Consider the following 72,089-nt stretch of genomic DNA (forward strand, 5'->3'; position numbering starts at 1 on the left):
GCTCCTTAATACTTCTTCCACTGGATCAAAGCTTCAGCTAAGAAGGATACATGATAGTGGCAACACATGGAGCTGGGTTGGATATAGTCATGGTAGGATACATGATAGTGGCAACACATGGAGTTGGGTTGGATATAGTCATGGTAGGATACATGATGGTGGCAACACATGGAGTGGGTTGGATATAGTCATGGTAGGATACATGATAGTGGAAACACATGGAGTCCCCCAAAAGGTCTGAGCCCTGGCCAAGAGATACACACATATTACTGTTGTCTATACCCATACATATGAATGTTGTCTATACCCACATATTAATGTTGTCTATACACACATATTAATGTTGTCTATACCCACATATTAATGTTGTCTATACCCACATATTACTGTTGTCTATACCCACATATTAATGTTGTCTATACCCACATATTAATGTTGTCTATACCCACAAATTAATGTTGTCTATACCCACATATATTAATGTTGACTATACCCACATATTAATGTTGTCTATACCCACATATTAATGTTGTCTATACCCACACATATTAATGTTGTCTATACACACATTTTAATGTTGTCTATACACACATATTAATGTTGTCTATACCCACACATATTAATGTTGTCTATACCCACACATATTAATGTTGTCTATATCCACATATTAATGTTGCCTATACCCACATATTAATGTTGCCTATACCCACACATATTAATGTTGTCTATACCCACACATATTAATGTTGTCTATACCCACATATTAATGTTGCCTATACCCACATATTAATGTTGTCTATACCCACATATTAATGTTGCCTATACCCACATATTAATGTTGTCTATACCCACATATTAATGTTGTCTATACCCACATATTAATGTTGTCTATACCCACACATATTAATGTTGTCTATACCCACATATTAATGTTGTCTATACCCACATATTAATGTTGTCTATACCCACATATTAATGTTGTCTATACCCACACATATTAATGTTGTCTATACCCACATATTAATGTTGTCTATACCCACATATTAATGTTGCCTATACCCACACATATTAATGTTGTCTATACCCACATATTAATGTTGTCTATACCCACATATTAATGTTGTCTATACCCACATATTACTGTTGTCTATATCCACATATTACTGTTGTCTATACCCACACATATTAATGTTGTCTATACACACATATTAATGTTGTCTATACCCACATATTAATGTTGTCTATACCCACATATTACTGTTGTCTATACCCACATATTACTGTTGTCTATATCCACATATTACTGTTGTCTATACCCACACATATTAATGTTGTCTATACACACATATTAATGTTGTCTATATCCACATATTAATGCGGTCTATACACACATATTAATGTTGTCTATACCCACACATACTAATGTTGTCTATACCCACATATTAATGTTGTCTATACCCACACATATTAATGTTGTCTATACCCACATATTAATGTTGTCTATACCCACACATATTAATGTTGTCTATACCCACATATTAATGTTGTCTATACCCACATATTAATGTTGTCTATACCCACACATATAATGTTGTCTATACCCACATATTAATGTTGTCTATACCCACATATTAATGTTGTCTATACCCACATATTAATGTTGTCTATACCCACATATTAATGTTGTCTATACCCACATATTAATGTTGTCTATACCCACATATTAATGTTGCCTATACCCACACATATAATGTTGTCTATACCCACATATTAATGTTGTCTATACCCACACATATAATGTTGTCTATACCCACATATTAATGTTGTCTATACCCACATATTAATGTTGTCTATACCCACATATTAATGCTGCTATACCCACATATTAATGTTGTCTATACCCACATATTAATGTTGTCTATACCCACATATTAATGTTGTCTATACCCACACATATTAATGTTGTCTATAGCCACATATTAATGTTGTCTATACCCACATATTAATGTTGTCTATACCCACACATATTAATGTTGTCTATACCCACATATTAATGTTGTCTATACCCACATATTAATGTTGTCTATATTAAGGGTGTCTATATTAAGGGTGTCTATATTAAGGGTGTCTATATTAATGTTGTCTATATTAAGGGTGTCTATATTAAGGGTGTCTATATTAAGGGTGTCTATATTAAGTATGTCTATATTAATGTTGTCTATACCCACATATATTAATGTTGTCTATACCCACATATTAATGTTGTCTATACCCACATATATTAATGTTGTCTATACCCACATATTAATGTTGTCTATACCCACATATTAATGTTGTCTATACCCACATATTAATGTTGTCTATATTAAGGGTGTCTATATTATGGGTGTCTAAGTTAAGGGTGTCTATACCCCGGGCGCCTCTCCAGGGAACTGTTGGATGTCATCTTCCATAAATCATGCATTCTATTAAGTAGAAAGACTTGTAGTCAGTAGATGAAGGATCTGATCAGGTGAACATCGTTGAGACTTTATTGGTTAGATGTATTGCGGTAATTAAAATGAATGTACTCCCCGCGGCTGTTATATCCTTTGCAGATGATTTCCAATCATATCACTGAGAAGTTCTTTAAAACAGTTCACAGAGCAATGTCAATATTTATTTGGTACAACAAGCAACCTGAAAAAATTAAAAGTAGAAAAACTCCAATTGCCAATCAAAAAGGGGGTCCTAGCTGTACCTAGCTGTCAGTATTATCACCGATCTACACAATTCATCTCTGACTGGATTGAGCAACACCCAAACTCATACACACATACACACAAAAACACAAATACCCTTAAATTGATTACTTTTTGTGACATATAGATAGTTTGGGTTGAAATGACATGGAAACAACGTTGAGTCAACCGGTTTTGTTTGTGAGAGAGAATATAGTAGACAGTTGCTGTCTAAAAGTTATTGATGTGTTTTTCTGTGTCCTTTGGTTGTCCTCTCGTTGACCTGTTAAAGGGGGTGCTGTTTGCACTTTGTAATAATTTCGTTCCCAAATTAAACTGCCTCGTACTCAATTCTTGCTCGTACAATATGCATATTATTATTACTATTGGATAGAAAACACTCTCTAGTTTCTAAAACCGTTTGAATTATATCTGTGAGTAAAACAGAACTCGAGTTAGAGCATTTTTCCTATGAGGATGTGAGAATGCAGAATTCTGCAAGCTGTTCCCAGGTCAGTTTATTAATTTGCCTGTCTTCTATTGGTTGAGATGCACTGCATACGCCTTCCCCTGGATGTCAGCGAATAGTGAGATTTGAAATGGAGTCTCTAGGCAGATCTGAGAGGTTATAAATAGCTTGGGAACGAAGGGTCCGGTCTTTGTTCACTTCGCTCTGACGCAGGAAGGACCTTGGCATGTCGTATTAGAAAGCTCCGGTTATAGCTCTTAGATATATCCGGCTCTGTTTTTATTCGATATAGCTGTTAAAGACATCATAATGTTGTTATTTTAAACCGAGTTATATCAGTTTATGTCAGTATATTGCGATTTTCGGATATTTATTAATGTTGCGTTCTAGGGAGTTGGTGATGTCTGGCCCACATGGCTAATGTTTACTGCTAATTGCAACGTTGAAGACTACATTCTACAACCGAGCAACGATTCTTTTGGACAAAGGACAACTTTACCAAGATTCTGATGGAAGCACATCAAAAAGTAAGAACTATTTATGCTGTTAATTCGTTGTTCTGTTGAAAAATGTAAAATGCATACTCCGCCATTAATTTCCGTGCGGTCTCGCTTTAACGCACGCTGTATGTCGTAGTAACGTTAATTTTAAAAATGTGACACAGCGATTGCATTAAGAACTAATGTATCTTTAATTTGCTGTCCAACCTGTATTTTTTAGTCAAGTTTATGATTAGTTATCGATTAGAATAGGTGCCTCTCCCAAGATTTCTCCCGACATTTTGTTGGCAGCTTGGCTACTTTTCTCATTGTATAACCACGATTTGTGCCGCTAAATATGCACATTTTCGAACAAACTCTATATGTATTGTGTAATATGATGTTATAGGACTGTCATCTGAAGAATTCTGAGCAGGTCAGTGAAAAAATGTATATATTTTGCTGGGTTATACGTTATCGCTATTTTTGGCTTGAATCAATGCTGTTGTGTGGTTTGCTATTGTGGTAAGCTAATATAATGCTATATTGTGTTTTCGCTGTAAAACACTTAAAAAATCTGAAATATTGGCTGGATTCACAAGATCTTTGTCTTTCATTTGCTGTACGCTGTGCATTTTTCAGAAATGTTTTATGATGAGTATTTAGGTAATTCACGTTGCTCTCTGTAGTTATTCTAGTCGCTTTGGTGAGAGTTGTGATGGTGGCTGCAATGGTAAACTATGATTTATACCTGAAATATGCACATTTTTCTAACAAAACATATGCTATACAATAAATATGTTATCAGACTGTCATCTGATGAAGTTGTTTCTTGGTTAGTGGCTATTTATATCTTTATTTGGTCGAATTTGTGATAGCTACCTATGCAGGAAAAAAATGGTGGAGTAAAAAAAGTGGTGTCTTTTGCTAACGTGGTTAGCTAATAGATTTACATATTGTGTCTTCCCTGTAAAACATTTTAAAAATCAGAAATTATGGCTGGATTCACAAGATGTGTATCTTTCATTTGGTGTCTTGGACTTGTGATTTAATGATATTTAGATGCTAGTATTTACTTGTGACGCTATGCTAGGCTATGCTAGTCAGCTTTTTTACTGATGGGGGTGCTCCCGGATCCGGGATTGGGAGGAATTAGAGGTTAATGACATCCTCGCCGGATGTTCTCACCATATTTAGTGTGTTATTATGTAACTTTATAGCGCAGCTGTTTCTTTGTAGAAAAACACACGTTTGAAGTAAAAAAGTAATGTCCTGGTGATTGATGTGGCGTGTAGTAACCTGGTTGAGCTTAAATAAATGTGTTTGATGTAAAGAGTGTCCAAGGGGATGTCTCAGTCTTTGAAAGGGTCATTGTAATCTTTAAGATGTCCCATTTACTGAAACCCTAAACAGATAGATTTTTACCCCTTTAAAAAGAGTTCTCAGCTATCCAGATGTTATGGTATGGTGGAAACGGCAAGATTATGATATAATGCTGCATCAAATGGTTGATTTACGCAACAGAATAAGGGGTTGTTAGAACGCTCATCTGTGTGTGTTCTACTGAGGATGGACCTCTAGAAGATCTACGATGTCTTTGGGGATACCGCATTCCAGAGCATGAGTTAATGTTTCTATACTGGGGTACCAGGGGGAGATGGCTCCAGTATGGAGTTGGGGTACGAGGGGGAGATGGCTCCAGTATGGAGTTGGGGTACGAGGGGGAGATGGCTCCAGTATGGAGTTGGGGTACCAGGGGGAGAAGGCTCCAGTATGGAGTTGGGGTACCAGGGGGAGATGGCTCCAGTATGGAGTTGGGGTACCAGGGGGAGATGGCTCCAGTATACAGTTGGGGGGGCCAGGGGAGATGGCTCCAGTATGGAGTTGGGGTACCAGGGGGAGATGGCTCCAGTATGGAGTTGGGGTACCAGGGGGAGATTGCTCCAGAATGGAGTTGGGGTACGAGGGGCAGCTGGCTCCAGTATGGAGTTGGGGTACCAGGGGAGATGGCTCCAGTATGGAGTTGGGGTACCAGGGGGAGATGGCTCCAGTATGGAGTTGGGGAACCAGGGGGAGATGGCTCCAGTATGGAGTTGGGGTACCAGGGGAGATGGCTCCAGTATGGAGTTGGGGTACCAGGGGGAGATGGCTCCAGTATGGATTTGGGGTACCAGGGGGAGATGGCTCCAGTATGGAGTTGGGGTACGAGGGGGAGATGGCTCCAGTATGGAGTTGGGGAACCAGGGGGAGATGGCTCCAGTATGGAGTTGGGGTACCAGGGGAGATGGCTCCAGTATGGAGTTGGGGTACCAGGGGGAGATGGCTCCAGTATGGAGTTGGGGTACCAGGGGGAGATGGCTCCAGTATGGAGTTGGGGTACAAGGGGGAGATGGCTCCAATATGGAGTTGGGGTACCAGGGGGAGATGGCTCCAATATGGAGTTGGGGTACCAGGGGAGATGGCTCCAGTATGGAGTTGGGGTACCAGGGGGAGATGGCTGCAGTATGGATTTGGGGTACCAGGGGGAGATGGCTCCAGAATGGAGTTGGGGTACCAGGGGGAGATGGCTCCAGTATGGAGTTGGGGTACCAGGGGGAGATGGCTCCAGTATGGAGTTGGGGGGGCAGGGGGAGATGGCTCCAGTATGGAGTTGGGGTACCAGGGGGAGATGGCTCCAGTATGGAGTTGGGGTACCAGGGGGAGATGGCTCCAGTATGGAGTTGGGGTACCAGGGGGAGATGGCTCCAGTATGGAGTTGGGGTACTAGGGGGAGATGGCTCCAGTATGGAGTTGGGGTACGAGGGGGAGATGGCTCCAGTATGGAGTTGGGGTACCAGGGGGAGATGGCTCCAGTATGGAGTTGGGGTACCAGGGGGAGATGGTTCCAGTATGGAGGGGGGCAGACACTGGTCTTTACACAATGAGAACAGTTGTTACAATAGATACTGTCTGCTGTGAATTATAAATATCTTTCATACTAGTCTTAACCTTGTGACCCATTCCATACATCTGGTGTTTGTCATGTAGACTGAAGGAGGATGGACTTTGAAATAAAATGCTGTGGCTCAAACCAGCTGGTTGAGTTCTCAGTGATCACCTCCAGGGGTGATATAAAATGCTGTGGCTCAAACCAGCTGGTTGTTCTCAGTGATCACCTCCAGGGGTGATATAAAATGCTGTGGCTCAAACCAGCTGGTTGTTCTCAGCGATCACCTCCAGGGGTGATATAAAATGCTGTGGCTCAAACCAGCTGGTTGTTCTCAGTGATCACCTCCAGGGGTGATATAAAATGCTGTGGCTCTGACCAGCTGGTTGAGTTCTCAGTGATCACCTCCAGGGGTGATGACCGACCAGATCCATTACTGCAGTAATTAAATAATAAAGTTTACTTGTTATGAAGAAATGTAAAGGTCTCTCCTTTTGATCACAATAATTCCACCACAATGGTCAAGAGGTTGTGAACCTAGATGGGCCCTTGCACACGTGTTTAGGTATTGTGTTTAGGTACACATGTTTTCTTTTTATGAAGGAATAAATGATTGACAGGATATAGAACACAAAAAAAGAGATAATTCTGGTCTTTAACGATGTGCCCTTTACTAATGACTATCACAGATAATTTTACCCAGGGGAGGGACAACATTCCACAGGCCACAATCAACTATAGGCAAATTGTTGTCACATCAGATACTGATTGGTTTTCTGATCATGTCCCTACCTTTTCATGGTGTCATTGACCAACATATGCATATCTGTATTCCCAGTCATGTGAAATCCATAGATTAGGGTCCAATGAATTTATTTACATTGACTTTTTTCCTTATATGAACTGTGACTCAGTCAAATCTTCGAAATTGTTGCATTTTGTGTTTATATTTTTGTTCAGTATTTACATACATATAGACACACATATTATATATATATATATATACACAAAAACAAATATGGGGGATTGGAAATGATGCAGAAAATTACATTGATGGAAGCTACAATCTACGTTCAATATTAAAGCTGATCTTCCCTCTAGGACAGGGGTGTCAAACTCATTCCACGGAGGGCCTAGTGTCTGCAGGTTTTTGGTTTTTCCTTTCAATAAAGCCCTAGACAACCAGGTGTGGGGAGTTCCTAACTAATTAGTGATGTTAATTCATCAATCAAGTACAAGGGAGGAGCGAAAACCCGCAGACACTCGGCCCCCCGTGGAATGAGTTTGACACCTGTGCTCTAGGACCAAGGACTTTTCTCTCTCAAAATGAGAGCATGTATGGTATGATATAATATATATTGTCAAACAAATCCTACATCTGTCCTAGGTCCTTCTGTTCAGCCTACATCTGTCCCATGTTCTACTGTTCAGACTACATATATCCTATGTTCTACTGTTTAGACTATGTGTGTAATCTTTCATGTCTTTTCAGGTTACATAAGTGGGTAAAACTCCTTCCACACTGGGAGCAGTGGTAAGGCTTCTCGCCTGTGTGTATTCTCTGATGTGTTTTCAGTTTACATAAGTGGGCAAAACTCTTTCCACACTGGGAGCAGGGGTAAGGCTTCTCCCCTGTGTGTAATATCTCATGTGTTTTCAGGTTACATGAGTGGGCAAAACGCTTTCCACACTGGGAGCAAGGGTAAGGCTTCTCACCTGTGTGTAATCTCTCATGTGTTTTCAGGTTACATAAGTGGGCAAAACTCTTTCCACAATGGGAGCAATGGTAAGGCTTCTCCCCTGTGTGTATTCTCTGGTGTGTTTTCAGTTTACATAAGTGAGCAGAACTCTTTCCACACTGGGAGCATTGGAAAGGCTTCTCCCCTGTGTGTATGCTCTCATGTTTTTTCAGGTTGCTTTTCTGGCTAAAACTCTTTCCACACTGGGAGCAGTGGTAAGGCTTCTCCCCTGTGTGTATTCTCTCATGTTTTTTCAGGTGCTCTTTCTGGTTAAAACTCTTTCCACACTGGGAGCAGAGGTGTTGTCTTGCTGGTTTGGACTTCACTGGCTCTGGTTCCTCTGAGTCTGGTCTTTCTCCTGCCAAAGACAGAGTGTTCATTTAAAGAGAGACCTGAACGAAACCTCCACATGACAAAACGGCCTTGCTACGAGGGTAAATCCCAATCAGATCCCTCAATATTCTGAGGCCAATTTGAACAATCTTGGTGTCATTTAAAAAAAAATGTTGTAGAGCTTCCTGGTAATTACTACTAATATTTTATAAGTTTTTTACAAAAAACTAAACAGTTCTAGGACACTAAAAGCACAGACATCGCTGGATTCATATCGAGCAGGTGGTTCTAAATATATAACTTTCATAGCTGTATGATACAGAATGTGACCTACGCACTTCCATAAACATAAAATAACTAAAGAAGTAATTTTGTGTGGAAGTCCAAAACTGTTTTTTACGTCGAAGACACAAAGCACATCAGTAACATCTCCCCGTTGTTGAAAGGGTTCGACACCTGCTGTTTAAATGGACCAATTTCTTATTTAGACGTTCACAGATTTTCAACATTTTGACTATCGCTGATGTTATATTTTGGGTAAAGTAAAAAAATAAGGTGAAATATTTTGGGTAGATGTTCCTAAAATTGATAGTAACTATATATATATATATCTATCTATATAGCCATATTATAGTCAGAAAAGGCTTGTTCATTCACATGTCATGAATTCCATATGACATCATCATGTTTCTAAAACTGATAGTAACTATACTAAACAAAAATTTAAACGCAACATGTAAAGTGTTGGTCCCATGTTTCATGAGCTAAAATAAAAGATTGCAGAATTTTTCCATGAGCACAAAAAGCTTATTTCTCTCAAAATTGGGCACACATTTTACATCCCTGTTACTGAACATGTATTCTTTGCCAAGATAATCCATCCACCTGACAGGTGTGGCATATCAAGAAGCTGATTAAACAGCATTATCATTACACAAGTGCACCTTGTGCAGGGGACAATAAAAGTGAAAAATGAAAAACCCTTGAGTAGGTGAGTCCAACATTTTGACTGGTGTTGTACATTAAATTTCATGGCAACAGCTCCAGTGGACATTCCTGCAGTCAGCATACCAATTGCCCGCTCCCTCTGAGACATCTGTGGCATTTTTGTGGGACAGTGCAGTTTTGTCCCACACAAATGTCCACTGGAGCTGTTGCCATGGAATTTAATGTACAGAACCAGTCAAAATGTTGGACTCACCTACTCAAGGGTTATTCATTACTTTTACACATTTTTACATTGTAGAATAACAGTAAAGACATCATAACTATGAATAAACATAAGGAATCATGTAGTAACCAAAAGTGTTTAACAAATCAAAATATATATTAGATTCGTCCCCCCTTCGCATTGATGACAGCTTTGCACACTCTTGGCATTCTCTCAACCAGCTTCACATGGAATGCTTTTCCAACCAGTCTTGAAGGAGTTCACACATATGCTGAGAACTTGTTGGCTACTTTTCCTTCACTCTGCGGTCAAACTCATCCCAAACCATCTCAATTTGGTTGAGGTCGGGGGATTGGGGAGGCCAGGTTATCTGATGTAGCACTCCATCACTCTCCTTCTTGGTCAAATAGCCCTTACACAGCCTGGATTTGTTTTGTGTCATTGTCCTGTTGAAAAACAAATGAAAGACCCACTAAGCCCAAACCAGATGGAATGGCGTATCGCTGCAGAATGCTGTGGTAGCCAACCTGGTTAAGTGTGCCTTCTAAATCAATCACTGACAGAGTCAACAGCAAAGCACCCGCACACCATCACACATCCGGAGATCATCCATTCACCTACTCCGCGTTTGAAACCAAAGATTGCAAATTTGGACTCATCAGACCAAAGGACAGATATCCACCGGTCTAATGTCCATTGTTCTTGTTTCTTGGTCCAAGCAAGTCTGTTCTTATTTATGTCCTTTAGCAGTGGTTTTCTTTGCAGCAATTCAACGGTGAAGGCCTGATTCATGCAGTCTCCGCTGAACAGTTGATGTTGAGATGTGTCTCTTAATTGAACTCTGTGAAGCATTTATTTGGGCTGCAATTTCTGAGGCAGGTAACTCTAATGAACGTATCCTCTGCAGCAGAAGTAACTCTGGGTCTTCCATTCCTGTGGTGGTCCTCATGAGAGCCAGTTTCATCATAGCACTTGATGTTTTAATGCGACTGCACTTGAAGAAACTTTCAAAGTTCTTGAAATTTTCTGTATTGACTGACCTTCATGTCTTCAAGTAATGATGGACTGTCGTTTCTCTTTGCTTATTTGAGCTGTTCTTGCCATAATATGGACTAGATCTTTTACCAAATAGGACCATCTTCTGTATACCCCCCCTACCTTGTCACAACACAACTGATTGCCTCAAACGCACGAAGGAAAGAAATTCCACAAACTTTTAACAAGGCACACCTGTCAATTTAAATGCATTCCAGGTGACTACCTCATGAAGCTGGTTGAGAGAATGCCAAGAGTGTGCAAAGCTGTCGTCAGGGCAAAGGGTGGCTAATTTGAAGAATCTCAAATATAAAATATATTTTGATTTGTTTAACACTCTTTTGGTCACTACATGATTCCTTATGTGTTATTTCATAGTTGATGTCTTCACTATTATTCTACAGTATAGAACATGTAGAACATAGTAAAAATAAAGAAAAACACCTGGAATGAGTAGGTGTGTCCAAACTTTTGACTGGTACTGTAAATTCCTCTACCATAAGCTTCCTCTAACGTCGTTTTAGAACATTTGCCAGTACTTCCAACGCAGATCACAGATCACGTATATTCGCGCCCGCCCAGGACCTCCACATCAGGCTTCTTCACTTGAGGGAAACTGAGAACAGCAACCTAGACAGCTGATGAAACCGAGTAGTATGTCTCTCTGTAATAAAGTCCTTTTGTCGGGAAAAATTCATTCTGATTGGCTGGGCCTGGCTCCCCACCGGGTGGAGCCCACCCATAGCTGCCCCCTGCCCAGACATGTGAAGTCCATAAATTAAGGTCTAATGAATTCATTGACATTGATTGATTTCCTTATATGAACTGTAAATCGTTGAAATTGTTGCGTTAATATTTTGTTCAGTCTATATATAGCCATATTATAAAGTATGAAAAGGCTTGTTCATTCACATGTCATGAATTCACTATGACATATTTGTATACGTTTCATTAGACTTTTATGATGTAATAGATCATATGGGTTGAGTAGTGTTTTATGATGTAATAGATCACATGGGTTGAATAGTGTTTTATGATGTAATAGATCATACGGGTTGAGTAGTGTTTTATGATGTAATAGATCATACGGGATGAGTAGTGTTTTATGATGTAATAGATCATACGGGTTGAGTAGTGTTTTATGATGTAATAGATCATATGGGTTGAAAAGTGCTTTATGGTGTAATAGATCATATGGAGAATGGTGCTGAAGGAAATGGCTGACGTTTTACGATCCCGTAACCAATTGCGCTATTGTGTATGTTTTTTGTAATTTATTTTGTATATAATGTTTCTGCCACCGTGTCTTATGACCGAAAAGAGCTTCTAGATATCAGGACAGCGATTACACACTGGAGTTACTGGAGGAATACTTTTTCTTCAATGAGTCGGATGGGAAGGATTTATTTCAGACGCCTGACAAGGCCCTCATTCTCGTCCATCGCAGGAGAAAGAGACGGAGGTATTGACGACGAAGGTCCGGGTGCCTTATAAGGATCTGTCGCCGAGAGGGCAATCTACCTTTACAATCGGTCCTATTAGCCAACGTACAATCAATCGATAATTAAATAGACGAACTACGATCGTTTTACCAACGGGACATTAAAAACTGTAATATCTTATGTTTCACAGAGTCGTGGCTGAACGACGACATGAATAACATACAGCTGGCGGGTTTTAAGCTTTTTCGGCATGATAGATACTCCACACACAGAGACGCATACAAAGCTTTCCTTCGACCACCATAAGGCAAATCTGACCATAATTATATCCTCCTGATTCCTGCTTACAAGCAAAAACTAAAGCAGGAAGCACCAGTGACTCGGTTAATAAGAAAGTGGTCAGATGAAGCAGATGCTAAACTACAGGACTGTTTTGCAGCACAGACTGGAATATATTACGGGATTCTTCCGATGGCATTGAGGAGTATACCCCATCAGTCACTGGCTTCATCAATAAGTGCATCGATGACATCGTCCCCCACAGTCATGGTACGTACATACTCCAACCAGAAGCCATGGATTACAGGCAACATCCGCACTGAGCTAAATGGTATAGCTGCTGCATTCACGGAGCAATATTCTAACCCGGAAGCTTATAAGAGATCCTGCTATGCCCTCCGACAAACCATCAAACAGGCAAAGCTTCAATACAGGACTAAGATCTAATCGTACTACACCGGCTCCGACGCTTGCAAACTATTACAGACTACAAAGGGAAGCACAGCCGCGAGCTGCCCAGCGACACGAGCCTACCAGACGAGCTAGATTACTTCTATGCTCGCTTCAAGGCAAGTAACACTGAAGCATGCATGAGAGCATCAGCTGTTCCGGACGACTGTGATCACGCTCGCCGCAGCTGATGTGAGTAAGACCTTTAAACAGGTCAACATTCTCAAGGACGCAGGGCAAGACGGATAACCAGGACGTGTAATCCGAGCATGCACTGACCAACTGGCAAGTGTCTTCACTGACATTTTCAACCTGTCCCTGACCGAGTCGGTAATATCAACATGTTTCAAGCAGACTACCATAGTCCCTGTGTCCAAGAACACTAAGGTAACCTGCCTAAATGACAACCGACCCGTAGCACTCACGTCTGTAGCCATAAAGTGCTTTGAAAGGCTGGTCATGGATCACAACACCATTATCCCAGAAACCCTAGACCCACTCCAATTTGCATACCGCCCAAACAGATCCACAGAAGATGCTATCTCTATTGTACTCCACACACCCCTTTCCCACCTGGACAAAAATAACACCTATGTGAGAATGCTATTCATTGACTACAGCTCCCCGTTCAACACCATAGTGCCCTCAAAGCTCATCACTAAGCTAAGGACCCTGGGACTAAACATCTCCCTCTGCAACTGGATCCTGGACTTCCTGACGGGCCGCACCCAGGTGGTAAGGGTAGGTAACAACATCAGCCACGCTGATCCTCAACACGGGGGCCCCTCAGGGGTAAGTGCTCAGTCCCCTCCTGTACTCCCTTTTCACTCATGACTGCATGGCCAGCAACGACTCCAACAACATCATCAAGTGTTCCGATGACAACAGTGGTAGGCCTGATCACCGACAACGACGAGACAGCCTATAGGGAGGAGGTCAGAGAACTGGCCCTGTGAGCCAGGACAACAACCTCTCAACGTGATCAGGACAAAGGAGATGATTGTAGACTACAGGAAAAGGAGGACCTTTCACACCCCCATTCTCACTGACGGGGGCTGCAGTGGAGCAGGTTGAGAGCTTCAAGTTCCTTGGTGTCCACAATCACCAACAACCTATCGTGTTCCAGACACTCTAAAACAGTCGTGAAAAGGGCACGACAAAACCTATTCCCCCGTCAGAAGACTGAAAAGACTTGGCATCGGTCCTCAGATCCTAAAAAGGTTCACCAGCTGCACTATCGAGAGCATCCTGATGGGTTGCATCACCGCCTGGTTTGGCAACTTCTCGGCCTCCAACCGCATGGCATTACAGAGGGTAGTGCGTATGTAACGGATGTGAAATGGCTAGCTAGTTAGCGGGTACGCGCTAGTAGCGTTTCAATCAGTTACGTCACTTGCTCCGAAACCTAGATGTAGTGTTGCCCCTTGCTCTGCAAGGGCCGCGGCTTTTGTGGAGCGATGGGTAACGACGCTTCGTGGGTGACTGTTGTTGATGTGTGCAGAGGGTCCCTGGTTCGCGCCCGTGTCGGGGCGAGGGGACGTACTAAAGTTATACTGTTACATTGATGCTGTTGACCCGGATCACTGGTTGCTGCGGAAAAGGAGGTTGAAAGGGGGGTGAGTGTAACGGATGTGAAATGGCTAGCTAGTTAGCGGGTACGCGCTAGTAGCGTTTCAATCAGTTACGTCACTTGCTCCGAAACCTAGATGTAGTGTTGCCCCTTGCTCTGCAAGGGCCGTGGCTTTTGTGGAGCGATGGGTAACGACGCTTCGTGGGTGACTGTTGTTGATGTGTGCAGAGGGTCCCTGGTTCGCGCCCGTGTCGGGGCGAGGGGACGTACTAAAGTTTTACTGTTACACGTACGGCCCCCAGTACATCACTGACTGGTATGGCAACTTCTCGGCCTCCAACCGCATGGCATTACAGAGGATAGTGCGTACGGCCCAGTACATCACTGGGGCCAAGCTTCCTGGCACCCAGGACCTCTATACCAGGCGGTGTCAGAGGAATGCCCTAAAAATTGTCTCCAGCCACCCTAGTCATGGATAGAACAGCAGCTAGAACAGCAAGCGGTACCGGAGCGCCAAGTCTAGTTCCAAAAGGCTTCTTAACAGCTTAACAGGAAGGTCTTGAAAAAAAAAGAGAGACTCCAGCCACCCTGGACTGTTCTCTCTGCTACCGCACGGCAAGCGTACCGGAGCGCCAAGCCTAGGACCAAAAGGGTTTTATTTTTTGGGTTGCGTAAACAACAATAGTAATTGTGTGATAAATAAAAATCCTCAGCAAACTACCAATATAATGACAAAGTGAAATGTTCGCAAAAATAATTATTCCCACTTGATCCAGATCCAGATTTGTAATTGACCGTTTTTGGGTTGTGTAAACAACAACTGTAATTGTGTGATGGTGGGGCAGCGTTCATTTATGGTCGACTCCGTGGGAAAGTCAACCTGAACATGTGTAACGGAGGTGAGAACGTGCCGTAAACTCACTCCACAGCGAGCTTGAAACGTCACAGATGGAGCTATCCAACTGGTACCTTTTGTATATCTTCAATCGGTTCATCGTCAAGGAGAGCGGTCACATGTGTTGAGAAGCAGAGGATCACTAGTTTGAGCCAAGTATGGGGACAGTGGAAGAAGCTAAACTGTTAGCAGCACACTGACGTCAGTCACATATGAACAAATAAAGTTAGTCTTTTCCAAACTAAACCTGTTTTGTAAGGTCTATAAATTGGAGTTCAGGCTTTATTTGACCTGTTAAAGTAGGAGATGGAATTAATTTTGTCCATTACAGAGAGTCTCACAAAAAAGCTTTTCATTCAATCATATTTCGTGGCTTTTAGAAAAGGAGTACGGAGCTTGTTTAAAAATATATTGTTTAATATGCCATTTTTAACAAGTTGTGTAGATCAGATGTTAATGAAGCATTACAGACCACATTGAAGTGTCTGGAGTTTAGTTTGTGTGTTCTAGAGTCGTGTAAAGAAAGGGGCGGTTGACTGGGACAGACAATGTAACATCCATAATGTTTTGAGAAAATGTTTATGTAAAACATGCACCTTACATCGGATCATCTTGAAACTTTCTCTCTAAAGCTAACTTTCACCAAGGTTTTATATGGTCTATTGGTTTCTCTCTTTTCATTGGCAGAATCCTTTTTCAGTGTTATGATATTCATAACATCCATATCCACCAGTCTATCTTCATGTCAACTATTTTCAATGTTACTTTTTATTTAACCTTTATTTAACTAGGCGAGTCAGTTAAGAACAAATTCTTATTTTCAATGACGGCCTAGGAAAAGTGGGTTAACTGCCTTGTTCAGGGGCAGAATGACAGATTTTTACCTTGTCAGCTCGGGGATTCGATCTAGCAACCTTTCGGTTACTGGCATAACGCTCTAACCACCAGGCTACCTGCCGCCCCAAAACTAACAGAACTCTGCTGGTTGTCCTGGTAACAGATACCAGTGGACAGATCTATTGTATTTGTTCAAACTAAACTACAAAACTTACTTTGATGAGTCAAATCTGATCCTTTCTTCTCTTCTCCTCCTCTCACAGTTCCACTCAGCCCCGTTGTTTTCCTGCAGTCCACCAGCAGCACAGACAACCTCTTCATACCCAGCAGTAAGGAGCAACCGGGAGAGGGATGATACAGGGACTCCGGGAGGGAGGAAGGGCTAGCGTTGTCCTGGTAACCATAAAGAGGGGACACAAACACATATCATTATGGATGCTGATGTCACTGTTGTCATAAAGTGCTTTACAGAAACCCAGCCCAGACCCCGATAGAGCAAGCTGTATGCTAGACCAGACCAAGCTGTACCATCTGGTGTTCTGTTCTGGAGAGACTCTTCTCTGACTCGTCAGCATCAGGATGTTGTTGAGGCTCCCCAGAGGATCCAGGATAGTCATGTCTCTCTCCTGTGTGAACGAGAACATCAAACAGATGGTAAACTTACGACTGTCTATTAAAATCATAGGGTCTTACAAGAGTCATTAATATCTCTAAACTGGGCCTAAAACGCAAACGTTAAAGGGTTGTTCCATGAAATGAGTGCATTTTGTGTCCCTTTGATATTTTAAGTAGAAATTCTGTTGTATTAGATGAGGTGCACTTTAATGAAGACCACATGGAGAATTCAATAAATCTCATTTAAAAGACCCCAAAATATATGTACCAATGGCAGATTGACCCTTTAACAATTCCTACAGTACTGAACAACATATTCAAGTGTAGAACTTCAGTAGAATGCCCCTTAAAAACCCCACATTAGTTCAACAACTGCATAGTTTGTGCCCCTGTTTAAGACAGTACTCACTGGTGTTTATCAGATATTCTGTCTCCTCCTCTTTCACTCCCAAAACGTCTTCCTCCTTCACCTTTATTGAGATAGCCTCTTCTTCCTCTCTAAAAGGTGCTTTCTCTTCTTTTCCTATAACAGCCTCTTCTTCCTCCTTTTTCATTCTGAAAGGTTCTTTCTCTCCTTTCACTGTAATATCCTCCTCCTCTTCTTCTTCTTTCACGACAATGTTCAGTCCCAAAGCTTCTTTCTCCGTACAGCAGGCATCCTCTTCTTTAACAGTGGATGAGTAGTTTAGTGAACTCATGATCGGGGATGTTAGCTAGCTAGCTAGCATTAGCGACTAGCCTAGTGCTAGACTCAATATCAATATTTAACAAGTATGCAAATTGAACAAGCAAATTAAGTTCAAGTTAACCAGTTGATACGTCAACTGAAATGTGTTTTAAACACTTAGATTAGCAAATTTACATTAACATGGTCTAAAGCGTCAATCTTTCAGTTTTATGTTGGCTAGCAAGCTACCGAGGTGGTTGAAAGAGTAGCCGTGTTGTTGTTCCTGAAGAAGCGTCCCGTCCAGTAAATTATACGTCACGCAAGAATCATCACCTGAAAGACGTACATCCGCCATCTGCTGACTTAAGTGGGTAACGCAGTTTGGAAACAATAGTTTTTACACTTTTTGTATTGGAAAGAACGTCATAATAATTTAACAATAATTTAACAATAAACTGATATATTTTCTCTTACAAGTAATTATTTTCTGTACACAGACGTAGAAGCTTACTATGAATATACAGATGATGATTAAATACTTATATGAATAGGTAGTGTGTTAATACACATTTACTCTGTTTATTTTTTACATTTGTTTTAATCTAGATGTGATCATGCTATCCACTTCAATCAGTGTAAGATACAAACCATCCTGTAAACAACAGAGCAAATGCATCACATGCAAATAGCACTTGATTATCTGTAGTGCTATACACTGAGTAGACAAAACATTAAGAACACCTGTTCCTTCCATGACTTAGACTGACCAGGTGAATCCAGGCTAAAGCTATGATCCCTTATTGATGTCACTAGTTAAATCCACTTCAATCAGTGTGGATGAAAGGGGGGGAGACAGGTTAAATAAGGATTTTTAAGCCTTGAGACAAATGAGACACGGATTGTGTATGCGTGCCATTCAGAGAGTGAATGGGGAAGACAACATTTTATAAGGGTCTTTGAACGAGTATGGTATTAGGATGGTAGTTGGGTTTGGGTCAAGAACTGCAACGCTGCTGGGGTTTTCAGCTCAACAGTTTCCCATGTGTACCAAGAATGGTCCACCACCCAAACAGTGCCGTTTAAGATGAGGCAGGACGATTTGTTTATTCATTGCCTTATTTCTATTACAGCATATTAGATGACTGTCATTCATATTCCATTCACCCTGTTCAATGTAACAGCGATAGGTTTAGGCTACTACATGATACTTACATTTTCACTATAACCATCATGAGGTTGCTACAACCTGCCTATGAATGAAAGTTTACAACATAGGTCGAGAGAAAAATCGGAAAAATATATTGACACATTCAATACTGCCTTGCACACTATTGCCTACATCTAGCTGATATGGGTTTAATCAGTAGTCCAACAGTTTCAAACAAAAGATTCTATTGGACAAATTCAGGTATGTTTATCTTGGTTTTGTTCCGTTTATGAAACGTTTGTCAACAGAATCGGCGGAATGAATACACCCCTGATCAGGCATAAACACAGTTCACTTTCATAACAGCCACGTTGTATTCCTTCTCTCCTCCTCTCACCTTTTCCCTTTGCTTCTGGACTTCAATACACAACACATCAGCTGTATGTGACCAGGCGAAAAAACCTTTCCAAGTCAAACCATACCATAACTGCTACACACAGCCTACATCCTTGTCACCATATTAGCTAAAGTAACATCATAGTCAACATAGCTAATATAACTAACATGTTAGTAAACCTGCTACAATCATGCAGTAACGTTACAGTGTAGAGTCAGTAAGCAGTTTAGCACTTACATTGGTGGACCCCGGTGGCAATACATTTGTAAAACCAAAAGCTTACCTTGACTTGGAAGAGTTCCCGTGTTGTTTTGGAAAGTCATAGCCAGCTAGCTGTTTGAGCAGGGTGTTTAAGTAACCTAAACTTGCTCGCTGCATTTGCTAGCTAAGTAAGTGAAATTGAAAGTGGAAAATAAATGACGAAGTCTCTCTTTCTCTCGCTTCTCCTAATTTGTTCAAAACTGTTCAACTATTGTCTTTCTCTCTCTTTGAGTCAACTACTCACCACATGTTATGCACTGCAGTGCTAGCTAGCTGTAGCTTATGCTTTCAGTACTAGATTCATTCTCTGATCCTTTCATTGGTTGGACATCATGTCAGTTCATGTTGCAAGAGCTCTGATAGGTTGGAGGACGTCCTCCGGAAGTTGTCATAATTACTGTGTAAGTCTATGGAAGGGCTTGAGAACCATGAGCCTCCTGGGTTTTGTATTGAAGTCAATGTACCCAGAGGAAGATGCAAAGTAGTATGTTTTAATCAATTATCTGGTGATTACATTATATTTAGTAGAGTTATATCTAAAAAGGATAACTTTCTAAATGTTTTACCATTTTTATTTTTCTGAAAATCACTCAGGAGGATTGTGCTCCCCTTCCTCCTCTGAGGAGCCTCCACTGCACCCAAAGGACATCCAGACAACTTGACACAATTGTGGGAAGCATTGGAGTCAACATGGGCCAGCATCCCTGTGGAACGCTTTCGACACCTTGAAGAGTCCATAACTCAATGAATTGAGTCTGTTCTGAGGGAAAAAGGGGAAGGTGTACTCCACATTAGGAAGGTGTATATCTGCCATTTAGCAGACACTTTTATCCAAAGCGATTTGCAGTCATGTGTGCAAACACTTTACATATGGGTGGTCCCAGGAATCAAACCCACTACCCTGGTTTTAATAACAAGCACTATACTTTACCAACTGAGCTACAGGACCACAAGGAATGATCAAGGAAGGATGGAGATAAAAAAAACACACACACACACACACACACACACACACACACACACACACACACACACACACACACACACACACACACACACACACACACACACACACACACACACACAGCGCCTGAGTTTGAAACATCTAATTTAATCAAAGACAGTAACATTGAAACTGACATACTCCATATTTAGTTCAAATCAAATGTTATTTGTCACATGAATACAACAAGTGCAGTAGACCGTGAAATGTTGAATACAACAGGTGTAGTAGAACTTACTTATGTTCCACCATAATTTGCAAATAAATTCATTAAAAATCAATGTGATTTTCTGGATTTTTTTCCCCTCATTTTGTCTGTCATAGTTGAAGTGTACCTATGATGAAAATTACATGCCTCTCTCATCTTTTTAAGTGGGAGAACTTGCACAATTGGTGGCTGACTAAATACCTTTTTGCCCCACTGTATATACACTGCTCAAAATAATAAAGGGAACACTTAAACAACACAATGTAACTCCAAGTCAATCACACTTCTGTGAAATCAAACTGTCCACTTAGGAAGCAACACTGATTGACAATAAATTTCACATGCTGTTGTGCAAATGGAATAGACACAAGGTGGAAATTATAGGCAATTAGCAAGACACCCCCCAAAACAGGAGTGATTCTGCAGGTGGTGACCACAGACCACTTCTCAGTTCCTATGCTTCCTGGCTGATGTTTTGGTCACTTTTGAATGCTGGCGGTGCTCTCACTCTAGTGGTAGCATGAGACGGAGTCTACAACCCACACAAGTGGCTCAGGTAGTGCAGTTCATCCAGGATGGCACATCAATGCGAACTGTGGCAAAAAGGTTTGCTGTGTCTGTCAGCGTAGTGTCCAGAGCATGCAGGCGCTACCAGGAGACAGGCCAGTACATCAGGAGACGTGGAGGAGGCCGTAGGAGGGCAACAACCCAGCAGCAGGACCGGTACCTCCGCCTTAGTGCAAGGAGGTGCACTGCCAGAGCCCTGCAAAATGACCTCCAGCAGGCCACAAATGTGCATGTCAGCATATGGTCTCACAAGGGGTCTGAGGATCTCATCTCGGTACCTAATGGCAGTCAGGCTACCTCTGGCGAGCACATGGAGGGCTGTGCGGCCCCACAAAGAAATGCCACCCCACACCATGACTGACCCATCGCCAAACCGGTCATGCTGGAGGATGTTGCAGGCAGCAGAACGTTCTCCACGGCGTCTCCAGACTCTGTCACGTCTGTCACATGTGCTCATGTGCTCAGTGTGAACCTGCTTTCATCTGTGAAGAGCACAGGGCGCCAGTGGCGAATTTGCCAATCTTGGTGTTCTCTGGCAAATGCCAAACGTCCTGCACGGTGTTGGCCTGTAAGCACAACCCCCACCTGTGGACGTCGGGCCCTCATACCACCCTCATGGAGTCTGTTTCTGACCGTTTGAGCAGACACATGCACATTTGTGGCCTGCTGGAGGTCATTTTGCAGGGCTCTGGCAGTGCACCTCCTTGCACTAAGGCGGAGGTACCGGTCCTGCTGCTGGGTTGTTGCCCTCCTACGGCCTCCTCCACGTCTCCTGATGTACTGGCCTGTCTCCTGGTAGCGCCTGCATGCTCTGGACACTACGCTGACAGACACAGCAAACCTTTTTGCCACAGTTCGCATTGATGTGCCATCCTGGATGAACTGCACTACCTGAGCCACTTGTGTGGGTTGTAGACTCCGTCTCATGCTACCACTAGAGTGAGAGCACCGCCAGCATTCAAAAGTGACCAAAACATCAGCCGGGAAGCATAGGAACTGAGAAGTGGTCTGTGGTCACCACCTGCAGAATCACTCCTGTTTTGGGGGGTGTCTTGCTAATTGCCTATAATTTCCACCTTTTGTCTATTCCATTTGCACAACAGCATGTGAAATTTATTGTCAATCAGTGTTGCTTCCTAAGTGGACAGTTTGATTTCACAGAAGTGTGATTGACTTGGAGTTACATTGTGTTGTTTAAGTGTTCCCTTTATTTTTTTGAGCAGTGTATATTGGTTCCTGACTTTCCTGAAAAGTTGCATATCGCGGGGGCTATTTGATGCTAATGCAGAACGCCACAGGATGTTTTTGTGCTGGTCAAGGGCAGTCAAGTCTGGGGTGAACCAAGGGCTATATCTGTTCTTAGTTCAATTTTTTTTGAAGTGGCATGCTTATTTAAGATGGTGAGGAAATTACTTTAAAAAAGCAACCAGTTATCCTCTACTGACGGGATGAGGTCATTATCCTTCCAGGATACCCGGGCCAGGTCGATTAGAAAGGCCTGCTCACTGATGTGTTTTAGGGAGAGTTTGACAGTGATGAGGGGTGGTCATTTGACCACACGTAGGCAATGAGGCAGTGATGGCTGAGATCCTGGTTGAAGACAGCAGAGGCGTATTTAGAGGGCAAGTTGGTGAGGATGATATCTACGAGGGTGCCCATTGCTACGGATTTAGAGTTGTACCTGGTGGTTTCCTTGATGATTTGTGTGAGATTGAGGGCATCAAGCTTAGATTGTAGGACGGCTGGGGTGTTAAGCTGGTCCCAGTTTAGGTCACCTAACAGTGCTAACTCTGAATATAGATGGGGGGGAAATCAATTCCATATGGTGTCCAGGGCACGGCTGAAGGGGGTCTATAGCAAGCGGAAACGGTGAGAGACTTGTTTCTGGAAAGGTGGATTTTTAAAAGTAGAAGCTCGAACTGTTTGGGCACAGACCTGGATAGTTCGACAGAACTCTGTAGGCTATCTCTGCAGTAGATTGCAACTCCGCCCCCTTTGGCAGTTCTATCTTGTCGGAAAATGTTATAGTTAGGGATGGAAATTTCAGGATTATCAGAGGGGTATACTACGAAGCAAGATAGAACTATTCAGACATTCCAAATCAGACTTCATCCATATCATGAAGGTGGATATTAATCCAACCATTTCAATAGTAATGACCAGGCTGAAGGAAACAGGATATGCCTGTACAATTTGATAAATGCCAACAGACAATTTGTTAGTCTCTTTGACATGGTGGGGTCTTTTTGTGTCAGTAAAAATGTCTAAGCGAGAAATGGCTGTGGAAACTCCTTTATGAGCAAATATTTATATAATAACCATCACATCTTAGTTAACTTGGAGTCAAGTGATGATATGTTGTGTGGTCCTCCCACTACGACTTGGGAAACCATGCAGTTTATTAGGCTACAGACTAAATAAGTTATGAACTTCACAGGGTGGTGAAACTGCATGTGATGAGCTTGATGCTCCTTTTCAATACATTTTGATGGTCTTATTCTTGTGACATGATGATCGATGCTTGGTTGCTATTTGATGAATAAAATATGGCTCTTATCCATATTAGTCTCATCATGTATGTTGTCTACCCGCACTGTATATGTGAGCTGCTAGCTACAGTGCACGTGCCATGTTCACGTTGTCTATAAAACCCAACAGCTTTTAAAAACCATCAGTAGAGTTGAAAATGTGATGGAAACATTTAACTTGTATTTTTTATTCGGTATATGGGAATTTAAAAGCAACAGTTAATTATTTGTGCACCACGTCATCACCCAAAGCCTTTTATCCGCAATAAGTCTGTCTGAAAATCTGTGGCAAATTGCACGGAAACTTAGATACTAAGGTGGATATTGATCCAACACCTGCTACTTATTCAAACCACTGGGCACAGACGTAAGTCATTGGATTTAGGTTGCCAGATCGAGGAACTCTTCATTGAGACAATAATAAACAGCAATCCGTGGGAGAGTTGAGGTGGATATTATAAAATAAGTATCTGCTGGAGTCCAAGTCAAACCAAGATTCTTTATTTCTGAGCTCAGAGAGAATAAAAATGTAGAAGTAATACATTACAGAGTTACACAGTTATTCATACAAGGACGCAGGTGCAGCTGGTTTGCAACACATAATGATGGTCCCAAGAACAGGAGATTATAATAGGACAGTATCACAAGGTTAGTCACATACTCAGTTATGTGGACACATACAATTAACATTTTCCATTACAGTCTGAATATTTTCATTTCATTAAATCATCAGTGGGCCAACAATGCAAATGTAAACAATGGAACAAATGCATCACATCCAAATATCACTGTATTATCTGTAGTGCTGGAGGAAAGACACCCAGACAAACACAGAGTCAGAGTTTAAAAAAAGGACCATTTAAACACATGGAATCTGATCTACTCTATATGCAAACTGACATACTCCATATTCAATTCATGTTTTCTAATAAAAACATACAGATATGATTAAGTATACTTTGTACAATTCAATTTCATATGGTAAAACAGGTAAACACATTATCAGTCAACAATATAAGACATGGGAGCACTGTGACTGTTTTCTAATTAATTTTAAGTCAATGTGATGTGAAATATGAGTTCACACAGTAGGATAAGTATTCTCTCCTGTGTGGATTCTCACATGACGTTTAAGTGACTGTGATGAGTAATATGTTTTCCCACAGTCTGAACATTTTTAAGGCTTCTCCTCTGTGCGCAGTCTCATGTGTTCTTACAGGCTTCCTAAATGGGTAAAACACTTTGAACACTGGGAGCAGCGGTAAGGCTTCTCCCCTGTGTGTATTCGCTCATGAACTCTCAGGCTTTCTAAAAGGCCAAAACTATTTCCACACTGGGCGCAATGGTATGGTGTCTCCCGTGTGTATGCGCTGATGAGCTTTGAAGGTGTCTAAGCGCTTAAAACTCTTCCCACACTGAGAGCAAGGGTGTGGCTTCGCTCCTGTGTGTATCCTCTCATGTCTTTTCATGCTAACTAAATGGTTAAAACTCTTTCCACAATGTGAGCAGTAGTAAGGCTTCTCCCCCGTGTGCAGTCTCATGTGTTCCTTCAGGCTTCCTGACCGGATAAAACGCTTTCCACACTGGGCGCAATGGTATGGCTTCTCCCCTGTGTGTATTTTCTTGTGAGTTTTGAGGGTGTCTAACCGCTTAAAACTCTTTCCACACTGGGAGCAATGGAAAGGCCTCGCCCTTGTGTGTGTTCGCTCATGAGCTTTCAAATTTCCTAAGTGGCTAAAACTCTTTCCACACTGGGCGCAATTTTGTGGCTTCGGTTCTTTGTGTGTCCTCTCATGTCTTTTCAGGCTTCCTAACTTGGTAAAACTCTTTCCAATCTGGGAGCAGAGGCGTCGTCTTGCTGGTTTAGACATCTTTGATTCCTCCATGTTTGGTTTTCCTCCTGACAAAGACAGTGTTATTTTAAGAGAGACCAGCATGAAATCTCCATATCATAAAACTGCCTTGCTATGAGGTTTAATCCAAATCAGATCCCTCAATAGCCTGAGGCCAGTTTTCAAACATTTCATAATATAAAACAAATGATATTGTAGTGTCTCCTGACCCCTCCTGTCTCTCTCCAGTATTTATGCTGCAGTAGTTTATGTGTTGGGGGGCTAGGGTCGGTCTGTTATATCTGGAGTATTTCTCCTGTCTTATCCGGTGTCCTGTGTGATTTTAAGTATGCTTGCTCTAATTCTCTCTTTCTTTCTCTCTTTCTTTCTTTCTTTCTTTCTCTCTCTCGGAGAACCTGAGCCCTAGGACCATGCCTCAGGACTACCTGGCTTGATGACTCCTTGCTGTCCCCAGTCCACCTGGCCGTGCTGCTGCTCCAGTTTTGAACTGATCTGCCTGCGGCTATGGAACCCTGACCTGTTCACCGGACGTGCTACCTAAGCCGATTATAGATTTCATTTTGGATTGGAGATGTTTGATATGAGTCTGGAAGGAGAGTTTACAGTCTAGCCAGACACCTAGGTATTTGTAGTTGTCCACGTATTCTAGGTCAGAATCGTCCAGAGTAGTGATGCTAGTCAGGCGGGCGGGTGCGGGCAGCAATCAGTTGAAGAGCATGCATTTGGTTTTGCTAGCGTTTAAGAGCAGTTGGAGGCCACAGAAGAAGTGTTGTATGGCATTGAAGCTCGTTTGGAGGTATGTTAGCACAGTCTCCAAAGAAGGGCTAGATGTATACAGAATGGTGTCGTCTGCGTAGAGGTGGATCAGGGAATCACCCGCAGCAAGAGCGACATCGTTGATATATACAGAGAAAAGAGTCGGCCCGAGAATTGAACCCTGTGGTACCCCCATAGAGACTGCCAGAGGTCCAGACAACAGGCCCTCCGATTTTACACACTGAACTCTATCTGCGAAGTAGTTGGTGAACCAGGCGAGGCAGTCATTTGAGAAACCAAGGCTATTGAGTCTGCCAATAAGAATACGGTGATTGACAGAGTCGAAAGCCTTGGCCAGGTCAATGAAGACGGCTGCACAGTACTGTCTTTTATCGATGGCGGTTATGATATCGTTTAGTACCTTGAGCGTGGCTGAGGTGCACCCGTGACCAGCTCGGAAACTGGATTGCACAGCGGAGAAGGTACGGTGGGATTCGAAATGGTCAGTGATCTGTTTATTAACTTGGCTTTCAAAGACTTTAGAATGGCAGGGCAGGATGGATATAGGTCTGTAACAGTTTGGGTCTAGAGTGTCACCCCCTTTGAAGAGGGGGATGACCGCGGCAGCTTTCCAATCTTTAGGGATCTCGGACGAAATGAAAGAGAGGTTGAACAGACTGGTAATAGGGGTTGCAACAATGGCAGCGGATAATTTTAGAAAGAGAGGGTCCAGATTGTCTAGCCCAGCTGATTTGTACAGGTCCAGGTTTTGCAGCTCTTTCAGAACATCTGCGATCTGGATTTGGGTGAAGGAGAAGGTGGCGAGGCTCGGGCAAGTAGCTGCGAGGGGTGCGGAGCTGTTGGCCGGGGTTGGGGTAGCCAGGAGGAAAGCATGGCCAGCAGTAGAGAAATGCTTATTGAAATTTTCGATTATCATGGATTTATCGGTGGTGACCTTGTCGCCTAGCCTCAGTGCAGTGGGCAGCTGGGAGGAGGTGCTCTTGTTCTCCATGGACTTTACAGTGTCCCAGAACGTTTTGGAGTTAGAGCTACAGGATGCAAATTTCTGTTTGAAAAAGCTAGCCTTTGCTTTCCTGACTGACTGTGTGTATTGGTTCCTGACTTCCCTGAACAGTTGCATATCGCAGAGACTAGTCGATGCTATTGCAGTCCGCCACAGGATGTTTTTGTGCTGGTCGGCAGTCAGGTCTGGAGTGAACCAAGGGCTATATCTGTTCTAAGTTCTACATTTTTTGAAAGGGGCATGCTTATTTAATATGGTGAGGAAATTACTTTTAAAGAACGACCAGGCATCCTCGACTGACGGGATGAGGTCAATATCCTTCCAGGATACCTGGGCCAGGTCGATTAGAAAGGCCTGCTCGCAGAAGTGTTTTAGGGAGCGTTTGACAGTGATGAGGGAATGGTCGTTTGACCGTGGACCCATTACTGACGCAGGCAGTGATCGCTGAGATGCTGATTGAAAACAGCGGAGGTGTATTTGGAGGGCAAGTTGGTCAGGATAATGTCTATGAGGGTGCCCATGTTTACAGATTTAGGGTTGTACCTGGTGGGTTCCTTGATGATTTGTGTGAGATTGAGGGCATCTAGCTTAGATTGTAGGACTGCCGGGGTGTTAAGCATATCCCAGTTTAGGTAACCTAACAGAACGAACTCTGAATCTAGATAGGGGGCGATCAATTCACAAATGGTGTCCAGGGCACAGCTGGGAGCTGAGGGGGGTCGATAGCTGGCGGAAACAGTGAGAGACTTATTTCTGGAGAGGTTCATTTTTAAAATTAGAAGTTCGAACTGTTTGGGCATAGACCTGGAAAGTATGACAGAACTTTGCAGGATATCTCTGCAGTAGATTGCAACTCCTCCCCCTTTGGCAGTTCTATCTTGACGGAAAATGTTGTAGCTGGGTATGGAAATCTCAGAATTGTTGGTGACCTTCCTAAGTCAGGATTCAGACACTGCAAGGACATCAGGGTTGGCGGAGTGTGCTAAAGCAGTGAGTAAAACAAACTTAGGGAGGAGGCTTCTGATGTTGACATGCGTGAAACAAAGGTTTTTTCTATCACAGAAGTCAACAAATGAGGGTGACTGGGGACACGCAGGGCCTGGGTTTACCTCCACATCACCTGAGGAACAGAGGAGGAGGGTACGGCTAAAGGCTATCAAAACTGGTCGCCTAGAGAGTTGGGAACAAAGAATAAAAGGAGCCTATTTATGGGCGTGGTGGAATAGATTCAGGCATAATGTGCAGACAAGGGTATGGTGGGGTGCGGGTACAGCGGAGGTAAGCCCAGGCACTGAGTGATGATTTGAGAGGTTGTATCTCTGGATAAACTGGTTATAATGGGTGAGGTCATCGCATGAGTGGGAGGTGGGACAAAGGAGGTATCAGAGGTACAGTGGGGCAAAAAAGTATTTAGTCAGCCACCAATTGTGCAAGTTCTCCCAGTTAAAAAGATGAGAGGTCAGTAATTTTCATCATAGGCACACTTCAACTATGACAGACAAAATGAGAAGAAAAAAAATCCAGAAAATCACATTGTAGGATTTTTAATGATTTTCTTTTTGAAAATTACAGGCCTCTCTCATCTTGTTAAGTGGGAGAACTTGCACAATTGGTGGCTGACTAAATACTTTTTTGCCCCACTGTATAATGAGTGGAACTAGGGGCTCCATTGTAAACTAAAACAATGATAACTAACCTAAACAACAGTATACAAGGCATATTGACATATGAGAGAGACATACAGCGAGGCATAAAGTAATCACAGGTGTTGATTGGGAGAGCTAGCTAAGACAACAACGGGTGAGACAACAACAGCTAATCAGCTAAAACAACAGGTAAAATGGCGATGAATGGGCAGAGAGGTTCGGTTAACTACACACAGAGCCTGAGTTCGCGGCTGGGGCCGACAGATAAACTAAATAAATAAACAGAACTGAGTACCATGATTAATGGACAGTCAAGCCGGCATCAGCTATGTAGCCAAATGATCATAGGGTCCAGGGGGCAGCAATAGAAGGAACAGGGAAGCCGTGGAGTAGTCGCTGCTACGCTAGCACGCGGGCGACACAGCGTTTAAAGTTAGTAGCCCGGGGCTAGTAGAAGCGTCTGCTCCGACATCCGACGGAGGCCAGTTGAAGGCACAGCTGATGGAGTATTCGTCGGCAGACCTGTCGTGGTGGTGCGGCGGGGTGCCATGTCGACTAAGTATTCAAGCCAGACGGCGAAAGAGGGAGAGTTTTCCGTGCTAAAGGTTAGCTGATGACCGCTAGCAGTGGTTAGCTGACTGATAATTGGTAGCTAGTTAGCTAGCTAGCTTCAGTTGAGGTATTCCAGATCGAAGGTAAATAGAAATACTTTAGGAAAAAAAAAAAAAAGATCCACACCACATTGGGTGAGGCGGGTTGCAGGAGAGTATTTAGAAGTTGAGGTTTAGGAAAAATATTTAAAAGAACACGAAGAAAAAGATATATACACATGGGACGAGACAAGACAAAGACGTCTGACTGCTATGCCATCTTGGAATTTTTGGTCTCCACTGGCTATCTGGCCAACAGGCTCCACTCTAGTCTCCACTGGCTATCTGGCCAACAGGCTCCACTCTAGTCTCCACTGGCTATCTGGCCAACAGGCTCCACTCTAGTCTCCACTGGCTATCTGGCCAACAGGCTCCACTCTAGTCTCCACTGGCTATCTGGCCAACAGGCTCCACTCTAGTCTCCACTGGCTATCTGGCCAACAGGCTCCACTCTAGTCTCCACTGGCTATCTGGCCAACAGGCTCCACTCTAGTCTCCACTGGCTATCTGGTCAACAGGCTCCACTCTAGTCTCCACTGGCTATCTGGCCAACAGGCTCCACTCTAGTCTCCACTGGCTATCTGGCCAACAGGCTCCACTCTAGTCTCCACTGGCTATCTGGCCAACAGGCTCCACTCTAGTCTCCACTGGCTATCTGGCCAACAGGCTCCACTCTAGTCTCCACTGGCTATCTGGCCAACAGGCACCACTGGCTATCTGGCCAACAGGCTCCACTCTAGTCTCCACTGGCTATCTGGCCAACAGGCTCCACTCTAGTCTCCACTGGCAATCTGGCCAACAGTCTCCACTGGCTATCTGGCCAACAGGCTCCACTCTAGTCTCCACTGGCTATCTGGCCAACAGGCTCCACTCTATTCAGTATCTTCTGCTGATGTGTGCCTGGTAGCACTACTCTACTCTTTTCCTTTCAGCAGGTTAATACCTGCCTGGCGCCCCAACAAAATCTTTATCTTTACCCCCCTTTAATAACTAGGGTTAATACCTGCCTGGCGCCTGATAAAGGAAGGAATATCTTTAAGGTAATGACTAAATGATTCCACCCTGAAACTCTATGACGGTGTGAAATGTATTAGAGTTATAAGGCTATAATAATGTGTGTGTATAGGACAAGACTCCCGGGTGGCGCAGTGGTCTAGGGCACTGCATCGCAGTGCTAGCTGCGCCACCAGAGTCTCTGGGTTCACGCCCAGGCTCTGTCGCAGCCGGCCGCAACCGGGAGGTCCGTGGGGCGACGCACAATTGGAATAGCGTCGGCCGGGTTAGGGGTTAGGGAGGGATTGGCCGGTAGGGATATCCTTGTCTCAGTATGTAAAAAATGTAATAAAATGTATGCACTTTACTGTAAGTCGCTCTGGATAAGAGCGTCTGCTAAATGACTAAAATGTAAATGTAAGACGAGGACAGAATGTTACTATTTAGCAATGTAAGCAGAAGTATAGTTGAGACATTCAAAGAAAAGAGGTCGACAGACATCTTGTGACTGTGAAACTGATAGCAGGAAGGAAGTCTCCCCACAGAGGGAGGGGAGAAACCGTTAGGCAGAAGATTATTGAACATGTGGCAGAATAAGATAAGCAATATATGGGTAGAACATTGGGATTGAGTTAGAGAAGAGGGGCATTCATAAAGTGTATGTTATAACCAAATGTGAGGTATAAAAGGCTATGTGCAATGTATGATTTTCAGAACGTTCTCTGAATAAAGGATTGACCTATTGCATACTGAGACTTTGTCTAATTCTTCTATTAAACCCGGGCCTTACAACCTCGGGGGAATTGGTCAAAGCTTACGTGATTGTTGAGTTAACATCATTGGGATTAATAATTCTCGTGACAGCGCCCCAACAAAATCTTTATCGTTACCCTCCTCTAAAAATACAGCTACAGAATTAGCATAGTAGGCCAATGTAACTTAATATTACCTGAAATATTTGGGACTAACTTATTTCTTGCCACCCATTCTGAAACTAACTTCAGCTCTTTGTCAAGTGTTGCTGTCATTTCAGTTGCTGTGGTAGCTGATGTGTGGAGTCATCTGCATACATAGACACACTGCCTTTATTCAAAGGCAGTGGCATGTCGTTAATAAAGATTGAAAAAAGTAAGGTGCCTAGACAGCTGCCCTGGGGAATCCCTGATTCTGTTGTACTGGCTTCCATTCTGGAACACCCTCTGTGTTCTGTTAGACAGGTAGCTCTTTATCCACAATATAGCAGGGGGTGTAAAGCCATAACACAAGTTTTTCCAGCAGCAGACTATGATCGCATTGTATCTGGTCAAACACAATTATTACAAAAAAATGTAAGGGTTGGTAACAGGCTGATAAGTCAGCAATTTAAGCCAGTAAAGGGGGCTTTACTATTCTGAGGTAGCGGAAGGACTTTTGGCTCCCTCCAGGCCTGAGGGACACACACACTTTCTAGTAGGCTGTAAATGAAGATAAGGGAATTTATGGGTGGCAATATCAATATCGTCCGCTATTATCCTCAATCCTTTTCCATCCACGTTGTCAGACCCCGGTGACTTGTCATTGTTGATAGACAATTGTTTCACCTCTTCCACACTTACTTTACAGATTCAAAATTACAATGCTTGTCTTTCATAATTTGGTCCACTATACTTGGATGTGTAGTATCAGCGTTTGTTGCTGGCATGTCATGTCTAAGTTCGCTAATCTTGCCAATGAACAAATTCATTCAAGTAGTTGGCAATATCAGTGGGGTTTGTGATGAACGAGCCATCTGATTCAATGAATGATGGAGCTGCTTTTTACTATCATTCTTTGTCATTTATCTTTGTTTCATAGTGTAGTTCGTTCTTCTTTTTATTCAGTTTAGTCACATGATTTCTCAATTTGCAACACGTTTGCCAATCAGTTGTACAGCCAGACCTATTTGCCATCTCTTTTGCCTCCCTCTTCATCATACCATTTTAAAATCCTCATCAATCCACGTGGATTTAACAGTTTATAGTCATTTTCTTAATGGGTACATGCTTATTAGTAACTGGGATAAGCATTTTCAAATGTGTCAAGGGCAGCGTCTGGTTGCTCATCATTACACACCACGGACCAACAAATATTATTTACATCGACAACATAGGAATCACTACAAAACTTATTGTATGAACTCTTTTACACAATATTAGGCCCAGCCTTTGGAACTGTGATTTTCCTAGACATGGCTACTATATTGTGATCACTACATCTGATGGATTTGGAAACTGCTTTAAAACCAATTTCTGCAGCATGAGTAAAGATATGATCAAAATATGTTGTTGATTTCATTCCTGTACTGTTTGTAACTACCTTGGTAGGTTGATTGATAACCTGAACCAGCTTGCTGGCACTGGTTACAGTTTGAAGCTTTCTCTTGAGTGGGCAGCCTGATCACAGCTTTCCTCCAGTATTAGTTAATTAATTAACAGTGTCTGGAGTTTAGTTTGCCTGTTCTACAGTCTGGTAAAAATAGGGGGTTGACTGGGACAGACAATGTAACATCCATAATGTTTTAAGGGAAAGTTTTAGTAAAAAAGCACCTCATATCGGACAATCTTTAAACTTTCTCTCCAAAGCTAACTTTCATCAAGGTTTTATATGGTCTATTGGTTTCTCTCTTTTCAGTGTTATGATATTCAAACATCCATATCCACCAGTCTATCTTCCTGTCAACTAACAGAACTCTGCTGGTTGTCCTGGTAACAGATACCAGTCTATCTTCCTGTCAACTAACAGAACTCTGCTGGTTGTCCTGGTAACAGATACCAGTCTATCTTCATGTCAACTAACAGAACTCTGCTGGTTGTCCTGGTAACAGATACCAGTCTATCTTCCTGTCAACAGAACTCTGCTGGTTGTCCTGGTAACATATACCAGTCTATCTTCCTGTCAACAGAACTCTGCTGGTTGTCCTGGTAACAGATACCAGTCTATCTTCCTGTCAACAGAACTCTGCTGGTTGTCCTGGTAACAGATACCAGTCTATCTTCCTGTCAACTAACAGAACTCTGCTGGTTGTCCTGGTAACAGATACCAGTGGGCAGATCTATTGTATTTGTTCTAACTAAACTACAGCACTTACTTTGATGTGTCAAATCTGATCCTTTCTTCTCTTCTCGTCCTCTCACAGTTCCACTCAGCCCCGTTGTTTTCCTGCAGTCCACCAGCAGCACAGACAACCTCTTCATACCCAGCAGTAAGGTGCTACCGGGAGAGAAACGACACGGGGACTCCAGGAGGGCGGAAGGGGGCGGGCTAGCGTTGTCCTGGTAACCATAAAGAGGGGACACAGACACATCATTACGGATGCTGATGTCACTGTAGTCATAAAGGGCATTACAGAAACCCAGCCCCAGATAAAGCAAGCTGTATGCTAGACCAGACCAAGTTGTACCATCTGGTGTTCTGATCTGGAGAGACTCTTCTCTGACTCGTCAGCATCAGGATGTTGTTGAGGCTCCCCAGAGGATCCACAATAGTCATGTCTCTCTCCTGTGTGAACGAGAACATCAAACAGACGGTAAACTTATGGCCGTCTATTAAAATCACATAGGGTCTTACAAGAAGCATTATTATCTCTAAACAGGGGATAAAATGCAAATGTTAAAGGGTTGTTCGAACAAAATGGTTGCCAAATTTAAAAGTCCCCTAAATATATGTACCAATGGCAGATTGACCCTTTAACAATTCCTACAGTACTGCACAACATATTAAAGTGCAGGTATTCAGTATAATGCCCCGTAAAACCCCCACATTAGTTCAACAACTGCATAGTTTGTGCCCCTGTTTTTAAGACAGTACTCACTGATGGTAATCGGATATTCTGTCTCCTCCTCCTCCTTTTTCACTCCCAAAACATCTTCCTCTTCTTTAATTGAGATAGCCTCCTCTTCCTCTTTTACTCCAAACAGTTCTTCCACTTCTTTCAATGTTATGGCATCTTCCTCCTTTTTGATTCTGAAAGCTTCTACCTCCTCTTTCACGCTGACAACCTCTTTCCCATCTTCCTCTTTCACTGTAATATCATCCTCTTTCAACGTGATAGCCTCCTCTTCCTCCTTTTTTATTCTGAAAGCTTCTTCTGTCTCCTCTTTCACTCCTAAAACGTCTTCCTCTTCTTTAATTGAGATAGCCTTCTCTTCCTCTTTAACTCCAAACAGTTCTTCCAATGTAATGGCATCTTCCTCCTTTTTCATTCTGAAAGCTTCTTCTGTCTCCTCCTCTTTCACTCCCAAAACGTCTTCCTCCTTCACCTTTATTAAGATAGCATCCTCTCCCTCTCTAAACGGCTCTTTCTCTTCTTTCACTGTAACAGCCTCTTCTTCCTTCACTATAACAGCCTCTTCTTCCTTCACTATAACAACCTCTTCTTCCTCCCTTTTCATTATGAAAGGTTCTTTCTCTTCTTTCACTGTAATAACCTCTTCTTCTTCTTCCACAACAATGTTCAGCGCCAGATCTTCTTTCTCCGTACAACAGGCATCCTCTTCTTTAGCAGGGGATGAGTAGTTTAGCGAGCTCATGGTCGGGGATGTTAGCTAGCTAGTTAGCATTATTCTAGTACTAGGCTCTGTATCAATATTTAACAAGTTTGCAAATTGAACAAGCAAATTAGGTTAAAGTTAACCAGTTGATACGTCACCTGAACTGCGTTTACAACACTGAGATTAGCTAATGTACATTAACATGGTCTAAAGAGTCAATCTTCCAGTTTTATGTTGGCTAGCAAGCTACCGAGGTGGTTGAAAGAGTAGCCGTGTTGTTGTTCCTGAAGAAGCGTCCCGTCCAGTAAATTATACGTCACGCAAGAAGCATCACATGAAAGATGCAAATCGCCATCTGCTGGCTGGAGTGGGTAACGCAGTTTGGAAACAACAGTTCCTACACCTTTTGTATTGGAAAGAACGTCATAATAATTTAACAATAAGCTGATATATTTTCTCTTACGTCTTCCAAATAATACGTTCCTGTACACAGACGTAGAAGCTTAATATGAATATGTAGATGATATGTAGATGATGAATAAATACTTATATGAACAGGTAGGTATAGGTAGTGTGTTATTAATAGACATTTTCTCTGTTTATTTTTCACATTCGTTTTAATCTAGATGTGAAAATACTATTCCCTTAAAGCCACGCTCTATAAGATACAAACCATCCTGTAAACAACAGAGCAAATGCATCACATGCAAATAGCACTTGATTATCTGTAGAGCTATACACTGAGTCTACAAAACATTAAGAGCACCTGCTCCTTCCATGACTTAGACTGACCAGGTGAATCCAGGCTAAAGCTATGATCCCTTATTGATGTCACTAGTTAAATCCACTTCAATCAGTGGAGATGAAGGGGGGAGACAGGTTAAATTAGGATATTTAAACCTTGAGACAATTGAGGCATGGATTGTGTGTGTGCACTATTCAGAGGGTGAATGGGAAAGACAACATATTTAAGTGTCTTTGAACGGGGTATGGTAGTAGGTGCCAGGCGCACCGGTTTGTGTCAAGAACTGCAACGCTGCTGGGTTTTCCAGCTCAACAGTTTCCCAAGAAAGGCCCACCATCCAAACAGTGGCGGTCAGTGCCGTTTAAAACGAGGGAGGACGATTTTTTAGCATAGCATCCCTCTGTTTGAGCCAGGTGTTTGAGTAGGCTAAACTTCCTAGCTGCATTTGCTAGCTAAGTAAGTGAAACTGAAAGTGGAAAATAAATGACAAAAACTCTCTCAACTACTACCACATGTTATGCACTGCAGTGCTAGCTAGCTGTAGCTTGTGCTTTCAGTCCTAGATTCATTCTCTGATCCTTTCAATCGGTGGACAACATGTCAGTTCCTGCTGCAAGAGCTCTGATAGGTTGGAGGACGTTCTCCGGAAGTTGTCATAATTACTGTGTAAATCTATGGAAGGGCTTGAGAACCATGAGCCTCCTAGGTTTTGTATTGAAGTCAATGCACCCAGAGGAGGACGCAAAATAGTATGTTTTAATCAATTATTTGGTGACGTGATTATATTTAGTATAGTTTTATCTAAAAAGGATAACTTTCTAAATGTTTTACCTTTTTTTTTTTTCTGAAAATCACTCAGGAGGATGGGGCTCCCCTTCCTCCTCTGAGGAGCCTCCACTGCACCCAAAGGACATCCATCCAACTTGACACAATTGTGGAAAGCACTGGAGTCAACATGGGCCAGCGTCCCTGTGGAAAGCTTTCAGTACCTTGTAGAGTCCATGCCCCGACGAATTGAGGCTGTTCTGAGGGGAAAAGTGGAGGGTCCAACTCCATATTAGGAAGGTGTTCCAAATGTTTGGTATAACCAGTGGATATATCTGCCATTTAGCAGAGACTTTTATCCAAAGGGTTTTGTAGTCCTGTGTGAAAATGAGATGGAAACCCATTTAACTTGTATTTTTCATTCGGTACATGGGAATGCACTACGTCATGTCGTAGAGCTTCCTGGTAATATGTTAACATTAACTCTTCATTCTGTTTCATAAGTCAGAACACAAAACACTAGACAGTTCTAGGAAACTCAAGACACAAACATCGCTGGATTCCTATCGAGCAGGTGGTTGTAAATATATAACTTTCATAGCTGTATGATACAGAATGTGACCTACACACTTCCTTAACCATAAAATTATTAAAGAAGTAATTTAGTGTGGAAGTTTCTTTTTTACATTGGAGACAGACACAAAGCACATCAGTAACACCTCCCCGTTGTCTCAAGGGTTCAACAGAATGTTAATGTAGTGGTTAAAGTAAAAAAAAAAAGTTTTTTAAAAAAGTGACATTGGGGGCAGACTTTTTAAAAATTATTATTATTATATTTATATTTTTCACCCCCCTTTTCTCCCCAATTTTTGTCAATTGGTAGTTAGTCTTGTCTCACTGCGTTTGGAACCAAAAATCTCAAATTTGGATTCATCAGACCAAAGGACAGATTTCCACCGGTCTAATGTCCATTGTTCGTGTTTCTTGGCCCAAGCAAGTCTCTTCTTCTTATTGGTGTCCTTTTAGTAGTGGTGTCCTTTTAGTAGTGGTTTCTTTGCAGCAATTCGACCATGAAGGCCCGATGAAGGCCTGATAAGAGATACTCTTAATGATCGGCAATGAAAAGCCAACTGACATTTACTCCTGAGGTGCTGACTTGCTGCACCCTCGACAACTACTGTGATTATTATTATTTGACCATGCTGGTCATTTATGAACATTTGAACATCTTGGCCATGTTCTGTTATAATCTCCACCCGGCACAGCCAGAAGAGGACTGGCCACCCCTCATTGCCTAGGGAGTTTTTCCTAGCCACCGTGCTTCTACACCTGCATTGCTTGCTGTTTGGGGTTTTAGGCTGAGTTTCTGTACAGCACTTTGAGATATCAGCTGATGTAAGAAGGGCTATATAAATACATTTGATTTGATTTGATTCACGCAGTCTCCTCTGAACAGATGATCTTGAGATGTGTCTGTTAATTGAACTCTGTGAAGCATTAATTTGGGTTGCAATTTCTGAGGCTGGTAACTCTAATGAACTTATCCTCTGCAGCAGAGGTAACTACACTTTTTTGGTTACTACATGATTCCATATGTGTTATTTCATAGTTTATGTCTTCACTATTATTCTACAATGTAGAACATAGTAAAAACTAAGAAAAACCCTCGAATGAGTAGGTGTATCCAAACTTTTGACTGGTACTGTAAATTCCTCTACACAACGTCGTTTTAGAGAATTTGGCAGTACGTCTAACCGACCTCACAAATGCAGACCATGCGTAACCACACCCACCCAGGACCTCCACATCCGGCTTCTTCACCTGCGGGAGACTGAGACCAGCCACCTGGACAGCTGATGGAACCGAGTAGAACGTCTCTCTGTAATAAAGCCATTTTGTGGGGAAAAACTAATTCTGATTGGCTGGATCTGGGCCTGGCTCGTCAGTGGGTGGGCCTATGCCCTCCTAGACCCACCCATGGCTGCACCCCTGCCCAGTCATGTGAAGTCCATAGATCAGGGCCTAATGAATTTGACTTTGACTGATTTCCATATATGTACTGTGAATCGTTGAAATTGTTGCATGTTGGGTTTATATTTTCGTTCAGTACATATATAGCCATATTATAAAGTATATAAAGTAAATATGAATTATCTATGATGTAATAGATCATGTGGGTTTATGATATAATAGATGATGTGAAGAACGGCGCTGAAGGAGATGGCTGACGATCCCGTAACCAACTAAGGTGGATATTGATCCAACACCTGCTACTTATTCAAACCAGCCCACTGGGCACAGACGTCAGTTCAACATCTAGTTTCTATTTACATTTCTTTGAGTCGTCAACTAAAGTGAATTCAACATAAAATCAACACAAAATGTCACCTGTCATTGGATTTAGGTTGCCAGTTGGATGAAGTCCAAGTCAAACCAAGATTCTTTATTTCTGAGCTCAGAGAGAATAACAGAGTTACACAGCGCAGTGTAGACAGTCTGAATTCCTGAAGCATTGGGTGATGAGTACATATCTTTACAGTTTCCTGTTCCTGGGACTTCATAAAAGGACTTTATTCATACAAGGACACAGATGCAAACAGCTGGTCTGCAACACAGGATGATACTCCCAAGAACAGGAGATTATAATAGGACAGTTTCACAAGGTTAGTCACATACTCAGTTATGTGGACACATACAATTAACATTTTCCGTTACAGTCTGAATATTTGAATTTCATTAAATCATCAGTGGGCCAACAATGCAAATGTAAACAATGGAACAAATGCATCACATCCAAATATCACTGTATTATCTGTAGTGCTGGAGGAATGACACACCCAGATAAACACACACAAAGAGTTTAAAAAAGGACCATTTAAACACATGGAAACTGATCTACTCTATATGCAAACTGACAGACTCCATATTCAAATCATGTTTTCTAATAAAAACATACAAATATATGTTTGAGTATACTTGGTACAATTCAATTTCATATGGACAAAACAGGTAAACACATTATCAGTCAACAATATAAGACAATGGGAGCACTGTGTATTACATTTAACATTTACATTTAAGTCATTTAGCAGACGCTCTTATCCAGAGAGACTTACAAATTGGATGTGTTCTCTGATGAATTTTAAGTCAATGTGATGTGAAACATGAGTTTACACACTAGGAGAAGTCATTAATCTCTCCTGTGTGGATTCTCACATGACGTTTAAGTGACTGTGATGAGTAATATGTCTTCCCACAGTCTGAACATTTTTAAGGCTTCTCCTCTGTGTGCTGTCTCATGTGTTCCTTCAGGCTTCCTAAATGGGTAAAACACTTTGAAAACTGGGAGCATTGGTATGGCTTCTCCCCTGTGTGTATTCTCTCATGAACTTTCAGGCTTCCTGACTGGCAAAAACTATTTCCACACTGGGTGCAATGGTATGGTGTCTCCCCTGTGTGTATTCGTTCATGAGCTTTGAGGGTGTCTAACCGCATAAAACTTTTGCCACACTGGGAGCAAGGGTGTGGCTTCGCTCCTGTGTGTATCCTCTCATGTCTTTTCATGCTAACTAAATGGTTAAAACGCTTTCCACAATGTGAGCAGTAGTAAGGCTTCTCCCCTGTGTGCAGTCTCATGTGTTCCTTCAGGCTTCCTGACTGGATAAAACTCTTTCCACACTGGGCGCAAAGGTATGACTTCTCCCCTGTATGTATTCGCTCATGAACTTTCAGGCTTCCTGACTGGCTAAAACTCTTTCCACACTGGACGCAATGGTATGGCTTCTCCCCTGTGTGTATTTGCTCGTGAGTTTTAAGGGTGTCTAACCGCTTAAAACTCTTTCCACACTGGGCGCAATGGAAAGGCCTCTCCCGTGTGTGTGTTCGCTCATGAGCTTTCAGATTTCCTAAGTGGCTAAAACTCTTTCCACACTGGCCGCAATTTTGTGGCTTCGGTTCTGTGTGTGTCCTCTCATGTCTTTTCAGGCTTCCTAACTTGGTAAAACTTTTTCCAATCTGGGAGCAAAGGTGTCGTCTTGCTGGTTTGGATGTCTCTGGTTCCTCCATGTTTGGTTTTCCTCCTGCCAAAGACAGTGCTTATTTTAAGAGAGACCAGCATGAAATCTCCACATGATAAAACTGCCTTGCTATGAGGTTTAATCCAAATCAGATCCCTCAATAGCCCGAGGCCAGTTTTCAATTATTTCCTAATTTTAAACAAATGATGTTGTAGAGCTTCCTGGTAATTACTGATAATATGTTTACATTACTTATTTTTATTTCTGTTTAACAAGTCAGAACACAAAACACTAGACAGTTCTATGACACTCAAGACACAGACGTTGCTGGATTCCAATCGAGCAGGTGGTTCTAAATATATAACTTTCATAGCTGTATGATACAGAATGTGACCTACACACTTCCTTAAACATAAAATAAGTAAAGAAGTAATTTTGTGTGGAAATCCAAAACTTGGAGACAGACACAAAGCACATCAGTAACATCTCCCCGTTGGGTTCCACACAACGGCTTTTTGATGTATTTAGATGTTCACACATTTACATTTTTTGGACTATCATTAACGTCATGATATTTTGTGTAAAGTAAAAAAATTGCGTGACATATTTTGGATAGATGTTCCTAAAAATATAAACACAACATGTAAAGTGTTGGTCCCATGTTTCATGAGCTGAAATAACATATATCTTCCATACACACAAAAGCTTATTTCTCTCAAATTCTGTGCGCAAATTTGTTTACATCCCTGTTACATTTCTCCTTTGCCAAAACAATCCATCCAATTGACAGTTGTGGCATATCAAGAAGCTGATTAAACAGCACGGTCATTACACAGGTGCACCTTGTGCGGGGGACAATAAAATGCCACTCTAAAATGTGCAGTTTTGCAACACAACACAATGCCACAGATGTCTCAAGTTTTGAGGGAGCGTGCAATTGGCATGCTGACTGCAGGAATATCCACTGGAGCAGTTATCAGATAATTGAATGTTAATTTCTCTACTAGACGCTGCCTCCAACGTCATTTTAGAAAATTTGGCAGTACATCGAACTGGCCTCACAACCGCAGACCACGTTTAACAACGCCAGCCCAGGACCTCCACATCGTCTGAGACCAGCCACCCGGACAGATGATGAAACTGAAGAGTACTTCTCTCTGCAATAAAGCCCTTTTGTGGGGAAAAACTAATTGTGATTGGCGGTTCTGGGTTATGCTCTCCCAGGGCCACCAATGGCTGCCCCCCCTAGCCAGTCATGTGAAGTCCAAGGGCCTCATTCATTTATTTACATTGACTGATTTTCTAATTTGAACTTGAAATCGTTGAAATTGTTGCATTTATATTTGTGTTCAGTATTTATACAGTGCCTTCGAAAAGTATTCAGACTCCTTGACTTTTTACACATTTTGCTGAGGTACAGCCTTATTCTAAAATGTATTCAATTGTTTTTTTTCCCCTCATCAATCGACACATAATACCCCATAATGACAAAGCAAAAACGTTTTTCGAAATTCTTCCTAATTTATAAAAAATAACAAACTTAAATATCACATATACGTAAGTATTCAGACCCTTTACGCAGTACTTTGTTGAAGCACCTTTGGCAGCGATTACAGCCTCGAGTCTTCTTGGGTATGATGCTATAAGCATGACACACCTGTATTTGGGGAGTTTCTCCCATTCTTCTCTGCAGATCCCCTCAAGCTCTCTCAGGTTGGATGGGGAGCGTCGCTACACAGGATAATCAATGGAAACGTGATGATCCTCAGCTCAATTTCGAGGCTCATATCAAAGGGTCTGAATACTTATGTAAATAAGGTATTTCTGTTTTTTAATACATTTGCAAAACTTTCTAAAATCCTGTTTTTGGGTATTGTGTATATATTGATGAGGAATATATACAAATATATATATTTTAGAATCAGACTGTAATGTAAAAAAACACGGAAAAAGTCAAGGGTTCTGACTTTCCGAAGGCACCATATATAGTGTATATAATAATGTAGGCACTGTATATAGTGTATATAATAATGAAGACACCGTATATAGTGTATATAATAATGTAGGCACTGTATATAGTGTATATAATAATGTAGGCACTGTATATAGTGTATATAATAATATAAAGTGTATATAGTGTATATAATAATGAAGACACCGTATATAGTGTATATAATAATGTAGGCACTGTATATAGTGTATATAATAATGTAGGCACTGTATATAGTGTATATAATAATGTAGGCACTGTATATAGTGTATATAATAATGTAGACACTGTATATAGTGTATATAATAATGTAGACACTGTATATTGGGTATATAATAATGTAGGCACTGTATATATTGTATATAATAATGTAGGCACTGTATATAGTGTATATAATAATGTAGACACTGTATATAGTGTATATAATAATGTAAACACTGTATATAGTGTATATAATAATGTAGGCACTGTATATAGTGTATATAATAATGTAGGCACCGTATATAGTGTATATAATAATGTAGGCACTGTATATAGTGTATATAATAATGTAGGCACTGTATATAGTGTATATAATAATGTAGACACTGTATATAGTGTATATAATAATGTAGACACTGTATATAGGGTATATAATAATATAAAGTGTATATAGTGTATATAATAATGTAGGCACTGTATATAGGGTATATAATAATATAAAGTGTATATAGTGTATATAATAATGTAGACACTGTATATAGGGTATATAATAATGTAGGCACTGTATATAGTGTATATAATAATGTAGGCACTGTATATAGTGTATATAATAATGTAGGCACCGTATATAGTGTATATAATAATGTAGGCACTGTATATAGTGTATATAATAATGTATATAGTGTATATAATAATGTAGGCACTGTATATAGTGTATATAATAATGTAGGCACTGTATAAAGCCATGTTATGAAGTATGAAAAGGCTTGTTCATTCACATGTCATGAATTCATTATGACATCATCATATTTGTATATGTTTTACGTTAATTGTTTATGGTTCATTGAACAAACATGGGAAACAGTGTTTAAAACTTCTTATGGCTGCAAGGGGCAGTATTGAGTAGCCAGTTAAATAGTGCCCATTTCAAACGGCCTCGTACTCAATTCTTGCTCGTACAATATGCATATTATTATTACTATTGGATAGAAAACATTCTCTAGTTTCTAAAACCGTTTGAATTATTTCTCTGAGTGAAACAGAACTCATTCTGCAGCACTTTTCCTGACCAGGAAGTGGAATGTCAGAAATATATGCTCTGTTCAACTTCCTGCCTATACATGGTCATGATACGTAAGAGTCTACGTACACTTCATACGCCTTCCTCTGGGTGTCAAGAGGCTGTGAGAGAAGAAATTTTGTGTTTATCTTGGTCTGAGGTGGAATAAAAGCTATTTCTTTGATGTGACCGTCCACTTCCTGTTTCTGGAGCGCGCGAAAGAGGACATGGATATGCCTTCTGTTTTGCTCTCGTTATGGACGACTAACATCTCCGTCTTAGATTTTATTTGATACATGTGACCATATCATCGTAACGTATGTTTTTTCAATATAGTTTAATCAGATTATTGAAATTTTTTCGGGAGTTTTGCCGTGTTTTGTTCTCTGACGTTGTTGTCGTTGGAGAGATCCGTGCCACTCGGCTAGTGTGCATGCTAAATGAAGAGGGATATTTGCCGTTCCAGATCAAAACAACGACTGTTCTGGACAAAGGACACCTTGTCCAACATTCTGACGGAAGATCACCAAAAGTAAGAAACATTTTATGATGCTATTTCTAATATCTGTCGTGCATGTGAACTGGTCGTGGGCGCCCAAGTGTTTCTGGCTATTGTGGCTACGCTAATATAGCGCTACATTTTGTTTTCGCTGTAAAACATTTAATAAATCGGAAATATTGTCTGGAATCACAAGATGCCTGTCTTTCAATTGCTGTACACTATGTATTTTTCAGAAATGTTTTATGATGAGTAATTAGGTATTTGACGTTGGTGTCTGTAAATATTATGGCTGCTTTCGGTGCAATTTCTGATTGTAGCTGAAATGTAAACTATGATTTATACCTGAAATATGCAAATTTTTCGAACAAAACATATGCTATACAATAAATATGTTATCAGACTGTCATCTGATGAAGTTTTTTCTTGGTTAGTGGCTATTTATTTCTTTATTTGGTCGAATTTGTGATAGCTACTGATGGAGTAAGAAACTGATGGAGTAAGAAAAGTGGTGTCTTTTGCTAACGTGGTTAGCTAATAGATTTACATATTTTGTCTTCCCTGTAAAACATTTTAAAAATCGGACATGTTGGCTTGATTCACAAGATGTGTACCTTTCATATGCTGTATTGGACTTGTTAATGTGTGAAAGTTAAATATAAAAAATATATATATTTTGAATTTCGCGCCCTGCACTTTGAGCTGGCTGTTGTCATAAGTGTACCGACGTCGGGCTTGCAGCCCAAACAGGTTTTAAACCCTTTACAATGAAGATCTGTGAAGTTATTTGGATTTTTACGAATTATCTTTGAAAGACAGGGTCCTGAAAAAAATATGTTCATTTTTTTGCTGAGTTTATTTGTATATGTTTTACGGGTTGAAAAGTGTTTTTTTTCTCAGACATACATTTAAAAAGCTGAAAGACAAAGGTCATAACTTTAATAAAATAACAAATTAAATGGCAAAGTATCAGAGCGAGGTCCGCATCCAGCAACGTCACGAGTCACGTTCCTGCAGCTGTTTCAGTACAACACTACAGGGAGAGAGGGGGAGGGTGGGAAATCTGAGGTTTATAGTTTTTCAAGTCATTGCCTTTCGAATATACAGTGTAAATGGGGTCATATTGCACTTCCTAAGGTTTCCACTAGATGTCAACAGTCTTTAGAACCTTGTTTGAGGCTTCTACTGTAAAGGGGGAGCGAATAAGAGCTGTTTGACTAAGGGGTCTGGCAGAATGCCTTGAGCTAAGTTCCCTTTCATTTCTAAAGACAAATGTCCGGTTGGAACATTATGGAAGATTTATGATAAAAACATCCTAAAGATTCATTCTATACATCGTTTGACATGTTTCTACGAAATGTAATAGAACTTTTTTGACTTTTCGTTTGGATTTTCGTCTGGACTTGCCCACGCCTTGTGAATTTCGATTGTTGAACTAAACGCGCTAACAAAAAGGAGGTATTTGGACATAAAGATGAACTTCATCGAACAAAACAAACATTTATTGTGGAACTGGGATTCCTGGGAGTGCATTCTGATGAAGATCATCAAAGGTAAGTGAATATTTATAACGCTATTTCTGACTTTTACTGACTCCGGGTATCTGTATGGCTTGTTTTTGTGGCTTAGAGCTGTACTCAGATTATTGCATGGTGTGCTTTTTCCGTAAAGCTTTTTTGAAATCTGACACAGCGGTTTCATTAAGGAGAAGTATATCTTTAATTCTGTGCATAACACTTGTATCTTTTATCAAAGTTTATGATGAGTATTTCTGTAAATTGATGTGGCTCTCTGCAAATTCGCCGGATGTTTTCGAGGCACAACATTACTGAACATAACTCGCCAATGTAAACTGAGATATTTGGATATAAATATTAACTTTATCGAACAAAACATACATGTATTGTGTAACATGAGTGCTGTATTGTGTAACATTGTGTAACTATGAGTGCCATCTGATGAAGTGGTAAAGTGCGCATTCGCGAAAAAGGACTGTCGTTGCTCCAACGTGTACCTAACCATAAACATCAATGCCTTTCTTAAAATCAATACACAGAAGTATATATTTTTAAACCTGCATATTTAGCTAAAAGAAATCCAGGTTAGCAGGCAAGATTAACCAGGTGAAATTGTGTCACTTCTCTTGCGTTCATTGCACGCAGAGTCAGGGTATATGCAACAGTTTGGGCCACCTGGCTCATTGCGAACTAATTTGCCAGAATTTTACATAATTATGACATAACATTGAAGGTTGTGCAATGTAACAGGAATATTTAGACTGATGGATGCTACCCGTTAGATAAAATACGGAACGGTTCCGTATTTCACTGAAAGAATAAATGTTTTGTTTTCGAGATGATAGTTTCCGGATTCGACCATATTAATGACCTAAGGCTCGTATTTCTGTGTGTTATTATGTTATAATTAAGTCTATGATTTGATACAGCAGTCTGACTGAGCGATGGTGGGCACCAGCACGCTCGTAAGCATTCATTCAAACAGCACTTTCGTGCGTTTTGCCAGCAGCTCTGCTGTTTATGAATTCAAGCCTATCAACTCCCGAGATTAGGCTGGTGTAACCGATGTGAAATGGCTAGCTAGTTAGCGGGGTGCGCGCTAATAGCGTTTCAAACGTCAATCGCTCTGAGACTTGGAGTAGTTGTTCCCCTTGCTCTGCATGGGTAAAGCTGCTTCGAGGGTGGCTGTTACGATGTGTTCCTGGTTCGAGCCCAGGTAGCGGCGAGGAGAGGGATGGAAGCTATACTGTTACACTGGCAATACTAAAGTGCCTATAAGAACATCCAATAGTCAAAGGTATATGAAACACAAATCGTATAGAGAGAAATAGTCCTATAATTCCTATAGTAACTACAACCTAAAACTTCTTACCTGGGAATACTGAAGACTCATGTTAAAAGGAACCACCAGCTTTCATATGTTCTCATGTTCTGAGCAAGGAACATAAACGTTAGCTTTCTTACATGGTACATATTGCACTTTTACTTTCTTCTCCAACACTTTGTTGTTGCATTATTTAAACCAAATTGAACATGTTTCATTATTTATTTGAGGCTAAATTGATTTTATTGATGTATTATATTAAGTTAAAATAAGTGTTCATTCAGTATTGTTGTAATTGTCATTATTACAAATAAAAAATAATAATAAAATCGTCCGATTAATCGGTATTAGCCTATAGCATCTAATGATGAAACATTATGGAGTCTTACAGGAGGACTGGAGCATCTAATGATGAAACATTATGGAGTCTTAAAGGAGGACTGTAGCATCTAATGATGAAACATTATGGAGTCTTAAAGGAGGACTGGAGCATCTAATGATGAAACATTATGGAGTCTTAAAGGAGGACTGTAGCATCTAATGATGAAACATTATGGAGTCTTAAAGGAGGACTGGAGCATCTAATGATGAAACATTATGGAGTCTTAAATCGATCGCCGGTGTTACCGCTCTAGGTCGTGGTTGTAGTCTGTTTGGGACCGCTCCTGTCATTGTGTGAGTGGTGGAGTAGCAACATTGTTGTGAAGCTTTGAAAAACAAACCAACAAACCATCAGGTGTTTCAGACGGACAGACTGAAGTCAACAGCTCAGACCCTCCTCTCTCATTTTCCCTCTAATGCTTTTCACTGCTGCAGACTTTATTTTTATCCTTTCCATGTTTGTTGTTGTTTTGAATTGTATTGATTTTGTGTGAAACTGTTTACATTTTGCCGAGAAGATTTGGGACATTTTAAGGCCTTTGTTGTCTATGAACACACCCACCGACACACCCATGCAAACCCCCCTGCACTCCACCACTGGGAGGTAATACAGATTATTACCCCCCCTGCACTCCACCACTGGGAGGTAATACAGATTATTACCCCCCCCTGCACTCCACCACTGGGAGGTAATACAGATTATTACCCCCCCCTGCACTCCACCACTGGGAGGTAATACAGATTATTACCCCCCCTGCACTCCACCACTGGGAGGTAATACAGATTATTACCCCCCCCCTGCACTCCACCACTGGGAGGTAATACAGATTATTACCCCCCCTGCACTCCACCACTGGGAGGTAATACAGATTATTACCCCCCTGCACTCCACCACTGGGAGGTAATACAGATTATTACCCCCCCCTGCACTCCACCACTGGGAGGTAATACAGATTATTACCCCCCCTGCACTCCACCACTGGGAGGTAATACAGATTATTACCCCCCCCCCCCTGCACTCCACCACTGGGAGGTAATACAGATTATTACCCCCCCCTGCACTCCACCACTGGGAGGTAATACAGATTATTACCCCCCCCTGCACTCCACCACTGGGAGGTAATACAGATTATTACCCCCCCTGCACTCCACCACTGGGAGGTAATACAGATTATTACCCCCCCCTGCACTCCACCACTGGGAGGTAATACAGATTATTACCCCCCCTGCACTCCACCACTGGGAGGTAATACAGATTATTACCCCCCTGCACTCCACCACTGGGAGGTAATACAGATTATTACCCCCCCCTGCACTCCACCACTGGGAGGTAATACAGATTATTACCCCCCCTGCACTCCACCACTGGGAGGTAATACAGATTATTACCCCCCCCCCCCTGCACTCCACCACTGGGAGGTAATACAGATTATTACCCCCCCCCTGCACTCCACCACTGGGAGGTAATACAGATTATTACCCCCCCTGCACTCCACCACTGGGAGGTAATACAGATTATTACCCCCCCTGCACTCCACCACTGGGAGGTAATACAGATTATTACCCCCCCCTGCACTCCACCACTGGGAGGTAATACAGATTATTACCCCCCTGCACTCCACCACTGGGAGGTAATACAGATTATTACCCCCCCTGCACTCCACCACTGGGAGGTAATATAGATTATTACCCCCCTGCACTCCACCACTGGGAGGTAATACAGATTATTACCCCCCTGCACTCCACCACTGGGAGGTAATACAGATTAATACCCCCCTGCACTCCACCACTGGGAGGTAATATAGATTATTACCCCCCTGCACTCCACCACTGGGAGGTAATATAGATTATTACCCCCCCTGCACTCCACCACTGGGAGGTAATACAGATTATTACCCCCCCTGCACTCCACCACTGGGAGGTAATATAGATTATTACCCCCCCTGCACTCCACCACTGGGAGGTAATATAGATTATTACCCCCCCCCCCCTGCACTCCACCACTGAGAGGTAATACAGATTATTACCCCCCCCCCCTGCACTCCACCACTGAGAGGTAATATAGATTATTACCCCCCCCCCCTGCACTCCACCACTGAGAGGCAATACAGATTATTACCCCCCCTGCACTCCATCACTGGGAGTCTCATTTCACTGCCAAAAATAAAATTAAACCATCTAGCGTTCAGCGAAATAACAAAGTCAAATACAGGTAGCCTAGTTAAATAATTAACATCCAATCACATTAACCGTTACTCTCTCGCGGGAATTCCACTAACGGTCCTTATGTAGCCAAATGTAGCTGCTGCTGATGTTGGTACACTGCAGCATCCACCGAGAGGCTCTTGCTGCCAAGGAAATACCTGACTGCTTGAAAGACGTTTTGGACACTACAGTGAAAATGGTTAACTTAGTTAAAGCAAGGCCCCTGAACTCTCGTGTATTTTCTGCACTATGCAATGATATGGGCAGTGACCATGTCACACTTTTACAACATACAGAAGTGCGCTGGTTATCAAGGGGCAAAGTATAGACATGTTTTAAATACAGACACAGACTGTGTGGAAAAAGATTTAAGACTGAGAATCTCTCCAATACAACATTGCAGAGTTATGTGCATCCTTTCAAGCACACCCTTCTCATTAACCTGTGGTGAGTTATTTACAAATTTCAATGAACAAATAAGGTTTTATATGTAAGATGGTTAAATAAAGAGCTAAATTATTGATTATTATTTGTGCGCTGGTCCTATAAGAGCTCTTTGTCATTTCCCACGAGCCGGGTTGTGACAAATTCACACTCATTCTTATGTTTAATAAATGTATCGTATAGTGTGTGTGTGTGTGACCGGCTTACAATGATGACAAAAAACAACATTTGAGAGTGCGCTGACTCTGGTGCAAGAGGGGGTACGTAGCTGGAGGTTGAATGTTTGAAGGGGTACGGAACTATAAAACGTTTGGGAACCACTGCTCTTCATCATACCATTTTTCTATTCCTCATCAATCCACATGGATTTAACAGTTTTTACAGTCATTTTCTTATCGGGTGCATGCTTATTAGTAACTGGGATAAGCAATTTCATAAATGTGTCAAGGACAGCGTCTGGTTGCTCATCATTACACACCACGGACCAAAAAATATTATTTACATCAACAACATAGGAATCACTACAAAACTTATTGTATGACCTCTTTTACACAATATTAGGCCCAGCCTTTGGAACTGTTGTTTTCCTAGACATGGCTACTATATGGTGATCACTACATCTGATGGATCTGGATACTGCTTTCAAACACATTTCTGCAGCATTAGTAAAGATATGATCAAAATATGTTGATGATTTCATTCCTGTACTGTTTGTAACTACCCTGGTAGGTTGATTGATAACCTGAACCAGGTTGCCGGCACTAGTTACAGTTTGAAGCTTTCTCTTCAGTGGGCAGCCTGATCACAGCTTTCCTCCAGTATTAGTTCATTAATTAACACAGGACAAATTATAGTGTCTGGAGTTTTGTTTGCCTGTTGTACAGTCTGGTAAAAATAGGGGGTTGACTGGGACAGACAATGTAACATCCATAATGTTTTAAGGGAAAGTTTTAGTAAAACATGCACCTCATATCGGATAATCTTTCAACTTTTTCTCCAAAGCTAACTTTCATCAAGGTTTTATATGGTCTATTGGTTTCTCTCTTTTCATTGGCAGAATCCTTTTTCAGTGTTATGATATTCATAACATCCATATCCACCAGTCTATCTTCCTGTCAACTAACAGAACTCTGCTGGTTGTCCTGGTAACAGATACCAGTCTATCTTCCTGTCAACTAACAGAACTCTGCTGGTTGTCCTGGTAACAGATACCAGTCTATCTTCCTGTCAACTAACAGAACTCTGCTGGTTGTCCTGGTAACAGATACCAGTCTATCTTCCTGTCAACTAACAGAACTCTGCTGGTTGTCCTGGTAACAGATACCAGTCTATCTTCCTGTCAACTAACAGAACTCTGCTGGTTGTCCTGGTAACAGATACCAGTCTATCTTCCTGTCAACTAACAGAACTCTGCTGGTTGTCCTGGTAACAGATACCAGTCCATCTTCCTGTCAACTAACAGAACTCTGCTGGTTGTCCTGGTAACAGATACCAGTCTATCTTCATGTCAACTAACAGAACTCTGCTGGTTGTCCTGGTAACAGATACCAGTCTATCTTCCTGTCAACTAACAGAACTCTGCTGGTTGTCCTGGTAACAGATACCAGTCTATCTTCCTGTCAACTAACAGAACTCTGCTGGTTGTCCTGGTAATAGATACCAGTGAACAGATCTATTTATTTGTTCAAACTGAACTACAGCACTTACTTTGATGAGTCAAATCTGATCCTTTCTTCTCTTCTCTTCCTCTCACAGTTCCACTCAGCCCCGTTGTTTTCCTGCAGTCCACCAGCAGCACAGACAACCTCTTCATACCCAGCAGTAAGGTGCTACCGGGAGAGGCACGACACGTGGACTCCGGGAGGACGGAAGGGCTAGCGTTGTCCTGGTAACCATAAAGAGGGGACACAGACACATATCCTTATGGATGCTGATGTCACTGTTGTCATAAAGTGCTTTACAGAAACCCAGCCCCAGATAAAGCAAGCTGTATGCTAGACCAGACCAAGTTGTACCATCTGGTGTTCTGATCTGGAGAGACTCTTCTCTGACTCGTCAGCATCAGGATGTTGTTGAGGCTCCCCAGAGGATCCACCATAGTCATGTCTCTCTCCTGTGTGAATGAGAACATCAAACAGATAGTAAACTTACGACCGTCTATTACAATCACAAAGGGTCTTACAAGAGGCATTAATCTCTCTAAACAGCCTAAAATGCAAATGTTAAAGGGTTGTTCCACTAAATGGGTGCCTGTTGCATCCCCTTGATATTTTAAATAAAGATTATGCACCAATATTGAAAAAGTATGTAATATTAGATGAGGTGCACTTTAATACAGACAACATGGAGAATTCAATAAATCTAATTTAAAAGACCCCAAAATATATGTACCAATGGCAGATGGCCCCTTTAACAATTCCTACAGTACCGAACAACATTTTCAAGTGTAGAACTTCAGTAGAATGCCTCACATTAGTTCAACAACTACATAGTGTGTGCCCCTGTTTAAGACAGTACTCACTGGTGTTTATCAGATATTCTGTCTCCTCCTCTTTCACTCCCAAAAAGTCTTCCTTCTTCACCTTTATTGAGATAGCCTCTTCTTCCTCTCTAAAATGTTCTTTCTCTTCTTTTCCTATAACAACCTCCTCTTCCTCCTTTTTCATTCTGAAAGGTTCTTCCTCTTCTTTCACTGTAATACCCTCCTCTTCTTCTCCCACAACATTGTTCAGCGCCAGAGCTTCTTTCTCCAAACAGCAAACCTCATCTTCTTTAGCAGGGGAGGAGTAGTTTAGTGAACTCATAGGTAGCATTAGCGACTAGCCTAGTGCTAGGCTCAGTATCAATCTTTAACAAGTTTGCAAATTAGGTTAAAGTTAACCAGTTGATACGTCAACAGAAATGTGTTCAAAACACTGAGATTAGCTAATGTACATTAACATGGTCTAAAGCGTCAATCTTCCAGTTTTATGTTGGCTAGCAAGCTACCGACGTGGTTGAAAGAGTAGCCGTGTTGTTGTTCCTGAAGAAGCGTCCGGTCCAGTAAATTATACGTCACGCAAGAATCATCACCTGAAAGACGCACATCCGCCATCTGCTGGCTGGAGTGGGTAACGCAGTTTGGAAACAAGTTACTACACTTTTTGTATTGGAAATAACGTCATAATAATTTAACAATAAGCTGAAATATTTTCTCTTACGTCTTACAAATAATACGTTCTTGTACACAGACGTAGAAGCTTAATATGAATATGTAGATGATGAATAAATACTTCTATGAATAGGTAGTGTTTTAATACAGATTTGGTCTGTTTATTTTCACATTCGTTTTTATCTAGATGTGACCATACTATTCCCTTAAAGCCACGCTCTATAAGATACACATCATCCTGTAAACAACAGAGCAAATGCATCACATGCAAATAGCACTTGATTATATGTAGTGCTTTACACTGGGTAGACAAAACATTAAGAACACCTGCTCCTTCCATGACACAGACTGACCAGGTGAATCCAGGCTAAAGCTATGATCCTTACTGATGTCACTAGTTAAATCCACTTCAATCAGTGTAGATGAAGGGGGGGAGACAGGTTAAATAAGGATTTTTAAGCCTTGAGACAATTGAGGCATGGATTGTGTATGTGTATCATTCAGAGGGTGAGTTGGGAAGACAAAATAGTTAAGTGTCTTTGAACGGGGTATTGTAGTAGGTGCCAGGCGCACCGGTTTGTGTCAAGAACTGCAACGCTACAGTTTCCCATGTGTACCAAGAGTGGTCCACCACCCAAACAGTGGCAGTCAATGCGGTTTAAGATGAGGGAGGACGATTTTTTAGCATAGCATCCCTCTGTTTGAGCCAGGTGTTTGAGTAGGCTAAACTTCCTAGCTGCATTTGCTAGCTAAGTAAGTGAAACTGAAAGTGGAAAATAAATGACAAACTCTCTTTCTCTCTCAACTACTCACCACATGTTATGCACTGCAGTGCTAGCTAGCTGTACCTTGTGCTTTCAATACTAGATTCATTCTCTGATCCTTTCATTGGGTGGACAACATGTCAGTTCATGCTGCAAGAGCTCTGATAGGTTGGAGGACGTCCTCCGGAAGTTGTCATAATTACTGTTTAAGTCGATGGAAGGGCTTATTAAGAACCATGAGCCTGCTAGGTTTTGTATTGAAGTCAATGCACCCAGAGGAGGACGCAAAATAGTATGTTTTAATCAATTATTTGGTGACGTGATTATATTTAGTATAGTTTTATCTAAAAAGGATAACTTTCTAAATGTTTTACCATTTTTATTTTTCTGAAAATCACTCAGGAGGATGGGTCTCCCCTTCCTCCTCTGAGGAGCCTCCACTGCACCCAAAGGACATCCATCCAACTTGACACAATTGTGGAAAGCACTGAAGTCAACATGGGCCAGCGTCCCTGTGGAAAGCTTTCAATACCTTGTAGAGTCCATGCCCCAACAAATTGAGGCTGTTCTGAGGGGAAAAGGGGAGGGTTCAACTCCATATTAGGAAGGTGTTCCAAATGTTTGGTATAACCAGTGGATATATCTGCCATTTAGCAGAGACTTTTATCCAAAGGGTTTTGCAGTCCTGTGTGAAAATGAGATGGAAACCCATTTAACTTGTATTTTTCATTCGGTACATGGGAATGCACTACGTCATCACACAAAGCCTTTTATCTGCAATAAGTCTGTTTGATGGAAACATTTCTGGTGGGAAAAGGCATATATTGTTTTAAGCAGATTTGAGAATATTCACATGAAAATATGTCGCAAATTAATCCAAATCAGATGCCTCAATAACCTGAGGTCAGTTTTCAAACATTTCATCATTTTAAACAATCTTGGTGTGATTTTAAAACAAATGTTGTAGAGCTTCCTGGTAATATGTTAACATTAATTATTCATTCTGTTTTATAAGTCAGAACACAAAACACTAGACAGTTCTATGACACTCAAGACACAGACATCACTGGATTCCAATCGAGCAGGTGGTTCTAAATATATAACTTTCATAGCTGTATGATACAGAATGCGACCTACACACTTCCTTAAACATAAAATAAGTAAAGAAGAAATTTAGTGTGGAAGTTTCTTTTTTACATTGGAGACAGACACAAAGCACATCAGTAACACCTCCCCGTTGTCTCAAGGGTTCAACACAATGTTGATTTAGATGTTCACATTTTTTACATTTTGACTAATCACTAATGTCATGATATTTTGGGTAAAGTAAAAAAAAAGTGAAATTTTGGGGCAGACTTTTTAAAAATGATTATTATTATATTTATATTTTTCACCCCCTTTTTCTCCCCAATTTTCGTCAATTGGTAGTTAGTCTTGTCTCATTGCTGCTATTCCCGTACGGACTCGGGAGAGGCGAACGTCAAGAGCCATGCGTCCTCCGAAACACAACCGCACTACTTCTTGACACATTTCCCACGCATGCGCCCGGCCCGCCACAGGAGTCGCTAGAGGACATCCTGACAGGCCAAACCCTCCCCCAACCCGGACGACGCTGGGACAATTGGCTCTCCTGGTCGTGGACGGCTGCGACAGAGCTGGGTATCAAACCAGGATCTGTATTAATGCAGCAAAATGCAGTGCCTTAGACGCTGCGCCACTCGGAAGGATGCATTTACATTTCTGTTCAATATATATATTTTATATTTGAGATTCTTCAAAGTAGCCATCCTTTGCCTTGACAGCTTTGCACACTCTTGGCATTCTGTCAACTTGCTTCACCTGAAATGCTTTTTTCAACAGTCTTGAAGAAGTTCCAACATATGCTGAACACTTATTGGTTGCTTTTTCTTCACTCTGTGTTTTGGCTCATTGTCCTGTTGAAAAAGAAATGAAACAAATGATAGTCCCACTAAGCGCAAACCAGATGGGATGGCGTATCACTGCAGAATGCTATGGTTGCCAACCTTGAATTCTAAATAAATCACTGACAACATCACCAGCAAAGCACCATCACACCATCACATCTCCTCCTCCATGCTTCACGGTGGGAACAACACATGCGGAGATCATCCGTTCACCTCCCCCGCATCTCACAAAGACATGATGCGTGGAACCAAAAATCTCAACTTTGGACTCATTAGACCAAAGGACAGATATCCACCGGTCTAATGTCCATTGCTCGTGTTTCTTGGCCCAAGCAAGTCTCTTCTTATTATTGGTGTCCTTTAGTAGTGGTTTCTTTGCAGCAATTCAACCATGAAGGCCTGATTCACGCAGTCTCCTCTGAACAGATGATGTTGAGATGTCTGTTTCATTCCAAAGTTTAATTCTATAGGCCCATTGTGTAACGACTAGTCGCAGCTTTAGAGTAAAAGGTAAGTCCCGGAAGGTAAACTCATACAGGCTGGTACCTGTAGGGTAAGTCCTAGGGGGTAACTCCCTAGTAGGTTGGGATGTGTCTGTTACTTTAACTCTGTGAAGCATTTATTTGGGCTGATATTTCTGAGGCTGGTAACTCTAATGAACTTATCCTCTGCAGCAGAGATAACTCTGGGTCTTCCTTTCCTGTGGAGGTCCTCATGAGAGCCAGTTTCATCATAGCGCTTGATGTTTTTTTGCGACTGCACTTGAAGAAACTGTCAAAGTTCTTGAAATTTTCCAGATTGACTGACCTTCGTGTCTTAAAGTAATGATGGACAATTGTTACTCTTTGCTTATTTAAGCTGTTCTGGCCATAATATGGACTTGGTCTTTTACCAAATAGGGCTATCTTCTGTATACCCCCCCCTACCTTGTCACAACACAGCTGCTTGGCTCAAACGCATTAAAGAAAGAAATTCCACAAATTAACTTTAATAAGGCACACCTGTTAATTGAAATGCATTCCAGGTGACAACCTCATAAAGCTAGTTGAGAGAATGCCAAGAGTGTGCAAAGCTGTCATCAGGGCAAAGGGTGGCTACTTTGAAGAATCTAAAATATTTTGATTTAACACTTTTTTGGTTACTACATGATTCCATATGTGTTATTTCATAGTTTATGTCTTCACTATTATTCTACATTTAAGTCATTTAGCAGACGCTCTTATCCAGAGCGACTTACAAATTGGAAAGTTCATACATAATCATCCTGGTCCCCCCGTGGGGAATGAACCCACAACCCTGGCGTTGCAATAACCATGCTCTACCAACTGAGCCACACGGGACCGTGTAGAACATAGTAAAAACAAAGAAAAACCCTCGAATGAGTATGTGTATCCAAACTTCTGACTGGTACTGTAAATTCCTCTACACAATGTCGTTTTAGAGAATTTGGCAGTACGTCCAACCGACCTCACAAATGCAGACCATGCGTAACCACACCCACCCAGGACCTTCACATCAGGCTTCTTCACCTGCGGGAGACTGAGACCAGCCACCTGGACAGCTGATGGAACCGAGTAGAACGTCTCTCTGTAATAAAGCCACTTTGTGGGGAAAAACGAATTCTGATTGGCTGGGCCTGGCCTGTCAGTGGGTGGGCCTATGCCCTCCTAGACCCACCCATGGCTGCACCCCTGCCCAGTCATGTGATCAGGGCCTAATGAAATCCATAGATCAGGGCCTAATGAATTTGACATTGACTGATTTCCATATATGTACTGTGAATCGTTGAAATTGTTGCATGTTGCGTTCATATTTTTGTTCAGTACATATATAGCCATATTATAAAGTATATAAAGTAAATATTAATTATCTATGATGTAATAGATCATGTGGGTTTATGATGTAATAGATGATGTGAAGAACGGCGCTGAAGGAGATGGCTGACGATCCCGTAAATATGAAATCTCTATGACATATTTGTATATGTTTTATTAGACTTTTATGATGTAATAGATCATATGGGTTGAGTAGTGTTTTATGATGTAATAGATCATATGGGTTGAGTAGCGTTTTATGATGTAATAGATCATATGGGTTGAGTAGTGTTTATGATGTAATAGATCATATGGGTTAAGTAGTGTTTTATGATGTAATAGATCATATGGGTTGAGTAGTGTTTTATGATGTAATAGATCATATGGGTTGAAAAGTGTTTTATGATGTAATAGATCATATGGGTTGAGTAGTGTTTTATGATGTAATAGATCATATGGGTTGAGTAGTGTTTTATGATGTAATAGACCATATGGGTTAAGTAGTGTTTTATGATGTAATAGATCATATGGGTTGAGTAGTGTTTTATAATGTAATAGACCATATGGGTTGAGTAGTGTTTTATGATGTAATAGACCATATGGGTTAAGTAGTGTTTTATGATGTAATAGATCATATGGGTTGAGTAGTGTTTTATGATGTAATAGATCATATGGGTTGAGTAGTGTTTTATAATGTAATAGATCATATGGGTTGAGTAGTGTTTTATAATGTAATAGATCATATGGGTTGAGTAGTGTTTAATAATGTAATAGATCATATGGGTTGAGTAGTGTTTTATAATGTAATAGATCATATGGGTTGAGTAGTGTTTTATGATGTAATAGATCATATGGGTTGAGTAGTGTTTTATGATGTAATAGATCATATGGGTTGAGTAGTGTTTTATGATGTAATAGACCATATGGGTTGAGTAGTGTTTAATAATGTAATAGATCATATGGGTTGAGTAGTGTTTTATGATGTAATAGATGATGTGAAGAACGGCACTGAAGGAGATGGCTGACTATCCCGTAACCAACTAAGGTGGATACTGATCCAACACCTGCCGCTTATTCAAACCAGCCCACTGGGCACAGACGTCAGTTCAACATCTAGTTTCTATTTACATTTCTTTGAGTCGTCAACTAAAGTGAATTCAACATGAAATCAACACAAAATGTTACATGTCATTGAATTTAGGTTGCCAGTTGGGTGGAGTCCAAGTCAAACCAAGATTCTTTATTTCTGAGCTCAGAGAGAATAACAGTTACACAGCGCAGTGTAGACAGTCTGAATTCCTGAAGCATTGGGTGATGAGCACATATCTTTATAGTTTCCTGTTCCTGGGAGGGACTTTATTCATACAAGGACACAGATGCAAACAGCTGGTCTGTAACACAGGATGATACTCCCAAGAACAGGAGATTATAATAGGACAGTTTCACAAGGCTAGTCACATACTCAGTTATGTGGACACATACAATTAACATTTTCCATCACAGTCTGTGAACATTTTCATGTCATTAAATCATCAGTGGGCCAACAATGCAAATGTAAACAATGGAGCAAATGCATCACATCCAAATATCACTGTATTATCTGTAGTGCTGGAGGAATGACACACCCAGATAAACACACACATTCAGATTTTAAAAAGGACCATTTAAACACATGGAATCTGATCTACTCTATATTCAAAATGACAGACTCCATATTCACTTCATGTTTTCTAATAAAAACATACAAATATATGTTTGAGTATACTTTGTACCATTTCATTTCATATGGTATAAACAAGTAAACACATTATCAGTCAACAATATAAGACAATGGGAGCACTGTGTATGTTCTCTGATGAATTTTGAGTCAATGTGATGTGAAATACAAGTTTACACACTAGGAGAAGTCATTATTCTCTCCTGTGTGGATTCCCACATGATGTTTAAGTGACTGTGATGAGCAATATGTCTTCCCACAGTCTGAGCACTTGTAAGGCTTCTCCCCTGTGTGCAGTCTCATGTGTTCCTTCAGGCTTCCTGATCGGCTAAAACTGTTTCCACACAGGGCGCAATGGTATGGGTTCTCCCCTGTATGTATTCGCTCATGAACTTTCAGGCTTCCTGACTGGCTAAAACTCTTTCCACACAGGGCGCAATGGTATGGCTTCTCCCCTGTGTGTATTTGCTCATGAGCTTTAAGTGTGTCTAACCGCTTAAAACTCTTTCCACACTGGGAGCAATGGAAAGGCTTCTCCCCTGTGTGTGTAAGCTCATGAGCTTTCAGGTTTCCTACCTGGCTAAAACACTTTCCACACTGGGGGCAATGGAAAGGTTTCTCTCCTGTGTGTATTCGCTCATGAGCTTTCAGGTTTCCTACCTGGCTAAAACTCTTTCCACACAGGGCGCAATGGTATGGCTTCTCCCCTGTGTGTATTCGCACATGAGCTTTGAGGGTGTCTAACCGCTTAAAACTCTTTCCACACTGGGAGCAATGGAAAGGCTTCTCCCCTGTGTGTGTTCGCTCATGAGCTTTAAGCTTTCCTAACCTGATGAAACTCTTTTCAATCTGGGAGCAGAGGTGTTGTATTGATGGTTTAGACGTCATTGGTTCCTCCAAGTTTGGTTTTCCTCCTGCCAAAGACAGTGTTTATTTAAAGAGAGAACAGAATTAAATCTCCACATGATAAAACTGCCTTGATATGAGGTTTAATCCAAATCAGATCCCTCAATAACCACAGGCAAGTTTTTTAACATTTAAAAATTTAAAACAATCTTGGTGTGATTTTAAAACAAATGTTATACAGCTTCCTGGTAAATACTGAAAATATCTTTACATTAATATTTTATTCATTCTGTTTTAGAAGTCAGAACACAAACAACTAGACAGTTCTAGAACACTCAAGACAAAGACACTGGATTCCTTTCGAGCAGGTGGTTCTAAATATATAACCTTCATATTTGTATGATACAGAATGTGACTTTTTCGATAAGCATGAAAGCTTATTTCTCTCCAAATTTGTGCACAAATTTGTTTACATCCCTTTGCCAAGATAATCCACCCACCTGACAGGTGTGCCATATCAAGGCTGATTAAACAGCATAGTCATTACACAGGTGCCCCTTGTGCCGGGAACAATAAATCAGCATGGCTACCACAGCATTCTGCAGCGATACGCCATCCCATCTGGTTTGGGCTTAGTGGGACTATCATTTGTTTTTCAACATTACAATGACCCAACAAACCTCCAGACTGTGTAAGGGCTATTTGACCAAGAAGGAGAGTGATGGAGTGCTGCATCAGATGACCTGGCCTCCACAATCACCCGACCTCAAAACCAATTGAGATGGTTTGGGATGAGTTGGACCGCAGAGTGAAGGAAAAGCAGTCAACAAGTGCTCAGCATATGTGGGACCTCCTTCAAGACTGTTGGAAAAGCATTCCAGATGAAGCTGGTTGAGAGAATGCCAAGAGTGTGCAAAGCTGTATTTGTATTAGTCGGGGACAGCCCTAATGGGAACAGATACCAGTGGGTAGATCTATTTAATTTGTTACAACTAAACTACAGCACTTACTTTGATGAGTCAAATCTGGTCCTTTCTTCTCTTCTCCTCCTCTCACAGTTCCACTCAGCCTCGTTGTTTTCCTGCAGTCCACCAGCAGCACAGACAACCTCTTCATACCCAGCAGTAAGGCGCTACCGGGAGAAGCACGACATGGGGACTCCGGGAGGGAGGAAGGGCTAGCGTTGTCCTGGTAACCATAAAGAGGGGACACAGACCCATATCATTATGGATGCTGAAGCCACTGTTGTCATGAAGTGCTTTACAGAAACCCAGCCCAGACCCAGCAAGCTGTATGCTAGACCAGACCAAGCTGTACCATTTGGTGTTCTGATCTGGAGAGACTCTTCTCTGCCTCGTCAGCATCAGGATGTTGTTGAGGCTCCCCAGAGGATCCCCAATAGTCATGTCTTTTTCCTGTGTGAATGAGGACATCAAACAAATGGTAAACTTATGATATTCTACTACAATCACAGAGTCTTACAAGAGGCATGCATATGTCTAAAATGGACCTAAAATGTCATGATTTTATAAAGTTAGGGTTAGTTTGTGACTTTCACTTTAACGAGTCATTTTCTATTCTATTCTATTATCTATTTCTATTTTCTATTATTTCTATTCTATTCTATTATCTATTTCTATTTTCTATTATTTTCTAATATTTCTATTCTATTATATTTACTTTACTCAAATGGGTACTTTTTCCACCACTGTGATGCAAATGTTAAAGGGTTGTTCCACAAAATTGGTGCCTTTTGCATCCCTTTGATATTTTAAGTAGAAATTATGCACCGATATTGAATTTTAAAGGCCTGTTATATTTGATAAAGTGCACTTTAATATAGACCACATGGAGAACTCAATACATCTAATTACAAGTTCCCAGAATATATGAACCAATGGCAGATTGCCCCTTAAACAATTCCTACAGTACTGAAAAACATTTTCAAGTGTAAAACTTCAGTAGAATGCCCCTTAAAACCCCACATTAATTCAACAACTGCGTAGTTTGTGCCCCTGTTTTTAAGACAGTACTCACTGGTGGTAATCGGTACTTCAGTCTCCTCTTCCTCCCTTTTCACTCCCAAAACGTCTCCCTTCTCCTCTTTTATTGAGATAGCCTCCTCTTCCTCTTTCACTCCAAAATGTTCTCCCTCTTCTTTCACTACATTCTCTTCTTTCAATGTTATGGCATCTTCCTCCTTTTTTATTCTGAAAGCTTCTACCTCCTCCTCTTCCACTCTGACAACCTCTTTCCCATCTTCCTCTTTCACTGTAATATCATCCTCTTCTTCTTTCAATGTGATAGCCTCCTCTTCCTCCTTTTTCATTCTGAAAGCTTCTTCCACTCCTTTCACCAGAGCTTCTTTCTCCGTCAAGATTAGTGAGCTCATGTTTCGGGCGATTAGCCTAGTGCTGTATCAAGTTAACACATTTGCTAATTTAACAAGCAAATTGCGTTTAAATGAACCAGTAGATACGTAAACATAATTATGTTTAAAACACCAAGAGTAATATACACAAGATTGGTTGAAAGCGCTTCAATGATTCGGTTTATGTTCGCTAGCAAACTACCACTTTGGTTGAATCAGTAGCCTTTTGTCGCTGTTGAAGAAGCCTCATGTCCTGTCCACTAGATTATACGTCACGCAAGAAGCATCACCTGAAAAACTCACATCGCCATCTGCTGCCTGGAGTGGGTAACGCAGATTGGAATCTCCTTTACTACGTTTATTCTGGCAAACAATGTCATAAGAAGTCATTTAAAAACAACCAGATGTTATGTTTTCTCTTCCTTCTTACAGCCAATACTTTCCTCCAGGGCTGACCTGCCCATTAGGCAGCATCAGGTGACAGATTGAAGAGGGTGGCATATTGCTAGCTAAATTGACCAAAGCTCATCTCTAACAACACATAATAACACCTCACATAATGCTGCCCAAAAACAATGAAAACTTTGCAAAAGGCAACATGGACAGATAGGACTCTACCTGTGTAGACCACATGCCCCTTTGCCCTTCCAGTCTCTAAAGTGCCCTTTTGGGTGGTGGTATAATTTGTATTCATTTTTCTCATAGTTATTCTGAACCTGCTGCCTGCAAGTCGTTGTTAAATTTGCCTAAGTGATTTGTATTTTCCTTCAAGTTTCTGAAGAGGGAACAGCCCGGAAATGCCCCTGTCTTAGTGAGTGTTTGTCTACCACTATGTGTAGCTGTTAGCGATGATGCTAATGACAACCATCTTCTGGTTGATGGAAAAGCTTTCCCAAAAACCTTGTCAATTAAATGTTAACTACAAAGTAGTCTATGTTTACCTGGCAGAATGATATCATGATTATTTGCATCAATCCAGTTGTGAATCAGAAACCTAGAAAAACTAAACAGAGAAAATGAAATTTGAGAAAAAAACAAAAAACGGAATTTGGATTAAAATAAATGGATTTGATGGAGATGTTATATATAGATGGAGATGTTATAGGAACCTAAATATTCTACACATCTTCTCTCATTACTGTATTATTTAGGGTAGTTTGAAGTAACAGCTGTATCCTGAAGTGATCTTTAACCTCCCTGCACCTCAATACTTCTTCCACTGGATCAAAGCTTCAGCCAAGTAGGATACATGATAGTGACAACACATGGAGTTGGGTTGGATATAGTCATGGTACAACAAATATTGTGGTTAAACTCAAATATACTAATTGATTTAAAAAAAAGTATTTTTCCAAAAAAAAAAAAAAAAAAAAAGAGTATAATTTTAGTGAATGATATCATAAATAGGACTGGTGGAGTTATATCACACATACAGCTAACACAGACATATGGAAATGTCTGCTTTCAACTAATTGCAGCATTACCACAAAAATGGGGGGAAAGTAAGGAGCTTTGTATGTCGGCCTCTGTATTAAAGAACATAAATGGTTTAAGAAAAGTATGATAAATTAAAGCATATACCAATTTCATTTCAGGACCAAAAAACTGACAGCTGTGCCATATAAATTTCAAAATAGTTGGGAAGAGATTTTTTTCGATGTACCCAATTCCATGGCACGTTGTTTATGAATTGATATGCAAAACAACGCCGGATTCAAAACTTCAAAGTTTACAATTTAAAATACTATACAAAATTCTGTCAACCAACAGAATGTTATATATATATATCATACAATCATACATACATACATACAATCTTCCCAGCTCTGTAGATTTTGCTGTGAGGAGGCAGAGTCATTAGATCATTTATTTTGGTACTGTCCATATGTAACTCGTTTTTGGTCGCAGGTCCAGGAATGGCTGAAGAATTGCAACATTTGCCGAGAACTAACGCTACAGACAGCAATACTGGGTGATTTGAAAAGACATAGTCAATCAATCAATAATATAATCATTATTTTAGCAAAAATGTTGTTTTTAATTTACAATTTACAGGTTCAGTACTTTTGTCAAGCATCACAGCATAGTTGAAAAATATATGGCAAATAGAAATCCAAAATGGTTGGTGTTGATGGATAGATGGGAGGGGTTGAATGGAGCTGAAGGGTGGGACTAATAACAAGATAACCAATGTAAAACATACGAGGTCTGTATAATGTATATAGGTTCAGAACTTTTGTGAAATAGCACAGTTTCAAGTAGAAATCAAAAATAGAGGAAGGACTAAAAACAAACAAAATATAACTATTGTAAAATAGATTGTGTCTGTAAAATGTGTATAAGATATATAAACTGAAGGTAGAAGTGTTTATTAGTTTACTCCTTTTGGGGGAAGGGTGGTAGGGTTTGCGGGGAATAATAAAGGTATATTCTAAAAAAAGTGTGTATATCTATATAGATATATGTATGTATATATGTGTATATGTATATATAGGTATGTGTATGTATATATGTGTATATGTATATCTATATAGGTATCTGTATGTATATATGTGTATATGTATATCTATATAGGTATGTGTATGTATATATGTGTATATGTATATCTATATAGGTATCTGTATGTATATTTGTGTATATGTATATATAGGTATGTGTATGTATATATGTGTATATGTATATCTATATAGGTATCTGTATGTATATATGTGTATATGTATATCTATATAGGTATGTGTATGTATATATGTGTATATGTATATCTATATAGGTATGTGTATGTATATATGTGTATATGTATATATAGGTATGTGTATGTATATATGTGTATATGTATATCTATATAGGTATCTGTATGTATATATGTGTATATGTATATCTATATAGATATCTGTATGTATATATGTGTATATGTATATATAGGTATGTGTATGTATATATGTGTATATGTATATCTATATAGGTATGTGTATGTATATATGTGTATATGTATATATAGGTATGTGTATGTATATATGTGTATATGTATATCTATATAGGTATGTGTATGTATATATGTGTATATGTATATCTATATAGGTATGTGTATGTATATATGTGTATATGTATATCTATATAGGTATGTGTATGTATATATAGGTATGTGTATGTATATATGTGTATATGTATATCTATATAGATATCTGTATGTATATATGTGTATATGTATATCTATATAGATATCTGTATCTATATATGTGTATATGTATATCTATATAGGTATGTGTATGTATATATGTGTATATGTATATCTATATAGGTATCTGTATGTATATATGTGTATATGTCTATATGGATATCTGTATGTATATATGTGTATATGTATATCTATATAGATATCTGTATGTATATATGTGTATATGTATATCTATATAGATATCTGTATGTATATTTGTGTATATGTATATATAGGTATGTGTATGTATATATGTGTATATGTATATCTATATAGGTATGTGTATGTATATATGTGTATATGTATATCTATATAGGTATGTGTATGTATATATGTGTATATGTATATCTATATAGGTATGTGTATGTATATATAGGTATGTGTATGTATATATGTGTATATGTATATCTATATAGGTATGTGTATGTATATATGTGTATATGTATATCTATATAGGTATGTGTATGTATATATGTGTATATGTATGCATATGTGTATGCATATGGATATATATATTTACAAAAAATATATGGGGGATTGGAAATGATGCAGACAATTACAATGATGGAAGCAACAATCTTTCTGCAATATTAATCTGATTCACCCCTTAAAAATGAAAAAATAAAAAAACTTGAGTCAACCAGTTTTGCCCAGTGGGGGTTTTGTTTGTGAGAGAGAAAATGGTAGACGGTTGCTGTCTAAAAGGGATTGATGTGTTTTTCTGTGTCCTTTGGTTGTCCTCTCGTTGACCTGTGAATGACATCATCTCCGGATGTTCTCACCATATTTAGTGTGTTATTATGTAACTTTGTAGTGCAGCTGTTTCTTTGAAGTAAAACACACGTTTGAAGTAAAAAAGTAATGTCCTGGTGATTGATGTGGCGTGTAGTAACCTTGTTGAGCTTAAAGAAATGTGCTTGATGTAAAATATGTGGGATGCCTTGTGGGATGTCTCAGTCAACCCCCCAAAAAATCCCCAGAGTTCTCACACCCTCCTCTTTGAAAGGTTCATTGTACTCTTTAACTATACTTCCTTTACTGACAACTTAAACAGATCACTTTTTTACCCTTTTAAAAATAGTTGTCAGCTATCCAGATGTAATGGTCAACCTAGAGGGGCCCTTGCACACATGTTGTATTTAGGTACACGTATGTTTTCTGTTTAGGAAGGAATAAATTATTGGCAGGATATAGACAACAAAATAAAAAGATAATTATTTAACGATGTGCCCTTTACTAATGACCATACCAGATCATTTTACCCCATGAATAACCTTGTACTGCAGGGGGCTAAATCAGGGGCACACAGAGTGTTTTGTTGGTAGTCTTAAACAAATCTACTGTGAAACAAAAGTATCCACATCACACACATGGTTATGGGTTTTAAAAAAGAAGACAACAGTACCATGTCAGATACAGTTTAAATGTATTCATATTTGAGTTTGCATCCCAATATTAAACTTTACATACATCACAGAAGACTGAAATGTAACAAAATGCCTCTTGTGTTTATTGAGCTGTACACTGAGATGCTCCAGTGATTCCCCAACATCTTGTCAACATGTTCAATAAACATGGAGCAATCAGGCCTTTATGGTAGAGTTGCCTGATGGATGCAACTCCTCAGTAAAAGGCACATGACAGCCCACTTGGAAGTTTGCCAAAAGGCACCTAAAGGACTCTGAGAGAAACAAGGTTCTCTGGTCTGATGAAACCAAGATTGAACTCTTTGCCTGAATGCCAAGCGTCACGTCTGGAGGAAACCTGGCACCATGCCTACGGTGAAGCATGGTAGTGGCAGCATCATGCTGTGGGGATGTTTTTTAGCGGCAGGGACTGGGAGACTAGTCAGGATCGAGGGAAAGAAGAACGGAGCAAAGTACAGAGATCCTTGATGAAAACCTGCTCCAGAGCGCTCTGGACCTCAGACTGAGGACGAAGGTTCACCTTCCAACAGGTCAACGACCCTAAGCACACAGCCCAGACAACCCAGTAGCGGCTGCGTTGTCTGGGCTGTGTGCTTAGGGTCGTTGACAAGTCTCCGGGACAAGTCTCCGGTCTCTGAATGTCCTTAAGTGGCCAAGCCAGAGCCCGGACTTGAACCCAATCTAACATCTCTGGAGGGACCTGAAAATAGCTGTGTAGCGACGCTCCCCATCCAACCTGACAGAGCTTGAGAGAATCTGCAGAGAAGAATGGGAGAAACTCCCCAAATACAGGTGTGCCGAGCTTGTAGTGTCATACCCAAGAAGACTCAATGCTGTAATCGCTGCCAAAGGTGCATCAACAAAGTACTGAGTAAAGGGTCTGAATACTTATGTAAATGTTATATTTCAGTTTTTTTTAAATAAATTAGCAACAATTTCTAAAAACTTGTTTTTGTTTTGTTATTATGGGGTATTGTTTGTACAGTTGAAGTCGGAAGTTTACATACACCTTAACCAATTTAATTTAAACTCAGTTTTTCACAATTTCTGAAGTTTAATCCTAGTAAAAATTCCCTGTCTTAGGTCAGATAAGATCAACACTTTATTTTAATAATGTGAAATGTCAGAATAATAGTAGAGAGAATGATTCATTTCAGCTTTTATTTCTTTCATCACATTCCCAGTGGGTCAGAAGTTTACATACACTCAATTAGTATTTGGTAGCATTTCCATTAAATTGTTTAACTTGGGTCAAACATTTTGGGTAGTCTTCCACAAGCTTCCCATAATAAGTTGGGTGAATGTTGTCCCATTCCTCCTGACAGAGCTGGTGTAACTGAGTCAGGTTTGTAGGCCTCCTTGCTCGCACACGCTTTTTCAGGTCTGCCCACCAATTTTCTGTAGGATTGAGGTCAGGGCTTTGTGATGGCCACTCCAATACCTTGACTTTGTTGTCCTTAAGCCAATTTTGGAAGTATGCTTGGGGTCATTGTCCATTTGGAAGACCTATTTGCGACCAAGCTTTAACTTCCTGTCTGATGTCTTGAGATGTTGCTTCAATATATCCACATAATTTTCCTCCCTCAAGATGCCATCTATTTTGTGAAGTGCACCAGTCCCTCCTGCAGAAAGCACCCCCACAACATGATGCTGCCACCCCCGTGCTTCACGGTTGGGATGGTGTTCTTCGGCTTGCAAGCTTCCCCCTTTTCCCTCCAAACATAACAATGGTCATTATGGCCAAATATTTCTATTTGTGTTTCATCAGACCAGAGGACATTTCTCCAAAAAGTACGATCTTTGTTCCCATGTGCAGTTGCAAACCGTAGTCTGGCTTTTTTATGGCTTTTTGGGGGCAGGACTCGTTTTACTGTGGATATAGATACTTTTGTACCTGTTTCCTCCAGCATCTTCACAAGGTCCTTTGCTGTTGTTCTGGGATTGATTTGCACTTTTCGCACCAAAGTACGTTCATCTCTAGGAGACAGAATGCGTCTCCTTCCTGAGCGGTATGACGGATGCGTGGTCCTATGGTGTTTATACTTGCGTACTATTGTTTGTACAGATGAACGTGGTACCTTCAGGTGTTTGGAAATTGCTCCCAAGGATGAACCAGACTTGTGGAGGTCTACAATTTTTTTTCTAAGGTCTTGGCTGATTTCTTTTGATTTTCCTATGATGTCAAGCAAAGAGGCACAGAGTTTGAAGGTAGGCCATGAAATACATCCACAAGTACACCTCCAATTGACTCAAATGATGTCAATTAGCCTATCAGAAGCTTCTAAATTCATGACATAATTTTCTGGAATTTTCCAAGCTGTTTAAAGGCACAGTCAACTTAGTGCATGTAAACTTCTGACCCACTGGAATTGTGATACAGTGAAATAATCTGTCTGTAAACAATTGTTGGAAAAATTACTTGTGTCATGCACAAAGTAGATGTCCTAACCGACTTGCCAAAACTATAGTTTGTTAACAAGAAACGTGTGGAGTGGTTGAAAAACGAGTTTTAATGACTCCAACCTGTGTATGTAAACTTCCGACTTCAACTGTAGATTGATGAGGGGAATTTAAAAAAAAATTGTTGAATAAAGCTGTAATGTAACAAAATGTGGAAAAAGGGGTCAGAATACTTTCTGAAGGCCCTGTATATATCCTAAATAATAAACTTAGGACAGAAGCATAGTTATTTAAGCTGGTAACTCAACTGAGAACAGTCTCATTTACAGAAAATACCTGGGGAATAGTTACAGGGGAGAGGGGTTGAATGAGCCAATTGTAAGCTGGGGATGATTAGGTGACAGTGATGTTCAGATTGGGAACTAAGCCAGGACACCAGGGCTAACACCCCTACTCTTACAATAAGCACAATGGGATCTTTAGTGACCACAGAGAGTCATGACACATGTTTATTAACATCCAAAAGACAGCAAACTTCACAGGGCAATGTCAACCAATCACTGCCCGGGATATTTCTTTAGACCAGAGGAAAGGGTGCCTCCTACTGGCCCTCAAACACCACAGCAGAATCTGCTCTCCCATCCAGGGATCAACCAGGACCAACCTGCTTAGTTGGAGAAGCCAGCCAGCAGTGGGATGCAGGGTGGTATGCTGCTGTCTCTAAACTCCAGCCTAATTATTATCCCTCAGGAAGCTCCGGTAAACAGTGGTTGTAGTGCTGCTGTCACCACCAGGCCTGGAGGGCATTTTGACTTTGTTGTCAGCGAGAGCGAGCTGTGTTAGCGAGCTGTGTTGCTAAAGACATAGCAGCTAGCTAACTGGCTACTGCTCAACCTATTGTGTGTATTGAACATTCATATTGGACTGTAGCAGCTAGCTAACTGGCTACTGATCAACCTATTGTGTGTATTGAACATTCATATTGAACAGCCTTACCTATAGAGTAGCACCACCACCCATCAGCCCATTCTCTTCTTGATGTCAAAGCTGCAGTGTATTGTATCTGTAGGAGTTTATGATTAATAATCCTATTTATTTCAAGCCACACTAAGATGTCACCATAATATTCCTTTAAAGCCCCTCTGTCAGATATAAATCATCAGAGTGGGAAACCAACTGACATGGAAACAATGGAGCAAATGTATCACTATCAGAGGGGTGTATTATGACATCATATAGAACTACTCAGACATTCCAAATATCACTTGATTATCAGAGGGGTGTATTATGACATCAGATAGAACTACTCAGACATTCCAAATATCACTTGATTATCAGAGGAGTGTATTATGACATCATATAGAACTACTCAGACATTCCAAATATCACTTGATTATCAGAGGGGTGTATTATGACATCATATAGAACTACTCAGACATTCCAAATATCACTTGATTATCAGAGGGGTGTATTATGACATCAGATAGAACTACTCAGACATTCCATATCAGGCTTCATCCATATCATGAAGGTGGATATTGATCCAACCATTTCAAAAGTAATGACTGGGCTGATGGAAACAGGATATGCCTGTACACTTTTATAAATGCACAGACGATTTGTTAGTTCGTTTGACATGGTGGGGTCTTTTTGTGTCAGTAAAAACATTTTAGTGAGAAATGGCTGTGGAAACTCCTTTATGTACAAACGTTTATATAATAACCATCACATGTTAGTTAACTTGGAGTCACGTGATGATATGTTGTGTGGTCCTCCCTCTACGACTTGGGAACCCATCCAGTTTATTAGGCTACAGATTAAATAAGTTCTGAAATTCACAGGGTGGTGAAACTGCATGTGATGAGCTTGATGCTCCTTTCCAATACATTTTGAGGGTCTTATTCTGGTGACATGATGATCAATGATTGGCTGCCATTTGACAAATAAAATAATATCTCTCTTATCCATATTAATGTCATCATGTAGGTAGCTATTGGCAACAGTGCCATGTTCACGTTGTCTATAAAACCCAACAGCTTTTTTAAACCACCAGTAGAGTTGAAAATGCGATGGAAACCCATTTAACTTGTATTTTTCATTCAGTACATGGGAATGTAACAACAAAAGTATTTTATCATGCAAAGC

At 40.8% G+C, this 72,089-nt stretch overlaps 3 protein-coding genes across 3 annotated transcripts; all 3 read right to left on the reverse strand.

The window, feature by feature from the left end:
* Positions 1 to 7,842: 7,842 nt before the first annotated feature.
* On the reverse strand, positions 7,843 to 8,626 carry LOC120042508 (gastrula zinc finger protein XlCGF7.1-like; the record flags this gene model as incomplete). The annotated part of the gene is made up of 1 exon (XM_038987341.1): positions 7,843 to 8,626. A coding segment is annotated over one exon (570 nt), but the record flags the coding sequence as incomplete, so codon positions are not given.
* A 16,079-nt stretch (positions 8,627 to 24,705) lies between these two features.
* On the reverse strand, positions 24,706 to 34,109 carry LOC120042505 (gastrula zinc finger protein XlCGF7.1-like). Its single transcript, XM_038987338.1, has 3 exons — positions 34,079 to 34,109; positions 33,767 to 33,950; positions 24,706 to 25,638 (listed from the first exon to the last, which is right to left on the reverse strand). The coding sequence occupies exons 1-3, from the start codon at positions 34,079 to 34,081 to the stop codon at positions 25,061 to 25,063; spliced, it is 765 nt and encodes a 254-aa protein (XP_038843266.1). The 5' UTR covers positions 34,082 to 34,109; the 3' UTR covers positions 24,706 to 25,060.
* A 5,065-nt stretch (positions 34,110 to 39,174) lies between these two features.
* LOC120042504 (gastrula zinc finger protein XlCGF7.1-like) lies at positions 39,175 to 52,052 on the reverse strand. Its single transcript, XM_038987336.1, has 2 exons — positions 52,023 to 52,052; positions 39,175 to 40,757 (listed from the first exon to the last, which is right to left on the reverse strand). Exon 2 carries the CDS (start codon positions 40,741 to 40,743, stop codon positions 39,949 to 39,951), a length of 795 nt encoding a protein of 264 aa, XP_038843264.1. The 5' UTR covers positions 40,744 to 40,757; positions 52,023 to 52,052; the 3' UTR covers positions 39,175 to 39,948.
* Between the last annotated feature and the right edge of the window lie 20,037 nt (positions 52,053 to 72,089).

Source organism: Salvelinus namaycush, unplaced genomic scaffold (genome assembly GCF_016432855.1).
Source record: "Salvelinus namaycush isolate Seneca unplaced genomic scaffold, SaNama_1.0 Scaffold7, whole genome shotgun sequence".
In the NCBI taxonomy this organism is placed as follows: Eukaryota; Metazoa; Chordata; class Actinopteri; order Salmoniformes; family Salmonidae; genus Salvelinus; species Salvelinus namaycush.

Excerpts from the sequence above, each read along its gene's own strand:
- LOC120042505 (XM_038987338.1), bottom strand. Across the intron at positions 25,639-33,766 it reads ATCAGATTTGACACATCAAA|GAGGAAAACCAAACATGGAG; the intron begins GTAAGTGCTGTA and ends TGTCTTTGTCAG.
- LOC120042504 (XM_038987336.1), bottom strand. The coding sequence starts at position 40,743 with ATGGAGGAACCAGAGACATCCAAACCAGCAAGACGACACCTTTGCTCC.